Raw genomic sequence first — 72,089 nt, forward strand, 5'->3', positions numbered from 1 at the left:
AGGATAAGTGAAAAGTGCTCAACTTCTTGAAAATAGACTATTTTTTTCTCTGTCAAAGTGATTGGCTCCCATTTAATGCTGTATTCATATGAAATAACACAATTGCGACATCTAGTGGTAACAATTTGATATAGCCTATAGGCCTAGGCCCAGGCCCGGCCCTGGGCATAGGCAGTATAGGCAAATGCTAGGGGCGCATCCATCCGCAGGGGGCGCCGCTAAAAAAAAAAAAAAAAAAAAGGGCTACCAAAACTTTATTTTAATTTTCTTTTACTAATACTGTTAATACTATAATTTCAAAATATGAGTTAAGCTTAAACTATGACAACTACTGAGGATAGACAAACTATAAAAAAAAATTGAAGCGACCCCCCCCCCCCCCCCTCCTCCGATAGACTCTTCCAGATTTCTGGCGATCAGCCAGGTATCTGAACCTTCTTTATATGTCCATGATCACCGGTCGGAACCGGAAGAAAAGAGCGAACACCATGTCAAAAAGAGAAAAGCTCTCTGAAAAGGAAAAGAAGAGGAGGAAAAACGTGACAAAGACAGAGGTAGGCCTACAGTGACGTTAATGTGATGAATGAATAGTGTGCTGCATTGTTTTAGCCGTGTTAACTTGCTAGCTTACTTTTGGAAGATGGGTAACGTTACTCCCAGCTTAAATTCATCAGAGACATTTAGAAAGATTTTTCAGGTAGCCTACATCCCGTCATAACTTGCCAAAGTTTGCACTGCTTGTAATGGTTATTAGAAAGCTATTCCTTTTCCACTATAATTAATGGTTGTCAACCTTGTGTTAGTTTACATCAGTGTTAAAAGTGCACAGTAGGCTATAATAACTGTTAATATTGCATACCTGAGGCAAGTCAAGTTTATTTGTGAGGCACTTTTCAACACAAGGTAAATCAAAGTGCTATACATAAAGCCATGAGATATCATCAGAAGGCTTGATTCTGATTTAATAAAAAGCAGGAGCAAACTTTTCCGTTTGATTGTACCTTACCTATAGCGTTCCATTAGTTACTGCTTCTCTTCACTCTGGTTGGATGCTAAACTGCATTTCATTTTAATGACAAGAGTTTAATCTTATCTCATTTCCATTTTAAAGCTTTTCACCATGTCTTAATATAAATAATGTAACAACATGTATACTTCTCTTTTCTCTTCAGGTTTTCATTTGAAATACTTTGAGCCACCTGTCCTGCAGACATCTTCTCCACCTTAGCACAGCCCAGTGATGCAGCATGAGGAATAAAGGCTTCACCAATAGACCCAAAGGCAAGAGTAGTCAGGCTGTAGCAAGGTGAGGTGAGCTTGTTGAGATATGAAGATGAGGTCTTAAAATCTAAATGTACACAGCTCTCTGTTGGAATCAAGTTAAATAGCAGTACAAACCAGAGGTCTCTGTCATTTAATTTTGTAATATAGCTTTTGTGTGGAATTATATTCAATGCAAAGTTATGAATTATTTAAACTATACTTGTAATAGATTATCATTTTAAATTTTAACGTCTGCATTTTTCTGTGCAAATCGTAATATTGTATTCATTTTTTAATGTTATGTCACTTGTTTTGTAATATGTTTTTTATTTTGTGGGTTATTTTCTATCTAAAATAAAATGAAATGACAAAGCTATCCAGTTCTGTGTGAGTGTATGAACAGTGGTGGACCTGACTGCAATGCAATGGGGGGCGCCAGCTAAAATCTTGCCTAGGGCGCCAAATTGGTCAGGGCCGGCCCTGCCTAGGCCAACAGTAGGCTATATCTTCAAATTGCGATACATTTATTTTTGCGGTGCTTCCCTTTTGGATTAAATCTATTCTTATTTTGATCAAATCTTGTCTTTATATTATCCTTTCCTATTATTGATGGCTGACATTTAATTATTTGAGTTATTTGCAATAGGCCATGTTTTAGCCTACTTTTCACAATTGTTATTGAATATTAGGCTATTTGATGTGGTTATTATACAATCTATGTGTGGTACCCTATAATAATTGCTGTTGTCACACATTATTTGACTGTTTTAGTTATTATCAGTCAACGTGTGATGATTAGCGTCATTGCTTGACACTGGCATGAATGCCTTGGAACAATATACATGATTTATTTGACTAATCAGTTTGTCTTTTAAACTGACACATGTTTCCTAAATGCAGTCGCTCACTTAATTTTAATACGGTGAAAATGCAATATCTTGATCTTAGGGGCTAGAAAAGACTACAACGCAAAGGACTCTGGGAGCCAGAGCATCGTCTTTCGCCGCATTACGTCATCGAAAAGTTACGTCTGTTACGTATCACGTACGTCTCGCCGACTCTCGTTTGGCAGTTGAAATGTCATCTCGGTTAACAACAGAAGTCCGTCGCTCGTTTGTTTTCTGTCCTCACTTGATTAACTGAGCGATTTAACATCAGATTAGTGTAAGTAACTTATTTCAAATATAGCCTCTATAAAACAAAGACAGTGTGTTGCTGGTGACATCTGTACCAGCAGTTTGTTATTTGTTGTTGCAGTAGCGAGCTAGCTACAGCACTCATGCCTTTGTTAAAATGACGCCAACGATGTATGTAAAATTAACGCTTAGGGCGATCAAAAGCGTCTCTGTCTGTTCATAAGCGCTGCTTTTTAGCAGGGACGTGTGAAGTATAGGATACAGTGTTTTGATGGAGCAGCTAACGTTAGCTTTAACTCCATTAGCTGGAAACGTTAAGTTATATTACTATTTGTCTGCCTAATATGAAAGGAATATGCCAAAGTATGAACCTACGAGTTTGCCTGCAAACTGCTTCGAGTTACACATGTGAAGTGTTCAAGAAAAACAGTTAACCTTGCTACATTACTTGCATTTTTGTGGTGATCACCCTGGGGCTGTAAACCCTTATAAGAAATGTCGAGATTTGAACCTAACTTACTTAAGTAATGTAGCCTACTGTAAATGTTATAGGCATGGGTGGAAATCAACACAACATATTTATGTTAAATATGTGTAAACATTGCTGAGTCATTTTCTAATATCAGGTCAAAGGTTAAAAACAGTAAACCTCACTACATTATACGCATGTTTGTGTGATGACAACCCTTGGGCTGTAAACCAAGATTACAAATGTACAGGCTTTTTTATTCAAGTAATGTGCTGTGAATTGTGTTTCCAAGAGTGCAAATCCGGTTACACAATGTTTTTGTAAATAGATGCAGTTGCTGTTATTCCTATCTATTTTGTGCTTACTGGCAAACTCATATCATGATACACCGCTGCACATTTATTTCTGGTGTCGCACTGTCACTTCTCTAACATGTACTGCTGAAAACTAAGACAGCTGTGTTATTACAACAGCAGCCAGCAACTTGTTGACTCAGTCAATTTCTAATATCTGGTCATATATCTAGTCAAAAGGTTACACACTCGGATGGCATCTTAACCTTCGAGTAGACGTGCTTCCTAGAACCAGAGTTGGCTAAAGGGAGTCTTCACTGGCCATGTGGAATTAGCAGTTTTCAGTGTTGATAACGTCACTCAGAATATGTCGAATTTTTAGCACAAGACCCGCCATGCAATGCGATATTTGTCGATAGAACTGTACAGACCTATGTGTGTTATATTCTTTAAAGTTTTAAATACGGAGCTGTTAAGCAACATTTTCTTCCACAAGAACAATGGCAACTATTGTGTCCAATTATTCCACAGTTAAATCCTGTGGTTAGTTTGTGTAAATGAATGTCATAGCAGGGTTTAAATTCACCAGCATACATTGCATAACTGTAACAGCAAGGGTACAGTGCTACTCTGTTTGTTTACCTACAAACATGCTTAACAGAGGCTTTCTGTTCCAGTGAGCCAAAGGGATCAAAGAGGAGACGACTGTAACTTGCAAACATGGGAGCCCTAATATCCAGATGGAAGGTAGGTGGATGAGAGAAAAGGAAGAGTTAAGTCAAAAATACTTAAACTGAAATAGAGGATTTTACATTGGACAATATGAGAGGTACATACGTTATGTATTACGTATCGTACACCAACCAAGTCATCTCTAGTATAACAGCAACATTTGAATGATCACACAGTACCTAGTTCTTAGATTATTGCGTCGCAAAAAACCTTCGAAAAAAGGTGAGGTCAGGTGACATATTTCAATGTTAATTTAACATTATTTAACAAATAATGTATTTTATTTCCAGATAATTGCTAAATGAGCTACAAGGCTAATGTATAGTTCATTTAATCCTTTGTTCTACTTAAGTGATGACAGTATATGAGATAATTTAGTCGTGCTAGACGGCTGCACACTGAACCCTGTGCCCGAGCTAGATGAGCTTAATATGCTATTATTAGACATACTAGAGAAGTCAAGGGGAAAGAGAGGCAGCGGGACAGATTGAGCAATAGAAAGTGCGACACTTAATTATTTTTTGCATTGATTCCTTTTTTTCCTGAAATGATTGGATACAAATAGGTACATAAATGTGGAATGTATTACTCTCCTTTACTTAAATATGTAGATCACAGGTACACACGTGTTTAGAGGAACAGGGATGATTGTTTACTGACACATGAATTAGTTCTGAATCTGTTGGCTGTGAGTGACAGTGAGAAGAAGCCTAGCCGAATGTTGTTGATTTGCTGATCTTTATTCTCAATACAGACAAAGCAGACCACAGTTGATCAGCTGGAGAGCCTTGACAAGGTAATGACTGAATTAGGTATCACATTTTATGAATTCATACAATGCTTATAGCACAGTCAATGAAAGCCATGTCTTTCCTACTAACACAAACACATGCCCAGTTTATATTTGAGCTTTTTTTGTAATGAAGATGAATGAAGAAAAAAGGCGTCATTACTGACACTCAAACTGAAAATGGGGCAGGAATTCCTCTTAGTAATAATAGCTTTCCTCAGAATGAGATTCTTTGCACTGTTGAAATGACCTTTGACCCTTCACATTTCTCTCGTAGGAGATTCAAGAGCTGGAGGAGTTCAGAGCCAAAAACCAACGTCTGCAAAAGGTTTAGTCCACAAAACATCCACAAGATGTGCAGTGATATTCTTGAATTGTATTACCTTTTTCCTAATCAGTGTGCACGTCTGTCTGCAGCTGTGGGTTGGCCGCTTGCTCTTTTACTCCTCAGTCCTTTACCTGATGACGTCTCTGATCGTGTACTGTCTCTACCTCCCTGAACAATGGCTGCAGAGACTAGCCATGACTCTGCCTTTCTTTATATACCCTGTGCTGTGAGTGCTTATGTGTTTTGTTTTGAATGATCCTGATGGACAATACAAATGTGATTTGATTCACCTATGCACAGCGTTTTTTTGTATTTAATAATTTTCTATGAATTCTCCTTTTCCTTCTCATCATCAGGGTGTGGTTCAGCAGGAAGCTGTTGATCTTCCTCTTTTCCAAACGCACTGAGAGAAACAGTAAGTTTTCCTTCCAGGTTAAGCACACACCGTTGGCTTTTGGTTGATTTTAGGACTTAACCAAATGACAATTTGTGCATATTTGCATAATTTTTACAAATTCATGCATGTTGAGTCTTAAACACCAGAATGCAATCACTATGTGATATTAAAAACTGCAGAAATAAAGTCGCAAATATAGCTTGAGAATATTATTATAATACTAACACATTAGTGTAATGATCTACACAACTTTCAAATATATTTGACAAGGGTATTTTGTCGGATGTTAATGTCATTGATTTAAGATAAAATAAACTGACTGCTTCTGTTTTTGATGTTTTTAGATGACAAACTAGAAGATTTAAAGGCTCTCAAAAAAAAGACTGTAAGTGTCCAATTCCTTTAACTTCACATTTCACACTTGATTAAAGATTTAGTGTCATCCTCAACATTAGGTTTTGCTACTTTGACATGCATCATTGTGGCCTTGTTTATCCCCAGTGGTCTTTTGTGTTTTAACAAAGGGACAACAATTCAGTGGCATGTTTGAACAAGAGTTCTCCTGTTTTTTTGTTTCCAGCTGGAGGAAGTGATGGAAACAGAGACGTACAAAAACGCTAAAATCATCCTGGAACGCTTTGATCCTGATGCCAAGAGGAAAGCTGTGAGGGCTATTCTTAAAAAAAAATGTGTCTGTGCGTTTTATTGTATATTTGTTTTGTTGGACTCTCATTGATTGTGTTTACTGTTGTGTCATAGGAGCTGGAGTCGACTCCTGTGCGTCCTCAGATGACCCCCAGGCCAGGACAAGGTACAACACACACCATTACACAACATAAATATAAAACATCTGTTTAGTGGTGTTTGACTGATCCTAGCCTCGGCTGTTTATTAACCCACAGCTTCGGCTGTGTATTAACACCCAATTCTCCATTTGACCTTTTTACTGGAAAAAGTGATTTTGACAGAAAGCTCTCCAGATTTCTGACACCATCGTTAGAGGATGGACTCATCAAATTCCTGGTTCTGCAAAATAATTCATTCTGTGATTCATTCCTTTTCTCTATGTAGAGATTCGACAGAGAGGGATGGCAATGAGACCAATGCCGATGGGCACCCCAGGAATGACTCCTGTAGGAGGACGTCTACCATTGGGACCAGGGGGCACGCCTGTGGGTAAGGGGTTGACACAGATACTTTACATTGAGTATCACAGTTTGTAAGTGCATCAGCTTTCATGCTGGGTCCACACAAAACTATGAGTTGACTATGAGAGCTTCTCACTTGTGTTCTTGCACCAAGAGAATATTACAAGTCAAGTCTTGGTCTCTTTATGCAGATTCTCAGGAGTCCAGGTCGTGGACTAAATCAATCACACTCGGCACACTAAATCAAAGGCAACTGGAATGACCAGGAAGTCCAATAGCCTTTAACTTAGTTTGTTTAGACATCTTTGAGTTTCTTTATCCCATGTCGCTCTCTTTACAGAACGTGTTCCTCTCTCAGCTCCAGGAGGTCCACCAGAACGATCTGCTATGTCTGCCACTGCACTACAAGGGGGCGTATACAGGACGCCCTGCTCACCTATACCAGGTGTAGGTAGGTTGGAAAGCCTTTGAGTGGATCTCGGCATAAATGCTCCTTTGTTTGCATGAAGAAAGGAAACTGTAGCTGCTATAGCTAGTTTCTGCTATTTAAGTTTGAAAGGATTTAAGACCTGTAAAAGTGCCACATGTAAAAGTGCACATTGTATGCTAACAATAGAGAGTACAGAACACGTATGTGAAGTGTGAGATGCAATGTAAAACTCTGGATTTCTATATTTTTTTCTAGATTTAAAGAGAAATGCATATCTCTCTTTCTATTAATTTTCATGTGTGTGGACTGTTTTTGCAGGCATGCACCCACCAGGTCCTCCATTAGCAAGACCCATTCTACCCAAAGACAGGGGGGCCGTGGACCGGGTCATTGAGTATTTAGTAGGAGACGGACCACAGAACAGGTGAGGAGCCCTTCAATAAATACACCCTGTGGAACTGGCTTTTGACTTAATCCAAAAATCACATTGTCATGTAACAGTCGGCTGAGTGGTGTTCAATCATTGTCCGACCGACTGAACTACTGTAGACTTGGGAAGTAAGGGCAGGAGCAGTTAAACCTTGTAGGTGAAGACATGTCAATGTGGCCACCTACTGGCAAAGTAAGTAATAGCTGCAGCAGAAACTGAAAAAGTGGAAAAAAAAGATGCAGTTTTAACACTCGCTTTGTTTGAAACAAGCACATACATGCAAATCCTCTGGTATACAGATAATTGCTGCCAGAAGACGAGGCAGGTTAATGTAAATTAACTTTTACCAAATAAGACAATGTAATTCGTATAACAAAACAGTCTTTCTTCCTCCCTCGGTCTCTCCTTCCTTCCTAGATACGCTCTGGTCTGCCAACAGTGTTTTTCTCATAACGGCATGGCTCTGAAAGAAGAGTTTGAATATTTAGGTAAGAACAGAAGGACCATCTGAATTAAGAACTCCAGTGTATGTTTTTGACTTTATAAACTTATGATAAAACAAATGATTACCTGGTGGAATCCCACTAATTTAACTCTGCCCGTGTATAGACAACATTTTTAAAAATTATTTCCCATGTATTCTTTTTCCTTCTTCCCCCCCAAGCATTCCGTTGTGCATATTGCTACTTCCTGAATCCGGCCAGGAAGACACGCCCCCAGGCTCCCAGGCTTCCAGAGTTTAGCTACGAGAGGAGGCTGCGAGCTGAATCGCGTTCCCCTGGACCGACTCCACGATCTGGGACAGACACAGAGGAGAGCGCACCCCCCTCTGGAGGTACTAGAAATCAGTGTAATGGGTCTGTGTTGAAGTTAAGAGCAGTGCAAGTGTGCTGATTTGGGACCAGTGCTAAAAGTGCGGACAAAGTATCTGTCCTGATTCATACGCACTGGAAGCACAGTCAGACATTGTTTGACTGATTTAAACGTCTTAAATCAGACAAAAAGGGAATCATGTCTGAACCTGAGACAATAAGGGAATTCAGAAAAATTCCGACTTTTGATCAATACACTGAACTGTGTGCACGCTGACACATACATTGTTCTGTGCATTATAGTATTACTCACTCTATGTCTAACTGTTAAATAACCTCGTTAAATGCTTTTTAGTACAGTGCTTCAGTTTAACTTTTTCATTCGTTTGTCTTTGATTCTTCTCACAACTTTAATGACGTTGAGTTTTTGTTAACTTTAGCGAGTAATAAAGCGCCGCCTTCAAGCATCGCCGTCGCCATCTTTGTAACAGGAAGCAACTCAATTATAGTGTAATCATTCTTTATTAGATGCAGACAGCTTTCAAATGTCTTTGCTTGATCTCTTTACACTATTGCAGAGTGGGATAACAGTTTAATAGTGTATGTCTCGGGGTGATCCGGTGGCGTAGTGGATAGAGTGCGTAACATATTAGCTCTGGCCTGGTTGCAGTGGTCGCGGGTTCAAATCCCACCCGTGGACCTTTACTGCATGTCATCCCCTCTCTCTCTCTCTCTGTCTCTCCATTTCGATTCTGTATTATTAAATAAAGCTTGAAAATGCCAAAAAATTAGCTTAAAAAAATAGTGTATGTCTTACCCAAATAGTTATGGATATCAGGCGTAAAGTAAAACAGTGCGACAGAAACGGTGAACACATTGATATGCAGATACAGATTGGTTCAACAAATTGCTCTCGCAAAGTAGCAGACATAAGCTTGTATTTTAGTTTTCTTACTAACCTATATCTATCAAATTCTCCAGAGCAGAGTGACCGTGTTGCGTTCTAGTGACCAGTGGGTTTACCAGTGTGATCTTACCTCTAGCCAAGGCTCCAGCTCCATGGAATTTGGTCCACAGTTTCCAGATCCAGCAGAGTCCAAAGAACCCTCAAAACCAACCTCTGCAGAGTCCAGGTTCCCCCTCCTCTCCCTGCATTGTCTGGGCTGGCTTAATTTGAACTGATTTGTTATATATGATCACCACAGATAGGGTCAATTATTCACTGTCAAATCCATAACCTTGTCGAATGCAAACCAAATCCCATATTGATACCTCTAATCACACTAAATCAACAATGGGTTTTAACTTAATGTCTGGACCAGACTTGGGTTAAATAGTGTTTACAATTGTACACATTTGATTCTATTTAGATAATTCAAATTAGTTTTGAAAATGTTTTTGAAAGAGTTACTCCTTGATTAACAATTTATCTAATATTGATGGAATGGTCCTGATGGATTATTCCTAAACAAATATTTATGAAAACAAAACAACAACACAACACACTTTTTTGACTCAGATCTGGTCTTCACTGAATGTACAAAATAGTTGGCTGAACTTCCTAGATTTGCTCTCCAGTTTACATAGTTAAGTGTGTAAATCGTCTCATAAAGCCTAACCTTTTTCTTGATTTGTGTCACCTTACCCCTACAGTCAAAAATATTTTGTGCATGAAGTGTAATTTTGTGTCTGATCAATTAACCCCAGATTCGGACAGGATGTATTCATTCAGGGAATAAGGGTGATTTAGATATAAAAGCTCTGACTAGTGGTTTCAATCCTGCCCTTAGCACATACACACATAAACCTTATCCTATTTGTAATAAGGGCAACCGGTAGCTCCTCTTTGTATTCATGTTCTTCATCCCATCATTTATGTTCCACCTGTACAGGCATCTTGCACTTCTTGCACATCTTAAGTTTTTCACACATTCAGACCTGCATTTCCAGCTCAGCAGGTGACATGCTTCGTGTGGTTTTCCGACAGAATATTCTTGTCTCTCCTGTAATTGGACAATGTTGTCCGCATTTGGATTGACTTTTATTGCCCATATCCTCATGGAATATTAATCCTGTACGAACGGGGGCTCAAGGAAATAATGGTGCATTTTAGATCATGAATCCCTTTTTGATTTAATGTCCGCAGTGAAACCTACTAAGCATTGCATTAAAAAGCAATGACTATAAAAACATTAACTATATAATGTTCCCTAATATATGTCTGTCTATCTGTAACACCACGGATGATTGATGATCAGCAGCGGGCTTTTTTTGTTTTTGTTGGACGGAGACATTTCACTGGTTTAATGATCCTCTGGAGATTTTAAGGGATGTTATTAAAGCCTCTTCACATGTCTTTGCTTCTCCTATCTCTGTTGTTCAGTCAACTCTCCATTAATTGATGTTAATCCTAACGAAAGGAATGCTTCACATTTTTCATTGATTTACCACTGATTTGATTTCACCCTTCTCTATTCGTGTATATATATATATCACTTCACTCGCACACGTCTAACTTGTCTGTCGTCTCCTCAGATGAGAGAGAGATGGGGGAAGATGAAGGAGCCACTAAAGAAGTAGAGAGTGAGTGCCGGTCGGAGGAGGAGCAGCAGCAGCAGCAGCAGCAGCAGCAGCAGCAGGAGGAAAGAGAAGAAGAAGAAGAAGTGGTAGTGGAAGAATTGGTTCAGGAATCGGAAGAGGTTGAATCAGAGCAGAGTCACAGCACCTCCAATGAGACAGAATCTCAGGCGTCATAGATGCGGAGGAGATTACCAGGGGACTTCTGATCATTCTGTCCAGACAAAAGGTGTTTGGTATCGGCCATGATAGACAGGTGACATACTAGAGCAATATAAGTGGACAAGGATGTTCACAAACAATAGTTTAATGGTATATCTAGTCAATTAATCACACTGGTGTTTTATTTTAGAAGCTTCTGTAAAAAAATAATTCACCATTAGAGGGGAATATGTAGATGATGTGCGTGCTTTAAATGGCATGTACATAAATGTCATCTTTAATATTCATGATTAGTGAAATTGTCAAACTATATTGCCTAAAATGACGCCAACATATCATGGCCTCGACAGATTGATTGGTTGACTCGGAAAGTGGCAGATTAATGATTGTAGTTTTGATTTTGAAGGCTTCTTCATACTGTAGAGTCGTTCCCTGATGATAATGCTTCTTATCTGGAGACCGCCAATTAATTTTTCAGTATTCTATGATTTACACTTTGAGGTTTCTAGGTTGAATTTGAAGTAGTTGGCTCCTGTATGAGTTTTTTTTTTTCTTATGAAAATGTTTTGGCAATGATATATATTTAAGTATAGAACATACATTCTATTTGTTGATTTCTTTGATTTCGAACAAAACTTTCTCTCTAGTAAGGAAACATTCAATCAAACGCAGACAAACCTGTTGTGAATCAGGACATCATTAATTGTGTTTAGAGTATATGCGTACAAGAGTGCCATTGCGTTTCTGGGTACTGTTTTAATCCCCCATACCTAAGCCTACTAAAACAAATTCTTTGATGAATTTGTCATTCTTTCAATGTAACAACTGCTGATGCATGTGCACCTTTTATCCTGCTGAAGTTTTGTATTTTTTTTAATATAATGTTTAAGAGCTTTTCCTTGACACGCAATATCTGTGATTTGAGTGTATTTTGCTCCTTGTTAGCTGAACTCTGATCCGCGAGCAGCACAGGTACTGGACATCTAGGCTAAAACATAGAAATAGACCTTTTTTTTTTCTAAACATGTTTGTTAATGAGAAAGTTAGATTTAGTCTTAACCTTTTTCATGCCAACTTTTTTTTAGCATCAGGTTATCTCCACTAAAGTTAAATGTCCCACTCATTACTGTGTGCAGCACCATTCAGTATAAACCTGAGGATAGCACAAGTGTTGACGAGCAATGCTAACAATTAAGCGTACTCTTAATAAACTAAACCTAAAACCTATTATTTGCCAAATGAACTGTTGTTTTGTCTGTATTTCCCCACTCCATTTGCACTGATTTTCTCTTTGTATTTATTTGCCCATATTGTGTTTGAATTGGCAGTTCAGCTATTGCACTATGGCTTAGATCCTGTAGCCCTCAGGTTGTTGCAGATTAGCATATTTTTAACTATTTTAATTTCTTTGAAGTGTTTCTAAATATGCGCTCTCACAGTAGGTCCTTTGTGCCATCACAATGATTGTGTTGCTACTGTTGCCTTCATTAGTTTACAGTTAAATTTTTCATTTTGTCCTGTTATTTCCTTGCTGCGTTTCCAAAAGCTGTAACGTGTAATCGTGGTACCTGTACCAGTTTACCAACTTGTGACAACACACTTATTTTTAAACCATTTAATCTGCGGATGATGCAATTAAATATTAAATGTATGAAGCTATCATTTTTAATATCTTGTTTTCCCCTCTTATCATTTCTGTTTTTACCAATGCTGGTTGTCATTAAGTGTGCGCATGGCACGCCTAATAAAGGGTTTTCAACAACAAGGAAGTCTGAAACTGTTCTGTCCACGTTCACTTCAGATTGATTTGGTTTCAGCCTAAATAATAATCTCTGCCAGACCACATTCCACTAGGGATATGCGAGTGAATTCTTGAATGTCTCAGTTATTTGCAAACTTGGTATCAGCAAAAGCCACCCATGAGAACCATCCCTTGTATCCTAATCAGTATCAACATTGTTTAACTTAATAGATTGTAACGGAAATCACGACTAGATTAAGGGCCTATCAATGAAAGTCAATGATAACAATGCATTCATGCAAAACTAAAATGATTTTATTATTATTTATACTGCACAACTGCGAAGATAAAAAAAAAACAGTAAATGAAAAATAAAAATTCAACACAGCATGACAGCAGAACTGTATTGTAATATCAAACCAAACTAAATGGAAGGTTTGCAGCTGCAAAATAAATCAAGTTGCCTTTACCTGGAGGCCGTTCACAGAGGCAAAACACTGCAGCTGGGATATATTTCTAATTTAAGTCTTATGGAATTTTTCACATCCATTGCTGTACAATCTTCAACTGCTATTTCACTGTTTGTTTGTTTTTTTTGACTGCAACAACAACAAAAAAAAACACAATTCTTCAGCTTAACTCCTATATACCCTCAACGAGAAAGTCATTATTTGGCCTCATTCGTTACTGGTGGATAATTTCCACGCATTATCTATTATATTTTGAATGAGCGCAAAACAAACTGTACAACAGAGTTCGGACGAATTGACACGCATCAGTGACAAAGCGAACCTTTAAAAAATTCACAATCTCAATCCAAAAGTCAGAAGTTTAGAAGACCAATGAGTTACAGGCAAAACTAAACAATAAAACTTCCAGGTAGGAAAATATCTTGCCTGCAATCAAAGACCATGTCATCAGAAGCAGTCTTATGATCCAGCAGTGAACTTGGATTGAAGTTGGGTTTCTGCTTAGATGGTCACTCTAAACTGAAATCCTCTATCAACCTACAGTAATGGGATGGAGATGGTATTAATTTTCTCTTCACTAAAAATTATTTTAGTAATTATTTTGTAATTATAAAGTACATTTATCTTTTGCTAATGATATACTTGTCACTTTCTGTAAGTGGTTTGGATAGTGGACAATGTTTTTTTTTTTTTTAAAAGATATTTTTTGGGCATTTTTAGACAGAGGTGAAATGGGGCAGAGAGGGGAGTGACATGCAGAGGACGACCGCGGGTGGGAATCAAACCCGGGTCTGCTGCTGGGCCCGGCCCGGGAGGGGGACGCCTTACCAACTGAGCTAAAGGCGCCCCCAGTGGACAATGTTTAATTAAATCCTCTGACCCAAATCCTTAAATCGAGCTGCCAAAAAAGACAAAACTAAACAAATCAATTACTTCTGTTATACATAACAGCAATATAAAACACTCAGCCCACCAATGAGTGAACTGCACCAATAAAACAGTGTAGAAAAAACAAGAAAATAAATTATTTGTGACATGAGTAGCTTCAAGTATGACACATCTAGATCACGAGACCAGATGCCAGGATTTGCCTTTAACTGCAGTCACATCAATATCAGTAAATACACATATATACGCACAAATTTGTAGGTGACACGACAGACAAAGACTGTGTCTGTCTGTGTGTGAGAGACAGAGGTAGGCATGCAAACGCAACCTGAACCCAGTCCATTGATAGAATACTTTTCCTGCTGCATCTACAACATGTGACTTCATGAGTACAGCATGTTGAGTTCGATGAGTCTCCCGGCAAAGACGGCGAGCGTCCCGATGATGCACACGGCCATAAATACACAGAGTAGGATGTGGTCCAGAACCATGGCAACAAACTTCCACTCCTCCGCCGCCTGGAACCAGATGAGATGAGGAAGTGAAAGGTTTCATGTGGTTGGTGTAGAAACAGGTTTCAATTCAGTTTAATCCAAACATTTGAATCGGGGGAAATACACAAATATGCTCACTGTGTGACAAGATCAATTCCACTCATTACATGTAATAGTAGCATATGAAGCTAGAGCCAGCAGTTGACTTCAGGACGTCACTGTGAAATGTAACTAACTTTTAGCTACTGCAGTCATTTGAGTAAAAAATAAATTGGCACATGTAATTCATGATTGTCTATAACTTTTTTTCTGTTGCAGATATAAAATATCCAGATGCAAAAACTGTAAACACTGACTATAGGTAAAAACGTCTCATTCTTTAACTTATTAAACATATTTTTACACTTATTTATGTAGTGTTTTATGTGTAGCGACATTGTCATTTATGATGAATTGTGTTGTACTCTGTGTAATGACAATAAAGACATTGAATTTAATTGAATAAAGATGGCTGAAATCCCAGCTGTTATATTCATTCTATAAACTTGCACACACTTGTATCCGTCATTAACACGGTTGCTGTCTTACATTGTTCGATTCCTCGTCTGATTTCATTGTCTCGGCGATGTACTTCACCCCTTCAATGGCGCTGCGGACATCAGGGTTTTTAGTGATGGGAGACTGGTAGGTTACACTGTTGTGGGTGGGGTTACCTGCAGAGGAGAGAGCAGGGACAGCTTGTAGTGTGGAGAAATATTCTGTACTGTTTGAGGATGCACTGTCTCTAACAATTCTCATTACATTTTCCATTGACAATAACTCTTTCATGTCATGCATAATGTTTCATGCAGGATCTGTCATAATAGCTGTGGACTGACCTGAGATGTCAGAGATGTCCATGTCAGTGGGGAACAAGCTCCTCTGCCGGATCTCCTGACTGGGACGCTTCATTGTTGAGAAGAACATCATGTGGGGAATGGTTTCAATGAACACCTGCATGAAAAATATGGATTCAGGTGTTGATCAAACTGTTAGTAACCTATATGACAAACAGTGGCATTCTTTAAATGATGCCAGGTAGAGATAATAATAACAAAGCATGCACCTTGCGGATCCAGGGGGGCATGGTGTGCGTGCTCGGCGAGCGGTGATGCGTGTTGATGACGATGACAGTGATGATGATGGAGGCGATGACAAACACCATGGTGAAGAGCATGTACTTCCCGATGAGAGGGACGGCGCTGGACGTGGAGGGGATCAGCTCCACAATAACCAGCAGGAAGACAGTCAGAGACAGCAGCACAGAGATGGACAGGGTCATCTTTTCACCTGAACACACAAAAACAGACACTCACCCTGAGTTCCGAATCACATACTCTTTCTTTTTTCTATTCTACATACTACATCTGATCTGACCATAAAAAAGAATCTAGTGAGCATGCAGTAGGCATACAATTGGGACGTACTTTTATTTATTTATTTCATCATAACATTGCGCATTGATCTTGCCTCTTGTTTTTATATCCGTTGCATCTCTGGTTGTTTTCATATGGTGGCTCCGTCAATGTGACGTCACTTCGGTGCGCACTGGATTGTGGGTCAGAATCGGCCAAATAGCATGCTGTTTTGAACACTAAAAATCTCGGCTGGATGTAGGCTAGTAGACATACGGGTATTTTTAAGCATACTAAATCTGAACACAAGATTTGGGACATCCTAAATCTTTTTTCTACCATACTTAATAGCAGAAAGTATGGGTATTTGAACGCAGCCTCAGGTTCCTTTTACAATGCAGGTGCTGGTGCCTGGCTTCAGTTTCTGCCTGTATTGTCTATTATTTCTGCCAATTATTGTACAACACTGAACTGAACTTGAACTATATTGCCAATGCAATCCAATAAATATATTTTAACTATTGCCCAATACTGTTTTTTTCATCTGCTGTTAGCAAGAATTGTGTTTAGATACTCATTTGAACAAGCTCTTGCAGCAGGAACTGGTGGCTAGTTAGGGCTTTATGGACAAAAAGGTATACTAACTTGTCAATACAGTTTGGTTTATCAATATCCAGCAATTTGTGAGTTGAAATCCGAATCCTGTTGCATTTTTAATAGATTTTCCACATATGAAAGTGGCCCAAAAGAGCTATGAAAGAAATATGAGTCACTTTTTCTCATTTTCCACATTCAAAACACATATCTGTTACGTGACACATGTGAGCAAATTAAATGGTTACTTGTACCAACTGGTGAACTTTTTTCTTTTCAAAACCCAGCAGATCTACAGTACATACCAGAGTCAGTAGGCAGATAGAAGACCAGTCCGGTGAGGAAGGAGAACAGCATGCAGGGAATGATGACGTTGACGATGAAGTAGAGAGGCAGGCGCAGCATCAGGAAATGGTAGGTGATGTCCAGGTATGGCGTGTCTGGACAGCAGGTGTAGTAGACCCAGTGTTTCCAGCTTCTGTAGTCCTTTAACACCCATTCACCCGACTCCATGAAGTTACTGAGGTCAGGTCGATCGCTGTCCTAACATACAGAAAAGTTAGATAATAATACACTGCAAAAGCAAAGGGTATTGCAAAGAAAATTTCCTTATTCTGCTTGTTCAACTGTGCTGCATCAATTATGAAATGAGTAATAGGTTAAAGGAGGAGGCAGCAATTCTGGAAAATGCTTGTTGTCAAAATCACTTTTTGTCAAAATCAGTGAATATCTCCAACGATCCACTACCTGTCCGTACTCTATGCACACTGAACAAAAATCCAGTGTCAATACACAGCTTATGCTGTGTAAACTGCACACACAGTACGGACAGTAACATCTCCTGAGGTGACATTCACTGATTTAGACGAAAAGTGATTATGATAACAAGCTTCCTCAACATTGGCTGACTCCACCTTTAATTCTTACTAATCTGTCAGTGTTTAACCCATAGATAGTATATACGGTTTAACCCTAATAATTGACACTCACTGGGTTGATGACGACCAGCAGTCCATCGTATGTCCAGGTTCCCAGTTTCATGCTACAGTTCTGCAGGTCGAATGGGAAATGGAGGACAATGATCTCACAGTAACTCTTAAAGATGGCTGGAGGGTTCCATATTATCATCCCAGTGTGCTCCAACAGGACCTTGGTTTGATGGATGATGGCAAAGTCCCCATCAGCACTGCAGAGAAGGAGGAGGACAGGGAAGGAGAGAGTGTGACAGGAGCATCAAGATGTTTAAAGACAGGTTAAAGACACCGAAGAGATGGAGAATGCGTCTTTACTTGTTGTATAGAACCAGGTCAGGTTTCCATATGTCTGTTGACGGGACCCGGATCTTCCTGATGCCACCGTAGTCATCCGGATTCCAGTGCAGGTTCACATCTAACCATTGCTGCGAGGAAAGTGGGTGAGAATAATGTAGCGATAAGGCAAAGTCTAAGTGTTGTATTTCCATTTATTTAAACCTATTGACAATTCCCATCCACTTCAGAAATTGTGAAAATCCAAATTGGTAGATATTAGGCCTACATGAACAGAAACTCTCTTGACCATTGTTATTGCATTATTCATCAAAAGTGACAGCACAAATGTACATTGATTAGAACACGTTGTAACTTACCTAATTGTGTTAGCTTTACGTCATAATCACTGTTTTATCTATCTATCTATCTATCTATCTATCTATCTATCTATCTATCTATCTATCTATCTATCTATCTATCTATCTATCTATCTATCTATCTATCTATCTATCTATCTATCTATCTATCTATCTATCTATCTATCTAGCTATCTATCTATCTATCTATCCATCATGTAGTAGGCCTAGCTTGTACCAATGTCATTGGGATTTCTGAATTAATGTGCAGCATTTTTTTTTTTCATAAACTCAAGAGTCACGGTTACCTGTCTGACACGGACATTACTGGTCACAATCTGGTTAACTTCATCCTGAGAGAGAGAGAGAGAGAGAGAGAGAGAGAGAGAGAGAGAGAGAGAGAGAGAGAGAGACAGAGAAATGGAAGAAAAAGACAGGAAACAGTTAAAATGTTTTAGAGAGAGATTTCACGAAAAAATATAATTATGATAAAATATTTTCTGTTTTATGAAGGCATACTCTAGGTTTGATTTTGGTTATTGTTAGCAAACGCACACTTAAATATCCCAAAGCAAAAAAACAGAAGTTACACCTGTCCTAGATTTAGGAGAGATTGCGCGTGCGCACGCGCGTGCCAATCCCACCATTAGGCCTTGAGGATTTGAATCAACGCTTGAGCTCACGCCAAAATGACTGCGAATTAAAACGTTTTTCACGAAAGACAACGTTTTAGAGAACGACACTACCTTGCCTTGCCGTCAAAACATGCATGTACCGGCAAAGCTTGAATGTCTAATGTTTGAACGAATGACTGGTTTTGTTAAATAAGCAGCAGTAAAGTTGTGTAAACACTGCTTGTTGTCCTATATTGCCCCCTTGCTGGTAAAGCTGGGTATTGCAAACCGAAGAGAGAAGAGCAGAGGACCATTTTGAGTTTGGAACTAGGACTACTGAGTGTCAACGAGGGACTTGTCAAGACAACTGTCAGCCATGGACCTCTTCTTTGCAGATCGGGGAAGTTAGCTGGAGGAAGGCGCAGAAGGAGAGCTACGAACAGTAAGAGCAACCACTTTTGCATTGGCTGCTTGTGTTTTGTGGCCGCCGTGCCATCACTCTGAGATATGCTCTTTGAAACTCTGGGTCCATATTACAGTATCCTGTGGGTAGAATAAGGCCTACTCCAGAAAGACAAGGCCGCCGAGCCTTGGAATTTGGTGGTTAACATTTTACAGGGTTCCTACAGATCATTTGGGCATTTCAGTTGTGTATTTTAATAAAATAAGTACATAATATATTTTTTTAATTGGTTTTTACTTTTTCACCTGACCAAAGGAAGTCATGTTTTATGCAAAATTGGCCCTAACCCAAAGTAATTGATGTTTTGATGCAAGTAAATCGAACGTGTCTTTAGGAACCCTGTTTTGTGTGACAGGAAGCATATTGTAATTATGCCATTGTCAACTTGCTGAAATGTGGCTTCATTATTAGCCTTCCTGGCTCTGTGTGTACAAACTTGGAAAGAAGTGCTCGATGTGTAACTTGTGGAACATATTGAGTTAGTTCACATCACTTGGACAATGCATACAATTTAAAGAGCAAAAGCTTTTGCCTAGTGCTGCTTGTGTTTTGTGGCCGCCGTGCCATCACTCTGAGCCGATATGCTTTTTGAAACTCTGGGTCCATATTACAGTAGCCTATGGGTGGCAGAGGGCCTACTCCACAAAGACAAGGCCGCCGAGCCTTGCCTTTGGTGTTAAACATTTTATAGGGTTCCTACAGATTCTTGGAATGCATTGAATACACAATACAATTGATGGGTAGGCTATTGAAATGTCATACATTATTCGTTCAAAAGTTCTAAAATTGCTTAAAAAGGCTATTAGGATTGTTATCAACCTTCTTTTTCCTGATAAAAAAAAATGGTGGCATCTACTTTTTAAATGATTTACAAATAGGTTACTTACTTACTTCACATTTATATCATGGAGAGCAGTATATCACGTTGCGACATTAAGTGACAACTATTTTTATTTTGGCTATTTAGTTGTGTATTTTTAATAACCAGACTTTTAATGAAGACATTATAAATATTACAATTTTAAAAATATATTTTAAAAATTGGATTTACTTTTTCACTGGACCAAAGCAAGTCATGTTTTATGCAACATTGGCCCTAACCCAATTAATTGGTGTATTGATGCAAGTAAATCGAACTTGCCTTTAGGAACCCTATTGTCATTATGCCATTGTCACCTTGCTGAATTGTGGCTGCATTATTAGCCTTCCAGGTTCTGTGTGTACAAGCTTGGAAAGAAATGCTCGATGTGTGGTGGAACATGCTCTGTTATTTCACATCACTTGGAAAAGGCATACAATTTCAACCATTTATTTACTGACACAGTTTCCAGATATTTCTTGAATACTAAGGACTGGCATGTGCTTAATAGCTCTATGCTTTTTTCAGATGGTTGCTGTGACATTGCCTGTGATGGATAATGTAATGATTTATAAACTTAACCTGTCAATCCCCTATTTGTTGCATTTGATAGACATACAGTAAATGCAACATGGTTGCATGGTGCGTTCCAACCACTACACCACGAGCCCCCCTGTCAGAAATGTCAATACATCACTGCTTATACAAAAGGGGCTTGGACAGAGCCCAAACAGGTGTGTAAACAACACTTGCTTGCAACACATATGAAATGCGCGCAGTCCACATGTGCGAGAGTGCCTCAGGTGGCGTGTGACTTGCTGCGCACATTTACCTGCCACATGAAGACCTGCCTTCTGCTCGCTCTTACATACGCAGAAGTAGCAAGATGGGGGCCCCGTCGCACTCCCTCAGGTAAGAGGTTCTGCCTATACACTTTGCTGCCAAACATTTTAATTTAAATGATACCTCCTTCAGCCTCGGTCATGTGTAATAGGCTACTCCTGACGTGCCGGTCGTGCGATATGCCGATATATATATTTTTTCTGCTGATGTGCCAGAGGTTTAACAAAGTAACAGTGTTTGCTTCAGCTTGTCGAATACCAAGCTGACACATCTTCCTTACAAACTGGGACTATAAAAAGCCTTACTTCTTTAGTATACAATTCAGAAATTGAGTCACAGTTGGTCTTCACAAGGACACATACATGTTTGGAGAAAGCTTAAATCCCCCCACGTGCCAGTGTTTTGAGCATTATCATGCAACTTTCATTTAGTTTTGCTGATATCAACTCTTTCCCTCTCCTTACCACACTGATGAGCTGTATTAGCTGCAGTCCCACAGTGACCACCACAGCTTCACTGAAGTGGTTAACAGGACGAACCACCTTGTTATAACCGGTAAACAGGTTTTTCACCAGACGACTCTCATCCTCGGAGCAGAATACTGGACCTAGAACAACAAGACCAACACGGAAATTCAGTCAGGCTGTCAGACTTTATTTAATGACACTCTCTTTATTTGGTAATTGTCCTCCTCTGAACATATTGACGGGGAGCTCAGAGAACTCAGTCAGACATACAGCAGACACATCCGTAATAACAACTTGTTCCTCAGGGTTTTCTCAGCATCTGTGTGTCTTCCGTATAGATGTGAGTGACGTCGGGCAATCTGGACGCTGATTGGAGCGGAGCGCAGAGCGTTAGAATGTTGTCAAAAGTCCATAGACTGTAAACAAATATAGACGTAGCCTCGGTGACGTGATATCGCAAGTCCATTTTTTACCTCTACCTGTTTTTTTTTAATATCGCCAGATTTTGTGCCACGATATTTCGTCATACTACTAGTCTACTGTAAACTATTTTGGTCCTCAAGGAGGAATACTAGGAGGTTACAAGGTACATTGAGTTGTTTGGATAACTGATACATTAAAAGCTTGTTTTGTTTTACATTGGGTAGCTAATTGTCATTTAGCAACATTCATCCGATAACTGGGAATAAGCAGGTAATGGTATTCTGATATGATGTGTTTACATGCACTTAAATTATAGTCTACAATAACTGAATACAATTTGTTTCGTTTTTATCAGATGAAGGATATCGGTCTATGCTGTAAATGTGCTCATTGATATAACAACTTGAATTGTTCCCAAGCAAATTGGTGAACATTCAGCGTGACTTTAATGCACTGGGGAATATGAGCAAGAACATCTTCCTCATTTAGAAATTAGATCGCATAGAAATTAATCAAGATCACCATTTATTTTACTATTAATTGTGCAGCCCTTGTTGCCATACCCAGCTGACGCCCAGCTGTGCCCACAGGTATTTTTAATAAGTGAGAAGTGAGGGGGAGCAGATTGCATTGCACTGCTATTCAGACAACAAACATTTGCTGGCTAACAATCAGCAGCATGAAACATTTCAATGTGACTGCGAGAGAGTGAGACATAGGGACAGGAAGTGAGAGAGGAATTATCAGATGAAAGAAAGGCAGGGACAGGCAGACTTGACAGATCAACAGCAACAGCAGCAGCCAAGTGACTGGCATTCCATGTTGGTGTAAAGCCTCCGCACAAAATGTCCCACGAGCTGTCTAACTGTGATCAGGTCGCGTTCTCTGTAAATCCTTGGAGCGAGTCTAATCTTAGTGCTAAGAGGGAGTTGGAAAAGCAGCCCCTGCCAATCCAGTCTGGATCAGTTAGAGTTCACAACAGTTAACACCTCTTCATACAACAGTTTTTTTCAAGCTAACAGACTTATATTTCTAGACCATTGGTTTTGGAGTCCATAAATGATGCTATGCAGCATGAAAGTTTCTAAAACACTACAGACAGATTTTCATTATTTTCTCACCCATATTCAGCCCACAATCTGTTAGGTAACATTGTATTGACAGCTCTATTAAAAAGTGTGTCATTTTTAGTTGTTTGCTAGTTTCTGGCAGTTTCACAACCTTCCTTTTACAGCTGAAGTTGGTATTTAATGCGGCTTGGATGATTGTGACTTAAGCAGTGCATTAACATGGCAGCCGCCTACAGCCACTCAATTGGACTTGTTTCAAGAAACATAAGCCGTGCTGTATCTGGAGAAATCCCAACAGATTATTATGTCTTTGAATACATCGATCGTATGGAAATCAACAGACAGTTGTTGGCAGGAATACAAACTTAAAGCCATTTCTGCAACAATAGAATGATGAGTGAATGAGTATGTTATGCACCCAGTGAAGCTTTATTTGTTTTTAATGTTTTTTTCTGTAGGAATTCAACATGTGTGAAAATATATAAGAATATTTTTAAATTAAAAAAGGCTGCATCCAAAATATGTTCCGCAAAAACGTTGGACACTTATATGTTGTAAAAAGGAAATCAATATGCTAACTTTGGCTTTATCCAACATCTAGATTTTAGTTTTTTAAATACATTTGTGGTTGGTTACATATACTGGTAATTAGTTAGATATGGCCAACGTAATGTAAATAATCAACTGGCAAGGTTCATGATGATAGTTACAATTTGTACCTTATTCACCTTGTCTGGCCTTAATATGACCCAGAACATTAGCATCGTGGGAGCCAGGTTGTGACCTAAGTTACATCTTTTGCATGTTATTTCTGGAATCCGCTGGCAATCCACACTCAAGCTGTTCTGAGCAAGCTAGGATCGTGTTTCATTTAGCCAGCAAGAGCAGAATACGCACACACACACACACACACACATATGCACACACACGCACACACACACACACACACACACACACACACACACACACACACACACACACACACACACACACACACACACACACACACACACACACACACACACACACACACACACACACTGGCAGTGTGTAGGTTTTGGTTCTTTTGGTATCTTTCTCAAAGATGTGGCCTGTCGTGTTGTGCTGTACAGTGCTGGTGTTGATTTCCCCCCTGGTATCAGCCGTTGTCTCGCCTGTTGTCCTGCTAGCATGCTTTGATCTGTCTATGTACTGAAATAGAAGGGAGGCGGGACAGAGCAGCCACTTGGAGCTGTCAATCATTTCCCACTCTCAACTCCAATTTCCGATACAAAGCCTTGCAAAATAAGACCACTATCGCTCTCTGTATTTTTCCGACGCTTTCAAGGTGAAAAGTAGCAAATATGTGGATGTGGAGATTATTTCGAGTTGCAATTGAGTCCATGAAGCAATCCTTTTGACCAAATGTCACTGGCTTGAGTTACATGACAGGCTGGGGAAAATGCTGTGAAGGGAAGTTAATCGGTGTTACTGTTGCAATAAATGCATTAAAGCAGGGCTTTCATAAAAAAAAAAATCGAACTTGGCTCATCTGTCATTTTTCCCCCACACTTTTTGTGGCTGCCAGAGAATGGGCATGAATTGTAGCCTGGAATCTGCCGCTGGTAAATTTAAAATGAGCTCAGCCTGTTGGTCTGGAAACGATCCATTGGAGCTCATTAACTATGTCGGACAATTTGTAGCTTCTAATCAAATCGGTTTATCTGATATAGGCGGGCCAGCGCCCCATGTATGGTGCTCCGGTGGGGTGTAACCGAATGACGACAGTGCTGTGGATGCACTGTAAACAATAAAGATGGCTGCGAATACGTTGTTTGAGTTTGAAACGGCTTTGGTCTCGACACTTAACGATTTGGAAGATGGCACTGAGCAAGAAAGAAGAATTTTCTGTTTTGCCTAAAGACCACGGCGAAAGTTTAATTTAACAGTCAACCCTGCTGTTCACTAAACAAATGGGGCTTAATACGTCACCTTGTTCATTACTCTGATTGCTCTTTGTGGTATCCAATTGCATGCAGTGGTATTTGAATTGCATGGTGGCGCCCCTTGAGTAGGGAAGGTCTTTTGCTTGTGGCCAGACCCTACATCGTTCTAAATGTGGGTCTGGATTTCCAGGCTACATGAATTGATCAGTTCAGTCCAATGTCGCAGGATGGGTCTTGGTGGCTATATGTAGCTCATAGGCTTACTTTCATCGTGGCATTGCGTCTGTGATCATGACACTCACAAAAATTATAATTCTGTCTAAGGGAAAGCTAAGAAATGAATCCCTTTTTGTCTAACACTCAGATCTGATTTGATTTTATATTATAGATGAAACATGATTTCATTATCTGCATTTATTACATTGTTGACCTTTATAACATTATTGGCTGCTACAACAAGCTTTAATTTGTCCCTCTGTGTCCAGATACACATTATTATCTTTTTTAGATACACATTTTTAAACTATAAGGGTAAGCTGACCTGAACACATCAGAAAGACTTGAATGAATAACTTAAAATAATATATCATATAGTATTTTATGGCAGGTATTCTTACAAACATAATGGCATGAAAGGCCACATTGTGATAGAGTTATGTTATTTGAACTGAAGATCTTCATGTATTGAACTTGAGCCAAAACAATTCCTGCTCGGTGGCCGGAATAATCTGTTTGATATACTGACATACAAGTTTCTGCTAGCAAATATTTTTCAAAGTGGATGTTTAGCATCCGGGAATAAAGACCTTCAAATGATTTACTGAGCACCATTTTTATTGCACATCTGCAGTGATGCAGATAATGTCCAACTGGTGGCTTACGGGCTACATCCATTCATCCTGACACATCACCTCTATCTTGCAACGACATCAATTTGTCACCAGTGTGTTTCATAAAATTTGCCACTGCCCAAATCCCTGAATTGGAAAGGATAAATAACGGCAATTTCTGTTGAAATGAATATCCTGGTAATCTCTTGTGGTGCACAAACTTGATAGGCTATAGAAAAGAACTAAACGATACACATTGAATCAAAAATAGCCTAACGTTTTGACTAATGAAATACAAAACACCTATACAACACCTGATCAAAAATCTGTTAACCATTTTAGTAGTTCATTCGATCCATTCCAACTCTGAATTTGGTACATTGGATGAGGACAAGCAGACCAAGCACACAAAACATGAGTTTGTTGTAGAAAATCATTAAAGAGAATACCAAGCATAGAATTAAAAATGGATAACTGGCAGGCAGGGTGGACCTGGTTGTTAAACTGTCAGATACTTAAAAGGTCATACGTGTAATCCCCCCATAAAAAGACAATCTGGACATCAAGAAGTAAATGTCTTGTCCGAGTGTCCTTCAACAAAGACTAAATATAAATCTCTCTAGAAGAGGACAACAGCTACAGTAAATTACTTGTATATCGGTGAGGAATACTAACAATGCTCAACTGCCTTTTTTAAAGTACCTGAAGGACAAATGCTAACACCCTCCCATTTATACAAAGGCTATGCACAGGAAGTGATAGGCAGAAATTCAGAGATTCAGTTTTAAATATGTCTGATGTAACTTCAGGCATGCATTTATTAGTGGTGATGGGTGATATGAAAATATACTGTATACGATTCAGACTAGGATAAGACATGAATTATGAATTGTATGTGTATGTGCCTATGAGCTGCCATAGATATGGAATGTAAACATGCTGAGGTCAAGGTGAATTTAAGTGTGGGACCATTCAAAAATCAAAACTGACAAGTTCATTCTAAGCACTGCAAAGCCGTGTATAAGTACACAAACACGAAAACAGAACAATGTGACTAAACACCTGTAACAAAATACCATCACCAGACCAAACACAGAAACTTGCTAATGGCCCTTTTCCATTACAAGGTACTATACTCTTCTCTACTTTCCATTGTTATCGGGTGCTTTTCCAGAGGCCTCTTTCCCTTTAAAAGATAGTACAATAGGATGGCAGCGCCTCTGTGTTGCTAGTTGGTTAGCGGCTAACGTTAGTGCCTATAGGTTTCTACTCAAGCTTTAGCTTTCAGTGCGATTATTTGCACATTTTGTTTTTCTGGATGAACTAACGTCAGGTCCTATAACACTATGCCGGGTCATACGAGGCTCAACTGTGTAAAAAAGCGTCATAGTGTTCGCTAATTGTTAAGCTCGAAGTCTCGGGCTTATAAGAGTGCTGCATATTTTTCATTTGTTTAAACATTCAAACTTGTATTGCCTTGTCTTATAGGGTAGTTGTTTTTGTATTGTCTTACAAAGGTAATTTTTTATTAATTTATTATTATTTAAAAAAAATATTAAATCGATAATAGATAGTTGATTTTTCCGATGATTCATCAAGTACATTTCTTCAAATGGCTATCCTTTATCACTTATAACTAGTAGTATAAATAGTGTTTTCTGTCAATTAAGTGTTGAACTTATGTTTATTTATTATAGTCATAGAATAGATCATTATTTGAGAAGGGGGAGTGTGTGTGTGTCCTGGATTGGGCGATTGTGAGTTAACTGTGTCCTCATGGATTTTAATATACAGCGGAGGCTGTACGCACACTTAGCAACATCACTGTTTATACAATGGTTCAGCTATGCCTTTAAGATATCTGGTTGTGTAATGCTCGTGTGAGAAACGAGACGTTCTGATTACTGGCAGTACTGGATTTTTTTTTTTTTTTTTTTTGTAATTGAGATGAAGGACTTTGATCAGACTTTGACTTTGTCAGCTATTTAATTCAGCGGATCAGCCAAAAGCAGAGCATATTCATGTTAGCATGAAGATATATTAAAATCAAGAAATAGAATTACATATACATTAATGGAGGATTTTATTGATATTGCCAGTGTGCATTGTAGACTGTTTCTGAGCTTGGCCGCTCGGCACCTAAGCACTCTCTCTGGAGAGATTGATACTGTAACCACAAGGATTAGGAATTCAGGAGTATGGGAAGTGTTTAGTTTAAAAATGTATAACACATACAATCTTCGTTGAATATAAAGTATCACTGACCAGATGAATAATGATTTCAATAAAAAAGACATGTTGAAGGTCGTTTTCATAATAGCGTAGAGCTGCTGACATTTAATTTTGACTTGTGGAAACAACAGTTTTATAGTCTAAAAAGATAATTATTTAGCTACAGTCAATAGTATTGATAAATACACTGTTTTATTTACTTTTTCCAGAAAAATCCCCCAAATATAACCAAGGAGGTTATGTTACCAAAAACTGTACACACACACACACACACACACACACACACACACACACACACACACACACACACACACACACACACACACACACACACACACACACACACACACACACACACACACACACACACACACACACACACACACACACACACACACACACACACACACACACACACACACAGAGGAAGACTTACCGGCAAATGAACTAAGGATCCATGCCAGCAAGATCTGGACCTTACAGAGGTTCATATCTCCTCCACACGTTTATAAAACAGCCCTCAAATCTACAGCATCTGTTTTTAATAATATGTTGTTAACAAGTTAGCAGTTCGCAAGCTAACCTATTAACTGACTACGCAGAAGCAGACATAAGCACTACAGCTGAAGCACTGACTGGAGTTAGAGTGGGAAGGTGGATCGTCCACAAAGTGAACTCCCAGTCTGAGCTCTGGTTTCTCCATTCCACCTCCCCCACCCAGCAACATCCCAACCTCTCAGCACACATCAAGGCACAGGGACAGCTGGGAGAGAGTGTGTGTGTGTGTCTTCTGTGTGTGTGTGTGTGTGTGTGTGTGTGTGTGTGTTTCTTGAATATTCACAAATCAACACTGTCATCATTTCTCATACACGTGGAAGTTTTTCTTGGGATAATGATTCCGGTAACATATCTTATATCAGATAGATAGAGAAGCAAAAGGTGGGTGAGAGACATGTAGACAGACGGCACTGGGGAATGGAGTAAAGACAAACAGATGGATAGTGTTGGGGACAGAGACAGAGACAGGGAGGCAGACAGGAGGACAGCTGAGAGCTGTCACTGGTAGAATGAGAGGCATCTCCACACATGCTGCTTCCCGTAAAACAACCACACACACGCACACGCACACACACACACACACACACACACACACACACACACACACACACACACACACACACACACACACACACACACACACACACACACACACACACACACACACACACACTGTACCCACCACCCTGCCAGTATGCATGCCATGCCATGAAACTCACCACTGTGTGAGTCAGACTGAACAAATGACCACACCTTACCAGGAATATAACGCTTTGATGCTTCACTGTGTCTCCATATCATGTATGAACACAATATGTTATGTCCAAATTGTCTTTGGCCAGAAATCACTGCTCTGGAATACCCAATATAGGTTTTGTTTTAATTAAACAATAACACATGTCAGACATTAAAGCTGTTGGTGTGACTTACAGTTAAAGGAGCTATAGGAAACTTTAATTTTCTGATTTTTTTTCTAGTGGTACCTTTGGACACAAGAGTTTTCATGACCCCAGTGTCAAAGCCTGTGCCAATGGTGCGTGAATTTGTTTTGGAAGCGAGATATTTAAAAAAAATAGATATCTAGTGACTATGTAAGATTTAGAATAATGGTAATATGACAATGGTGAAGCAAAGAAAGGTATGATTGTAATACAGTTCAGGAAAAACAGGATGTTCCCGATAGGGGTGTAACGATACACGTATTTGTACCGTACCGTGACGGTACAGGCACGTATTTGGTGTTACAGAGGTGGACCGCGGTCCGTTCGTGGCGTAGGCCTACATAGCGTTAATATATGGCGAATGTACAGGCTTGTTTTGCGGTGTGGAACTTAAAACTTGTAGTCGGAGTTCCCCCCGGACCATTTAGCCTCCGGCTCGCTCGCACGTGCGCAGTAGCAGCCAGCGATCTGTTATCTCCATGGTGAGCACAGCATGAGGGTGCAGTGTTGCTAACTTAGCGACTTTAGCGACAAATCTAGCTACTTTTTCTGGTGTTATTGGTGACTTTTGGAGACTCTGTCGCTCTTTACTTCTAAACGGGCAGCGGCTGCCTCCGAGGCACCTCCCCCGCATGGACATATAAGCCTCGTTCGACTTGGAGCCGTCTTGCTCAGACCTGCGCAACTATGACGCGTGTCTTGCTGAGCGCACAACACAAATGCATCTCAAACGAGGCCATAAGCTCCCCCGTCCCCGTTCCTTGCGCAGCAGCCCCTCCCAGCTGCGGTCAGAGCAGGAGATACACACCTCTCCGCTCAAGTGTTCCGTTTGCATCCCTACTAGCAGTTGTAGTTGGCTACCCCTCCTTTCTTTTACAGTCTATGAGTAGTGCAAATAAATATTTTATACAGTGCTATCAAACAGAGAGCGAACTGCATGGCGAAAGTCAACAGGAAACCGGAGCTCGCAGGCGCACCCCTGTCATTCAAATCCCGTTTGAGGGATAACTTCGGATTCCAGTAGAATTATGAAAACAGTGATAAACTTGTGGAACAATGTCGGCACAGGTTATTGTTTCACCGCGATCGCCTATGTATGTAGGCTATGGACATATAAAGGGAGCCAACACGTCGAACATGCATACGCATTTGAAAAGGCACCATCCAGGTCACCGTTACTGTGAAGAAAATCGAGCTGTGCAAACCCAGACAGTATTTGCTTTTTTATACTGAAAATACATAAGCTGTCATTTAATTGATGCTGCAGTTGCACTTTTATTTGATAATTGTTATATTTATAAGAGCACTTCAGAGCTTAAGAGAGCTGCAGTAATATATATATATATATATTTAAAGTCAACAATACCCTTAAAGATGACATACCCTTTTTTACATACCAGCTTACAGAGCCTGCTGAGCATTAACACTGGCTTTTTTTTCACTGCAATTTTAGTTTATGCTTCACTAGTATTTAATAAGTATTTTATTTATTGGAGAATTGCAGCTGTATTCTTTTTAGATTTGTTATGCATTTTATGTGTATGTCAGCTAGTTACTGACAGCTAAAGCTGTTCATTCTCCCTTAACTATGAACCGTACCGTACTGTACCGTACCGTGACTTCAAAACCGAGGTACGTACCGAACCGTGACTTTAGTGTACCGTTACACCCCTAGTTCCCGACCACTTGCTGTAAAGCTTTGTGTCTTAGTTGCTGGAAGATCGTACAAGTATAAAGGCATTAATAATAACTGTATAATGAGCGTTGTATATGATCTTCAGATCAAAAACATTTAAAGGTTCCTCATAGGAGGTTTGAGAAATGACATTACTTTTGCCCTAATAGCTTGTTATGCACATTTTACATCGTTATGTAGATGTTTTATCTTGATTAAGTGGTCGGTTGATTGATCTAAAGAGAAGGGTTGTCAATGTCTCGCTCATTGTTTCACTGTGGAGACTTTTGCAGCTCTTACCGCTGCTGTATTATATGACATCTTCTCATGTCTTTAGTTCATTAAGTAAGTCACTTGGTTAAAAGAAGTATTTCAATAGATTTAACAAAAACATTGAATCAACGTCTGTTCCCACTAGATGGCAGTACAAGTCTGTGAAACCACAGCACATTGCACTGGGCATAATGAGACCCAGGGTGTAAATATAATATCTGTTTGCCTATATTTACCCCTTTTTTCCTTTCTCTCTGTCTGTCTCACTGTTCTTATCTGCTTGTTTTCCTTCCTGCCTGTGTCTCTGCTTCTTTTTAGCAGACACAGTGAACTACATTTTTTCCTCTTCGTCACACTTACATGGGGCGAACAATTAAGACAGAAAAATTAATAATCCAGTGTAGCTGTCAATCAAGACCTTGAATTACCAAGCAATTCTTGATTCCGATTCCATTATTTTCCATGTATGTAAAAAATAAAGCTTCCGAATACTGAAATGAGCTACTAATAGTTATTTTACAAACCAATATTCGAATAATTCAGGCCAGCCATCCCTAATATAGTTTAGTATAAGTGAAAATGTACATGATATCATATATGTTGGCATCTAAAGTTACAGAAGGCTCTACTGTGTAGTCCTCTTGACAGTAGAACAAGCCGATTATAAACCAAAATCCACGAGTAATTGATCACTTTATCTGGAAAAATCAAACGCACATCCCTAATCTCAATCAAAAAAATAAATAAATAATACAGCAGTATACTGTTAAACCAGCAAATACAGTGATATAAGTTTTTTGTCATACTGCCCAGTATACAGTCACTGTGATGTAAAGGTCCTACTTTGCTGACAGTTTCCAATTATGCTTTTATATCATCTTGCAATACTCTACCAGGCTGGATTTAAATGGGCTTGACTAACTGTCCCTAGGAGGTGGGTTTTATTTCGGATTTAGGGCAATGGTCATCTCCCTGCAGAGAAAGTCTTAAGTCATTGATATGTCTACAACCTATGATGGTAGTTTTTGTTAACTGCTTCTGATGTATTATGATAGCACACAGAAATATCAAACATGACTTAAATACAGTATGGTTATTCCTATAAATAACAAGATTATGATAAAGCATTTTATCCTAAAAAAACTGGTGGCTCAACAGTGGCAAAGGGGTGCAATCCCTTCAAACTTTGTCACAGCACTGTGACATTCTCGCCCTTCATGGCTAAAGTGAACAGAGTCTCTGCCCTACAGGGTGTCTGTGTAGGAACCAAGGGAAGAGGGGCATACTCTGAACTTGCATCTTACAAACATATATTTGAATTATTAATAAACATTATTTGTTTACCTCAACATAATGTTAGATGCAAACGTGAAAGCAGAACCAAAATTCACGTGTCTTATCGAATCCACGGATCTCAGAAATTAAAAACCGGTCCCAAGCTGGAACTGGTTCTTGATACCCAAGCCCAAGGATGAGGGCTGCTATGACGGTAAAGCCTTGATTAGCTCTAACTAGCTGACATTTATCCTTTTATAAATACAGCTAACTGTCGATGAAAAGGAACAGCCAAAGTAAATTAAGGATTTAATTTGGTCTGCACACAATTCTTGTTTGAATGTGATACACTAGAGTTTAACAGTGATATCGTAATGGAAATGTAATGCAGCTAATCTGTCTATTACTGACTACTTTGCAAAGAATGCAACACTTCCATCAGAACTTGGTTTTTCAGAACAGTTCTAACTTATTATCTTGGCTGTGGTTTCTCTTCGGTTAACCATTCTTAGGTGCTGAATTTATTCTTGAAGCCTTAATTTAGGCCAATTAGGAAATGGAAAGAGACTCAGAAGCATCTTTAAGGTCCTAATTTTAAATCTGTTTCTTGTTTTTTTTTTTTGGGGGGGGGATATCTTCCATAGACATATTTGCTAAATGTATCATATTTCCTAGAGCAGAGGTGTTGATGCTCCCACACTGGTTGAATCGACCCAGACTGGAACAGTGGAGGGGAGGTGGGTGGGTGTTATATTTCACCCTTCCAGGATGCTTGGAGATAAACCCTAATTGCTTTCAGATTAAAAGGAGCAGAATTTGCCAGCTGGCTGAAAGATGTCTGGTAAAGAGCTCACATTCCAGTGGTTGGAGTCTGAAAAAGACCAAACAGAAATATATTTAACATATGTTGAATGAAAAATGTTCACTGTTTAAAGCGCTTGAGGATAATTTAATGTGATTCATGGCCAATATAGATCCATGAGACGGAACTGATCATCACACACATATGGAAAGTTAATAACTCAGACAAAGTAGAGAGAGAAATTAATAAACCTCAACAAGGACAAGCTTTCAAAGCTGGCACAGCCAGGGAACTTCAGATTGAAATCTTTCTCAACAGGTTTTGTAAAAGGCTTTACTTGCGAGACACCATCTGAAGAATTCAAAGTGTCATTACAAGAATAGAAAAACATAGAAATCAATTTCATCCTGTTATGGTATTTGTAGATGCAGCTTTTTGTAACACATTATTTTGTGTAATACTGATGCTGCCCTAGTTGTTTGCGAAGATAGGATAACATGCCTTCATGCATACTGAATGTTACATTAGCAGAAAAGATGGAGGTTATGTAACCTTTTCAACACAGCCCCAAAGATGAAATATGTTATGTCACCTGTTCCAACCCAAGGGTAGCTCAAATTACAGATTTGGCCCAAGAGCATTATCTCTGAAGCCAGGAGAAAATCTACTGCAAATACTGTTTTGCTGAAGGAAGGGACACTTCAGCAGGGTGGACGCATGCTGTTGGAAGAATGTCGTGTTTAGCAGAGAGTGAAATGAGCAGAGAAAAACTATTGATGAATTGGAGAGCATTATAATGGATGGAAGCCAGTATGATGTAGTATCTTTGAAATAAACTTTAAATCTCCATGTGCCCAAAACATGTTTTGTACGGGATTGGACCTCTTATGTCTGCGTAGAAAAGAATATCCCTTTCAGGATCAGTACATGATTACATTCATGACTACAACATCCAGATTGTGCCTAGAAGGGATTAATTCATATCAGATGTGTACCGGGCATGAACAGTATTCCTGTTTAACATTTGCATTTATTATTTGGCATTAATGCTGACAAATGTGTCTAAATTGCATCCTGCTTGTTTTATTTGATAAGGCACATGTACTAAACCACATGTTCCTACGTTTGAATCGCTATACTTGTGTCAAATCAAATCAGTTTTTATTTATATAGCTCAATATCACAAATAGACATTTGTCTCAGTGGGCTTCAGTCCGTAAACAAATGACACCCTCTGCCCTTAGACCCAACAACAAAGATACAACTATCTAAATGATATGTTGGACACTGTTCAATAATAATAATAATAATTAATAATTGATAGGTTTTATATAGCGCTTTGTTGTAGGTCACTCAAAGACGCTTTACATTTCATAGAATATACATAAAAGAAAAGAAAAAGAAAAACACAAAAACAAATTCAAAAATAGAGTCAGGTGTGGTATGGGTGGAGTCAGGGGTCGTATGTTTTCTTGAAGAGGTGAGTTTTGAGTTGGCTTTTGAATGAGTTTATGGAGTCTGAGTTTCGGATGTTTGGGGGGAGGGAGTTCCAGAGGGTTGGGGCAGAAATGGCAAAAGCTCTGTCTCCCAGGGTGCGGTGTTTTGATCTTGTGATGGGGGTCAGAAGGTTGGTGTTAGATGATCTGAGTTGGCGAGTGGGGGAGTGACGTTTGAGGAGGTCGGTGAGGTAAGGGGGGGCAAGGTTATTGAGGACTTTGTAGGTGATGAGCAGGATCTTGAATTGAATTCGTTGCTGTATTGGGAGCCAGTGATGTTGCAGTGATTTTACACTGCATGTACACACAATGGAAGATAGATAAAGTATAATCTGTGGTTTAGTCAGTCCATCCTTGACTTGGTGTCGTTTCACTAATTTATTTTGTTTAGTTTGCCGTATGGAATTTTAATGTGGAAATGACATTCCATATTCATGTACATTGTTTTTGAGAAGAGCAGAATAAAAGATTAAGAGGGCAAGATCATATGGACAGCTTTGGTGTTCAGGATCAAAGGGAACTATTTTCTAGTCTATATTTATCTTTATTTCTATCCATCCAGATGCAACAATTTCAAAGTGTGTGGTTAGATCCATTATGAGCTTGAGAATTGTTTGTTGTTGCAGTGTTTTTGTATACAAGACGAGAAGGGGACAAAATTGACTTTGTTTGACACGTGTTGGAGTAATGACTACAGCAGAGTTTGAAAGTAGAAAGAGACTGAAGGACACACAGGAAGATACATTTAATTTGTTGCTGTTGAGTTCTATGGTGATGATCCTCTCGAGTAGAGAAAAGGCCTGACCTGCTCCCCTGTTTGAAAGGAAGTGTTTGAGGGAAGGTAATTCAAAATGTTCCCTTGAACAGGCCTCAGGGGAAATCCAATTACCAAATGAGAAGTCCTAGTATATTTTAATTAGCTTGGATTCTTGGTTGAGATAGTATATTTACTCACTTGAGGAGTGCACAGATATGTTTTTCACTTTCCCACATTTACTCCAACTTCCGCTCCCTGATGTGCTGAAGATAGTAGATACTGGGTCCTAAGGAGGTAAGCAGGACAAATGAAAACAGAAACTACATCTTACTGACAAATGTTTGGATGGATTTGTTTCTGGCCTCTATACTGCCAGATAAGTGCAGCAGTACCGGATGTTATAATCCTTCTGACTTGTACTAAGTTGAAATGAATTGAAATATTTTCAAAATGAGTTAAGGGACCAACCTCAATCTTGCTGTCCAAAGATAAGTGGGAGGTGTACAGGAGGAGAAGCGATACACACTATAGTCATGCAATAAACTAGTCATTACCATAATATAAAAGGTAACTTGTGGTACAACTCTTACTAGCAGGAATATAAATGTGGTTCATTGCAGATATACTGTGTCTCTATATGAGCAAAAGCTGAACCAAAAATAGTATTAATTACCCTTTGTTCATCTAAGTTACTTACCATCTACATTTCAAATTGAATCAGTTAGATGTAATTTGGTCCAACCTCTTAAGTTTCTCGACAGTATCAAACACTTCAATGTCTCGGAATATATAGAAAAGCAGTTATCCCTGAATAGAGTTGACAGATGTGAAAGGAAAACAAAAGGTGGTAGACAGGGAGTGGCTGCAGAAAGAGTTGCAAAATAATAGAGAGATCGGGGGGAAGGACAGAGAAGACCAAAGAGAGCTGTTGTAGAACTCCTCTTGATGTTTGATATGGATGTGTTGTGATGTTCTACATTGTACAATCTCACCTAGACACAACATCTCTCTGGGGCTTCACATGTTTCTTCTCCTCTGTTGGTCTGTCGGTCTGTTGATCTATTTCTGTTCATCCGCCTGTTGTCTTCTTGTCTGTTTGTCGGTTTCACTCAAAGGTGAGATTAACAAAGTCAGAAATCTCAGGATGTGCTCAAAGTGTAACCTGAATTTTGGGCATTGATCTATCACATTATCAAACCATTGTCATTTTCTGCCAGAAAATCTTAGACTAGTACAGCTGTGTTAGCATGTCATTGATCCAATAGCTCATGCACTTTAGATGAAGATAGTTGACAGATCTCTATTCTATTCTATTCTATTCTATTCTATTCTATTCTATTCTATTCTATTCTATTCTATTCTATTCTATTATAATCTATTCTTGTTTAGACTGTGTCCTTTCTTGGAAAGGGCCTACATGATAAAAGTAAATTGCTAAACTTTGCTTAAATATGTGATATGGAGCGTGGCTTTAGGCTTTACAGAGTAACAGATCCTGTACTCTGTTAGACCTAAAGCACACTTTCAAAGAATACAATAAAGTATATTATTGTACCTTTTAGGAGTACAATATTTAGAGGACACTGCTCGTCACCGGAGCAGTGTCCTCTAAAGCACAGCTATTTTTCCTTGACATTGGAAACTTCTTTGTACCCTCGTCTTTCATATCCACAAGTGTACTTACTCAACTTTTATTTCAAAACTACTCAACCACAGCCTACAAGTTCAGATCTACCTTAAACATAAGGAATCAGTGTACACTTTAAATCGCGGAGTTAAATTGATGATTGACCTTTTACCTTTACATTTTTATATTTGGCCTTAAAGGTTCAGTAAGCGGAATGGTCAGTTTAGCTAACTTCCTGTCAGTGACTGCAGTTAGCAGATATTTTCACCTGCTCTGCCATTGTTGGCGCATACACATTCACCCATCTGTCGCTTTGCACGTGAGACAGGTGCCGGTTTGTAGCGTTCTCTCTTCTGATTGGTTATCAGTAGTGGGATCCCCGAAAAGTTTATTTGCCGATTACATGCAGAGCGGGTGACTGAGAGATCGGCTTTATGAAACGCACACACTACTGTATATTATTGTTCACTGTATGAATAAAGAGCGATTTAACACTTATATTAACATAAATAAATCGATTACTTCACCTTTAAACACATTGGTCGCTTTTCCACTACATGGTACCGACTCACCTCTAATCACTTTTCTTTAGTTTTCCACTATTAGAACATCCCAGGTAAGAACCCAGTACTTAAGCGAGTAGAGTAGAGCCAGTGGGGTCCTCCCAATATTCCCATGGCTCAATGTTCCCAGTTTTATATTGCACCAAATAGGATGTTCCTGAAATTGGCGATTAGGTTCAGGCATCACAGCTGCGTGGTTAGGGCTAGGTTAAGGGGACAGGGAGAGGTAAGGATAGGAGTAAGTGGTTGTACCTTGGAGGACAGACATTAACTAATGTACCCCTATTTCTGAAGGGCAAGGACATAACAATAAAACAATCTCTGGTAGGTTGTATTTGAATGTGGGTCAGATCTGGTCCGTTTAGATGCCTGGGGTTAGTTTGTCAGTGTGGTTTGTTTAGCTGTGTGTCTTCCAACACAGCGTCATGTTGTGTATTTCCTGAGACAACTGGAGGCCAATTTAGGCCACAACTGTAATGTTTTCTCTCAGTCATACTTATGATCAACACAGGCGTCGGACATGCACATGTCAGTTTGGCCAAACACGCTTCATCTTCTGTAAACAGCTGCAAGCTGTAGGGCTAAATACTGTGACCTTGAGGAGTTTGATGCCAGTTTTATGAATGTCTCCCTCCCGCAGTGAGCATAATTTAACTGATCCCCCCCGGAGCAGATAACCAATGCGTGGTGGGTCAGTTTGTTTGACCTAAGCCGTCAGACTACCAGCATGTGGCAAAGAACCAAAGGAAAAACTCTCAGAGCAAAAACAACAAACAATAGACAAGAGTGATCTTTTTATCTTAAGGGAAAGATAAGAGACCGCAAAAAGCTGACTGAAAAGCTCAGAAAGGGAAACGGACGAAGAGAAAGACAATCAAATGATGAACCAGGAAACAGACGACATATTCTTGCATCTCTGTTGAGAAAATGTGAAATAGTGAAAAGAGAGAGAGAGAGAACAAAACGACGAGGAATATATATAAAAAAAAATTATGGGACACAGGCCGAAATCACTTCAATGAAGATGGCAAACAGACCAATTTAATCTGAGCTTCAAAAGCAGAAACAAGTGAGAAGAGAAAATGGACAAAGGAAAAAAAGGAAGAATAGGATTGACAGAAAATCAGAGTATGCACAGAACAAAAACAGTAAAACAACCAACTTGTCTCATCTGTGATTCACTCACAGTATTTTACAATGTAAGCGCAGACAAAGAAGAAATAGAGGAGGAAATAGGAAGATACAGAGAGGTAACATAAATCATTGAGACGATAATTTAGATACGTGTTCCAAATACTTGATAAACTTGATTATTTTCTGTCTTTGTTACAATGGATTTATGAAGGCTGCTACATTGGCAAAACAAATTTGGCTTACACAAAAGTTGACGGTCAGCCTGAGCGCCATCATGTTTATTTCTAAATTCCTGAAAACCAACCTTTTGTACAAGGAGGATTTCATTTGAAAGTGACAATTTTTGGATTCCTTGATGTACAGCTGCTTCAAGCTGCCATTTCCTTTATTGTGGGGGAAGAAAGCAATCAAGCCCCAATCACGGTTACAACAGATTTACCCAAGTCAGCCCTTGTAGTGTGTCAAACCGTAATGCTTGTTCCATCTGTTGCCATTGAATGATGTCCCAGGAGTGATAGTGTTCGCCCTCTGAAGCAATTCCCCATAAAATCCCCATTTTTATCATGGACTGTTTCGAAAATACTTCTCAGTAGGTATGAGGGTAACCCTGCCATATAATGACAAATGGAATCCAAGTCAATCTACTCTAAAGCTAATTGGTATCACTGAAACGTACCCTTATTCATTTTGAGATATTACATCTTTTATGGTGTGTTTATACAACTAGTGCAGTGCCCGTAGGAAGCAGTAGCTTGTGCATGCTTAAATGTAACCCGTCTATCAACGTGGGACACATAAACAGATGTAGCCTACACATAGGCAGTGTCACACAGTCAGTGAAATGGCTGTCACATCACTCGTCAATGTGACTTATGTTCTTTCTTTAATATGTGTTGCGCCATATAATCCTCAATTCTTTATGGGCAAAGCAGGTGAATTTTTTTTTGTTATTGATAATTGCAGCTTGAAGGCAGCAGCATTTACCTTTGAAAACAAAATGAAGGGCATTTTTGCATCTTACATAGTCTTTAGCTCGTTTAGGTGTTAGTTTCTAATGCATTTCAAACATTCTGTGTAAGCGATCATGTTTAAACATTCACAGGTAGCAGAGCTATCCGAGACCGTGCTAGATCAAATTGAATCCATGGTTCAGTTTGATCTGAAAAAATCAGATTTTATACCTTTTAATTTTTTGTGTGGATCAAACAAAAAGGTAGGTGTGAAAGTGCCCAAAGATCCATAGTGAAGTTGCTTCCTGTATTTCTGGACAACATGGTTTATTTATCTGCCACTTGAACTTCTAGCTTCTACTCTTTTCAAGCTTTAAACTGGATTCTGCTATTGCTACTCCAATATATTCAGATCATATATTCTCCCACAAACTAGAAAACAATACCTTTGTTTTGGCTTGGACAAAGCTCTCTAATCTCTAGCCCAACATTTACTTGTTGCTGCTTATGTACATTTTGTTTCCTGGGCATAGTAGGTCCCCAATATAGTATAAACTCTATGCAGACATAGCAACAGTTTGTAAAGGTGTGTCTCCTTGGACAACCTTTTAATGCCAAGAATTAGATGTTGTCAAATGATGTCAGAGCGTTAAAAAGCCTTCACCTTCCAAGGCTGAGTAAAACCTCAGGAATGGCATTTAGCTTCTCAGAGACTAAGAAGAGATGGAGATTAAAGAGGAATAAACATGTTTACTTAAAGCCTCTTATAAAGGTGGAATGACTGTCTTCTAAACCAGTGTCTCATTAGAGTGAAAAGAAAATGAGCTACAGTTAAACTAAAGCTGATTTAAAGTGTTGAGTATTAAGGTTGTGAGGATGGAGGGAATGTTTCTTTGAATAACACTTACAATAATGTGGCAGAGGTGTTTATAAAATGAGTAACAATTATTCCATGGTGGAAGCCTCTCTGCATATATTCTGTTGTTTCAGTGGTGAGTAAACACGTTAAGTGACAGATTATGGACGTTTACTTTAACTTTTTTTTTAAATGTGCGCCATCACTGTAATTTCTGGGCTCCGTCTCTTTCTGTTTGTCATGTTATTTTTCCTTTGCCCATCATTTTCCTTTCATAAAACCTCGTCCGATGTCATCTTCTGTCTTCCTTATTTTGGCTGTTACTCCCTTATCCTTTCCTCTCACATTCTCCGTTTGTATACCTCTCTCTCTCTCTCTCTCCCTCTCTCTCTCCCTCTCTCTCCCCTACCCATCTTCCTTCTGTCTGTGCACTAATGTAGCTGTCAGTCATCTTGTCATTGTGGTTCCAAAGTCTCATTTCCTGGGCAAGAGTACATTAGCAGAGGGCTGCTCTGCTATTACCTGCTGAATTATCAGGCTGTCCCTGACAATTAGTTGGGAGACAGGGCACAGCCATCCTGACAACTTGCACCCAGCCACACACTCACAATAGGCCCACAAATATACAGGGACACACATTATGTGTCCTTTCCCACCCCTCAATACTTATTAGGGAAGTTTGACATCTTGGTAGTGACACGTGCCTTCTGTAAACAGTATGACTACATTAGGGTTGGGTGGCGTTATCCAATTTTTTATAACTATAAACCTTCTCCAAATTACACCCCTGTCCACGGTATTACCGTTGGGTACTTAAACCGACTTCAACTGTAGCCTATTTGGTTTGGTTCCTCACCTTACACATAATGTTAAAAGATGGCATTGAACTAATTAAAATGAAGTTACCTTTGCCAAATACACATTTGGCTTATAGCATCTTCAAGCGCAGTTCAGTTTATTTTTTGTGAGAAGTCATAGACAACCTGTGAAAATTGTCTTCAGCTCTGAACATAGTGATTCCATGACCTTCTCCGCCAGTCTGGGACTGCAGCAAAACTCTCTGACCAGAATGTGCTGCACCTTTATTGTCAGTGAAGGCATGACTGTGCATTATTAACGCATCCACCGGCTGTCACTGTTGGCCCTAGCCCTTCCACCCCTTTCATCTGTTCGTCTTTGTGTGGGGCTGCAGCACCAGCTCCTTCAGGGTGTGTTCCTTCAGTCCAAATAACGGGTAAATGTGGTCTGGATGAAAGTGTATATGTTAATTTAGTTACCTCACCTTATTTCTCACCTTAATAAAGATGTAATGTATGGCAGCCATCCATATGTGGTCGTGATTTCAGATGAATAGACCCATAGTAATGAGTTCTGTAGAGTATTCACAGCTAGGCTGTTTGCATTGACTTATTGGAGAAAACGTGGTTTTTCAGTGTTGTCGTCCTTTAATATCTGATTAACATTCTAACCCAGGCTTGGTCTGTCAACATGTGACTGTTTGAAGCTGGATCATACAAAGAGAGCAGGTTGGACATCAGACCTTTGATCTGAATGTGTGTGTGTGTAAAAAGCGAGAGTGGGTGTGTGTTTTTCACTATTCCACATTAAAGAGACACACTTGAGAGAGAAAAAGGACAGGTAGAAACTGGTCTTTTGATCCTAACCTTGGATGAAGAGAGTGTGTCCGTTCCTGTATATGTGTGTGTGTAGGCTTCTGTTTGAAGAGATCATTGAAACTGGAGGCTTAAGTATTTTCAAGTGGCCAAGTGGAGATGAGGGGCAAAAAACATGTTAGATCATATTTTTAGAATGGAAGATAACACTGTGATAGGATTATTAGAAGGGGAAATTGTGAACCAGGTAGAGGAAGGGTATTCCAAGAAAAAATAAGAAAAATACTGTATTTTAAGACATTTTATGACATCTTCTAACTCTGTGTGTCCGACTCATCAATGTATGACTATACTACAAAATCCAATGCAGTGATAATGAACACACCCCAAAAAACTATTTTTGCGAAAGCACCTATCCAAATCTGACACATTTACACAATGTATCGACAGTGAATCAAGATGAAAAGTTGCACTGGAGACAGATCACTGGTGGAAATTTTAGTGGCTCAATTTACACAGTTTAACGCACTGCCTAAAGGCACTTATAGAATAACCCTCTGTGCCTACATTTTAGATTCCAACAAGCAACCTTGCGTCACAAGATTTCCTGAGTGAGGATTTCAATCCACAGAAGGGAAGGGGGAGTCTAATTTTTTTGTGTTTCCAAGGCACAGAATATAGACAACCAGCAGCCAAAAATATGAGACCGTTCAGAAAAAGCTAGAGCAGAGGTCATTTTCACACAGCCATATCCAATTGGCACTCTCAGTGAGTCGTAATCCATTCCGCTAACATCAGCTTTGAAATGCATCATACTGCAGCGTGTACACACAAACTGACTCCATCTCCCTGGAAACAATGTTGCAGAGTGTGTGTATGTGTGTGAATAAGTGTGTGTGGGGACACCATTTGTACTGCTTTTGTTGTCAGCAAGGGAAATAAGCATTTTCATCATGTCGTTGTCCCATTCGGTTTTAAAATGATATCAGGGCGTCATTAAGAGCCTACCCATTCTATTTGGTTCCATTGCGTTCAATCCCCAGACATCAGTGAGATTGATGGTACAAACATTCCCTCCCGTCTCTCCGGAATCCAAATTACACTTCAGGTAAAGCAAAGGCAATGGGGTCAGCTTGTAATCTGCTAAAGCATAATCACTCTCATGCATAATAGAATGGTCCCGCGGTGTAATAATAACGCAGACACGGAGATAGCTAGTTGCCTGGGCAATCAGTTATTTGCTGCAGACATTTCCATTTGACGTTTCAGGCGTTTAACTGATGCTTTCATTCAGAGCTACTTACAGTTAGGGCATAGGCCAAAAACAAATGGAAAGCATTTTCTCCTCCTAATCTCATCAGTAACTTTCTCATGCTTTTATTTCTTACTTTTGCATTCACTGATGCATCTCCACCCTGTATTTGACTGTTGAATGGCCCACCAGGAGCCTGTTGCGCAGAGTTAAAAAATAAACACGTTACGCTATGTGCTATGGTAAAATAAGCAAAGCTTACAGGTCAGCCTCTCTAATGATATGTGGTAATTCGAAAATCCATATTTGTGGTTAACATGTCATGCACAGCAGCATTTTATACCTAGAGGATATACAAGCAGAGCAACAGCTATAAATGTGAGTCAGCTCATCTCTCAGTAAAGCTACAGACTCTTTTCATCAATAAAGTAAAACAAAATAAACTTTTTTCGTGGTGATGCTTTCTATAGCTTTAACAGATTAAGAATTTCAACCTGTAGGCTGTCCCTTTGTCAGCCCCCAGAATGTACCTTTACAAAGAAAACTTTTTCACAAACGGCTGTCAGACACGTGAAAGATGCCTTATTAGTAGAATATAATTGGCCCATAGAATAGCAGGGCCAGTAATCACAGACAAGAGAGAATAAAGCACTACTGTATGTTTCTGAAAGACTGTGGCGAAAGATCATAAACTGCCATCAACAACAGCTGCGAATTTCAGATTAGCCAAACTTGCGTTGGGGTTCTCTGTTGAATGTTTATCATGTTAAAAGACAGCACACATGTGCTGTTAAAGAGGAGCCTCTGAAGCGGTTTTTCTTTCTTGTTTTTCTTGGCTGTTTCTTTCATTCCGGAGTGAGACGGAAACAAAGCTGAGTGCTCCTCTCCCAACACAGTGTTCAGTGTTTTTTTTTAATGGAGACCCTCTTTGATGCAGTAACGAGCCCAGTGTGCTATGTTGTTATTATTATCCAGCCAGACAGCGAGCGGAGCAAAGAAAGATGGAGCGACAAAGAGGAAGATAGGGGGAGGTGAGAGCATGTCAGTGGGTGGCATGTTTACAACAATATATCTGAACTATGTAGCAGTTGGTTTGACTAATTTAAGCTGATGAGCAAAATGCAATTTTATTGGGTAATCATCGCAAAGAGACTGCATGAAATTATGTTTGAACCACTTTACTGAATGAAAAAAGGATAGGGGAGAGTGGGGTTAAGTGCGACACATTTTACATTTGCTCCCCTCTAAGTGAGCTAAAATTATTTATTAGTCAAATGTACACATTTCCCATTAATTCAGGATGTTTTCTAGCAATGGAAATAATCAGAATTTGTGTCTAAATGTGCATTTTACTTTTATGTCTTGCTTTTCAAAGAACAAGCTATTACAAACCTACAATTTAAAAAATAAATAAATAAATAAACATTTTACATACCAGCAGAAATGACCTACACCAAAAGTGCTCCTTTTGGTATTTTCAGCTGAAAAAGTTTGGTTAACAAACATTTGGTGAAACCCTATTAAAGACTTTAAATCCAAAAAAGGAAATGTCTAAAATCACAATGTCAAAACTAAGTTAACAGCTCAGTCCTCCTTTTGTGTCCATTTTGTTTGGTCCACATCTCCAGATTTGCTCTTTACTGGTTATTATGAACAACATTGTAAACGTTACTATGGTTCACTCAAAGGAAAATGCACAATAGGGGGGAGAATCATCTAGCACCAGTGAAGCGTGATGATTCCAGTCATCATTAAGAAGAGAAATAAAGGACAGAAAAGAGAGAGAAAGAGTTAAAACATGACAAAAGGCTGTCTTCCATATGTAATTGCTGTTATGTTTAAAACTAAAAATATTAAAATTTGTAGATGTTATTAGGGATTAAGAATATAATTTCTGGAGCACAATTATCCCCTTAAATGTAATTTGATAATTATTATGTCAAATAAATGACACTTGTTATCTTCTCACGACGTCCAAAAGAGAAGGTTTGAATCTTTCATATGCAATACAACCTATTAAATATTAATGTACTTTAATGATTTTAAAAAGAGCTTTTTTCATCAAAAGCAACACTAAATAATCCCTCATATCAATACAAACTGTTTTTCTTCAACACATTCATGTTTTATATGGTTTCAAATAGGGGTGTAACGGTACATGTATTTGTACCGTACCGTGACGGTACAGGCACATATTTGGTGTTACAGAGGTGGACCGCGGTCCGTTCGTGGCGTACATAGCGTTATATGGTGAATGTACAGGCTTGTTTTGCTGTGTGGAACTTAAAACTTGTCGTCGGAGTTCCCCCCGGACCATTTAGCCTCCGGCTCGGCTCGCACGTGCGCAGTAGCAGCCAGGATTGAGAGTCTCTTATGTCCATGGTGAGCATGAGGGTCAGGCAGTGTTGCTAACTTAGCAACTTTGTCACTATATTTAGCGACTTTTCAGACCCCTCTGGCGACTCTTTTTTCAAAATAAGCGACCAATCTAGCCGCTTCTTCTGGTGTTATTGGCGACTTTTGGAGACCCTGGCTGTCGCTAAAGCATGTATCGCTCTTAACTTCTAAACGAGCAGCGGGTGACTCCGCGGCCACTCCCCCCGTCCCAGAGCACTGACAGGCGGCCGAGTTCTCACGCAGCAGTCAGAGCAAGAGATAAACAGCTCTCCACTCTAGTGTTCCGTTTGCATCACTATTAGCAGTTATAGTAACCCTCGTTTACAGTCTATCAGTAGTGCAAATAAAGATGTTATACAGTGCTATCGAACAGAGAGCGAACTGCATGACGAAAGTCAACAGGAAACCGGAGCTTGCAGGCGCCCCCCTGTTATTCAAATCCCGTTTGAGAGATAATTTAAGATTCCAGGGGAATTATGAAAACAGTGATAGACGTTTGGAACAATGTCGGTTGTTTCACTGCGATCGCCTATGCGGCAACACGTCGAACATGCATTTTAGAAGGCACCAAAATAAATAAATAATAATAAAAAAAAAATACGGGGCGATAGTGTATTACAGAACAGTTAGTGGCGTTCGGAGCGCAGAATCTAGGTCTACTATAGGCTACTGACGAAAATCACACAACACATTGCATCTATTTATTAACAATATTTATGAATTTAGGCTATATTTTGCTGCTCCAACTCAAATTCAGCCCAGCCAGGCGATAGTTAAGTTTCAGTTTCGTTTTCATCTCCGTGGTATACAGCCGTTTGGACCAGCTGATCGGCTCCCGACAGCAGGAGTCAGTCTGCCTTCCAGTTGTAATGGGAAGTCGGATCTATGGTGCCAGTGATAACTGAACTAAATGATAAAATAAAGTGATCTTCTCCTTCCTATATCTGTCTATCTTTATCCCTCCACTGCACACTCAGTCACTACTATCCCTGCTAAAAGGAAGCAGGATTATAACCTCATTTAGCACATTATTTTTAAATATTTTATATTATTTATTTATTTATTTTCTCCCCCATCTAATTTTGACGATTTTTAGAAAAATGTGTTGGTCTGTAAGCGCTAAGGGAGCATGTTTAAATAAAACCTGTGAACCTTAACTTTTAAATGTATTTTATTTCATGTTTCTATGTGCTACGCAGGCTTAGATATTAAGGTTTTGGTAGACTTGACAATTCATACTATTTTTTCAGAAAACCCTCAGGCATTAAGGACATGCATCCTAGATTGCCATAGTCATCAATGGGTTAAGAGAGCTGCATCAATATTTTCTTTTTTTAAAGTTAAAAAGACCCATTAATAGCCTACTGTATATTTTTTCATTGCAATTTTAGTTTATACTGAACCTACACTAGTATTTAATAAGTATTTTATTTATTGGAGAATTGCAGCAGTACTTTTATATTTGTTATGCATTTTATTTGTATGTTACATACTGTCAGCTAGTTACTGACAGCTAAAGCTGTTCATTCTCCCTTAACTATGAACCGTACCGTACTGTACCGTACCGTGACTTCAAAACCGAGGTACGTACCGAACCGTGACTTTAGTGTACCGTTACACCCCTAGTTTCAAAGTGGCGGGACACTTTTTGTCACCACCGTCAGACATTTCATTAAAATGTAATAAAATCAGGCGAAATAAGGGGCAGCTGTCACTTTGAAGGACCTCTTGTCAAATTCTACCTCTGCAGAGTACATTAGTCAGACAGGCTCTGATAAGTGTTGTAGTGTTGGAATATTTTACATTCCGAATCTTGAAAGTCCTGTGTCACAACCATGATATGTCAACACCGACTTACAATTTCTGAAGAAGTTATTTGAAATGTTTTGATCATTTTATTTTCCTGAAGTAGTTCATACTAGCACCTAACATCAACAGAAAAACCAAATGGCTACTAGATAAATTCCATTTGTTATGTTTAAGAAATGTTAAATATGTCAACACCGTCAGACAGGAAATCTGACGGAGTTGACATATGACGATGGTGATAGGCCAATGATGGTAAAAAAAACAAAAGCTGGGAGGTTGTGTCAAAGCGTAGCTCAGTAGCTTAGTATGTGTTGGATACATACATGTAATTTAATTTGTCGAAACATAGGGTTTGTATTTTTTCAACATTGCACCCTGTTTTGTCCCACTTCTCAATAATCACTGATATAACAGATTACAATGCAGGAAATTAATTAGTGTAACCTTCTTTTTATGGATTGACAAATCTAAAATTATAGACAAATAAGGATGCAGCTTGATTGATTGATTGATTGATTGATTTATATTTATTTCGTCCATGGATGTCTTCCAACAAAACTCATTTCAACATTCTCACATGTACAATCCATAAAACCATGACGAAAAGGAGGCAGGGTGAAGAATATCTTATATTTACTGCCCCCTCAAAACAAAACAAACAAAAAAAAACAACACATACATGTCAACTCATGTCAGTGCATGATGATAATAAATGAAACAAAATAGAAACCAAAACATCAATCTGAAACTGATTCCAAAACAAAGCAAACCATGATCACAACCACCAATATAGAAATCATTAATTTCTATAAGTGCTCATACAAATTCATTGTTTTTCTCTTTAAATCGTTTTTTAAACTGAAATATATTTGTACATTGCTGTAGTTCACGTTACAGAGAATTCCATACTTTCACTCCTACCACTGACAGTGTTTCCCCCAGGAAATGTCTTAGTCAAGGTGGTCACTGTCTAGCCGTACAGGAGGCGCGGCGCTATGCGCCCCGGCGAAAATTTTGGGGGTATTTTGCTCAAAGATGCCAATGCGCCCTAAAGAAATAGTTCTGTTTATTTGAATGACACTGACCTTACAGTTGTGCAATTTTGTTTGCTATGTGCACATTTTGTGCAAACATGCAGACGGTACAAAATACAATTAAAGAAAAGTTCTACTGTTTTGGTGCAATACCATGCAGACACACTAAATAAAAATAATGGACCATACACTTAACATGTGTATCAAAGTGCTTTTTAAAGTTCCTTTTTGGATGGGGGGCTGTTGTGAGATTATTGTGGACAATAGGCATACTGTGATGCGATTAATTCATATATGGTTATTATTAGCCTACTTGCTTGATTTCTTTTTAAATACAGAGGTTATTGGTTGTTTTGGAACATGTATTTCCAAATTTAAAACATAAAAATAAAGCAGCATTTAAAATTCAGAAAAATAAATCTTGTATGGCTACACTAGCATGCTGTTTTAAAAATAATTCAATAATTGAAATAATACAATGTGTTTTCCCCTTAAAATTACTAAAGGCATTTCAAAGACAGTTACAGTGTGCACTTCTGTAAACTTACTGAAAGGTGCCTGGGCCATCACTCTCATGCATGTATCAGACTTTTCTCTGCGCTGTATGAGCCGATAAGTTGTGTTGCCACGGTGATGTGGAGTCTTAAACTAGTCTAGCTTTGCAGAGCACTTCTTTCTGTTCAGCTAAATATCCCCATAGAACCGCACTGCGTTTATTATCGCCACAGGTTAAATGTCGGTTTGCTGCTGCTCGTTTCCCGCGTACATGCCGTAGTCGCGCGCAGCGCGGGACGGTCGCGCGCGCAGAGCCCCCGACACAGAGCAGCTGATAGTCTGAGCAGAGAGAAACGCTTGGAGACATATGTGCACATTTATTTACCGCAAATCACGGCCTTTCGCGCATTTCTGACCATGAAAAATCACACATCGCGCTTGCTAGTACATTAATTGTGCAGCACTAAAAATAAAAAAAATAAAGATTTAATTTTTTTTTTTTTTTGGTCGGTCAGTAGTCAAGGCGGGGGGCTGGTTTTGCTAAGGCGGCCGCCTTAACTATAAAGCGCTGGGGGAAACACTGACTGAAATACACATTTGTTTTGCTGTTGTCCTTGCAACTTGATGCTTAAAGTGTCCTTTTCTTCTTCCTTCATTTTCTATAAGGATAAACAGATTTTGAAGATTTACTGGCAGTACTTTATTTTTTGCTTTAAACATAACAATAAGTGTCTGTAATTCGACCAATTCTTTAAATTTCAAAGGTTTAGAGTGAAAAAATAAGATATTTGTGTGCTCTCTATAACCAGTTTTAAATATAATTCTTATTATTCTCTTTTGTAGCAGATAGAGTGACTTTGTGTTGCTTTGGTATGTGTTTCCCCACACCTCCACACAGTAGCTGATGTAGGGCAACACTAGCGCACAATACAGGGTTCTCAATGCCTTACAAAGCTTCATATACATGAACGTCAAGAATTACGCATTGTGAAAGTAGTCAAATTAAGTATGTTGCCCTTTTCTCTTTAGCTGAAAGGTAATTGGCGGTGTTTTTTCACCAAAAAGCAGGCAGTGTTATTGTTCCAATTGAAGTGCTGAAAAATCACCCCATAGCACATGGAGCATTATGCAGAGTAGGAAAAGGACAGGGTGCAAGAGAGAGGCTAATTTGAATTAAAAGCTCTTATTATGTTGTTTCCGCGTCTCATCGGAGTATCCCTAAGGTCAATGGCTACATAAATGTCTTCATGGCGGTTGTTTGATGGTCTTATGTAGAATTTAGTCCAATTATGCTCTTTTCAACTTTGTAAAGTGAAATGTCACCCTTATCCCAACCTACTACTACTACCACACACACACACACTCACACTCACTCACTCACTCACTCCAACAACTGACAACATATTTCTCATCAAACTGTGCCTCTCCCCTCTATAATGCTGCAGATGTCTTGACAAAACAATAGTATACACACACACATGGGCCAAGAAAAACTCACACAAATGCAAACCCATCAACTTGCACACTAAGAAAAGGCACATAACCGTTCAAGGTTTGCTGAATTGTGCCTCCATTCCCTCAAAACACACACACACACACACACACACACACACACACACACACACACACACACACACACACACACACACACACACACACACACACACACACACACACACACACACACACAATGTGAACAACCTCTATTCATCCTCATTCTCCTCCCGGTAATCTCTCCTTTTAGCTACCCTTCTGTCCTATTATGTGGGGATTTTTCCTTGTGATGGGAATGCCAGCAGCAGCCACACTGAGAGGCCATCTAATTAGCCATAGATGGATGACTTCCAATACAAGTAAATGAGCAAAGATCTGCGGGTGGACAAATCATTTTAACCCTGACAAGAAAGGGGACATCTAGTCGCACCAATCATAATCACAGGCAAATGTTCCCCAAGAGAGAAAACACACATCTGCTTTGACGGCTCAGTATCTTACCTCCGGCTGATGAACACCAGGAGAGAGGTGAGCATTGCTTTTGTCATGGGAAAGGCTAGAGTAGCGCCACTTAAGCAAACAACCATACCCAGGCTGGAACTTGGAGCTGCAGTCTTAGCTGTACGCATCAACAAGATGCTAAAAACAGAGCTAGAAATCAACATGGAAGAGCCTGTTTTCTGGTCCGACAGCATGACAGTTCTCCAGTACATTGCCAGTAACACCAAAAGATTCAAAACGTATGTAGCAAATCGTGTTTCAATCATTCGAGAGCTGTCAAAAGTGACACAATGGCGGCACATAAGTTCCAAGCTAAACCCAGCAGATGCGGCATCACGTGGCTTGAAGGCTGATGTATTCCTCCAGTCTAAGTTGTGGATCAATGGCCCATGCTTCCTCCCCAAACCTCAATCACAATGGCCAGGAACCATGCAAATGGACAAATTACTTGACGACGACCCTGAGGTCAAAGGTGAGATTTCTGCCTGTGCCGTAGTGCTGAAAGACAGTGAATGTCCCACAAGTAAGCTGCTAAGCTACTTTTCCAAGTGGACAGACCTAATGAGAGCCGTAGCATGGATCCTGAAGATAAAAGAGCTACTTCTTCAGCTGCGAGGACAAAGAAGGAATTCAACCCAAGGTCAAGCTAAACAGGAACAAGTAGCACAGAAAATGTTGTAGACGTACTGAAAAGGCAAAATTACATAACTGAAATATTAATACAACAGCAGAAAGCCTCCCTCCTGCCTGTTAGAGAAATTCCCAGCTTTGATGGTGACCCACTGCAATTCCATTCCTTCATTAGAGCCTTTGAGCAAGGCATAGAAAATAAAACAGACAATATGCAAGATAGACTCTATTACCTTGAGCAGTACACCGTGGGGCAGCCAAGACAAATTGTACGCAGCTGTCAGCATATGGATGTGGAAAGTGGATATAAGGAAGCAAGGAAGCAGCTTGAGTGTCACTTTGGAAATAAGATGAAGATCACAATGGCATTCATGAGCAAAGCTTTAAACTGGACAGCTATAAAAGCTGAAGATGGCCCTGCATTAAGAGCATATTCAATATTTCTCCGAAGCTGCTACAACACCTTGTCAGGAATTGACTATGTGGAGGAACTGGAAAATGCAGCAAATTTGAGGATAGTTGTGTCAAAGTTACCCTTTAAGCTGCGTGACAGCTGGAGAACAGTTGTTTGTGATGTTCAGGAAAGGCAATGCAGACGTCCAAAGTTTAAAGATCTCCTCCAATTCATTGAGAAGAAAACTCGTGCTCTACTGGATCCTATGTTTGGTGAGATAAATATGCCATTGGAAAATAGAGCCAAACTCAAGTTACCACAAAAGTCCAGCAGGGGGAGCAGTTTCGCCACCACTGTAACCCCTGTCTTAGAAAATGCAAAAAGCAAGATGGAAGTGGAGCATAAACAAATATCAAGAAGTGCCATTAAAAGACCCTGCTTGTTCTGTAACAAAGACCACTCAATGGAAGCATGTATGTTGTTTAAAGGCAAACCCAACAAAGAAAAAGTGGAAATCATGAGGGCCATTGGATTGTGCTTTGGATGCTTGGAAAAAGGACACATGAGCAAGTATTGTAAACATCGTATGACATGTAAAACCTGCCACAAGACCCATCCAACCATTTTGCACATAGACAGTCAAAGAGAGCAACCAGCTAATATGCAATTCACAGAAGCATCCATGTCCAGTGCCTTGGTTTCTATGAACGCCGGTAGCCATACTGGGGCCGGCATAAAAGTAAGTGCACTCTCAATAGTCCCAGTTAAAGTGAAATTGGAAAAGGGAACAAAAACTGTGCAAACATATGCCTTTTTGGATGGAGGAAGCACAGCAACATTCTGCACAGAGGAGTTGATGCAACAGCTAAATGCTAATGGAAGGAAGCAGGACATATTGCTCAGGACAATGGGACAAGAGAAGCCAGTGTCTAGCTACAAAATTTCTGGATTGGAAGTTGCTGCTTTGCATGGAAATGGATACCTTAAACTGCCTGATGTCTACACACACACATCCATCCCAGTCACCCAAGAAAATATCCCCACAAATGAGGATATTAGAAAATGGCCTTACCTGGATGAAGTTGACTTGACACCCATTGATGCCAGCATTGGGCTGCTTATAGGTGTCAATGCCCCAAAGGCCATGGAGCCATGGAGAGTGATTAATAGTGAGGGTATTGGGCCCTACGCTGTGAAGACTCGACTTGGGTGGGTTGTCAATGGCCCACTCAACAGGACTGGTGATGGAAATGCAGGTGCAGGTACAGTACAGGTTAATCGCATATCTGTTGAAGAGCTGTTGGTCCAGCAATATAATCAAGACTTTGTTGAGCAGCACTATGAGGGCAAAAAAGTGATGTCTATGGAAGACCAACAGTTTATGGACAAAGTGTCAAGCTCAGCTGTGTTGGAAAATGGCCACTACTGCTTAAAGCTCCCCTTTCGTAAGGATAATGTGAATCTTCCAAACAACAAAGCTGTAGCCCAGCAAAGAGCACAGCACCTGTTAAAGAAGTTCAAAAAAGATCTGAAGTTCTTTAATGAATACAAAGAGTTCATGAAGGATGTTATAGCAAAGGGATTTGCAGAAGTCATACCAAAAGACCAATTGGAACATAAAAGTGGAAAAGCTTGGTTTATTCCACATCACGGAGTCTACCACCCACGCAAAAAGACTTTGCGTGTGGTGTTCGATTGTGCATCAGTGTACGGTGGAACGTCTCTAAACAAAGAGCTGCTGCAAGGCCCCGACTTAACAAATTCACTTGTAGGTGTATTGCTTCGTTTCCGCCAGGGCCCCATAGCTATTATGACTGACATTGAGGGAATGTTCCACCAGGTGAGAGTGGCAAAAGAAGACACAAACTATTTGCGCTTTCTCTGGTGGCCTGATGGGGATGTCACACAAGAGCTGGTGGAGCACAGGATGACAGTGCACATATTTGGAGCTGTCTCTTCCCCAAGCTGTGCTACATTTGCCCTGTTGAAAACAGCTGACGACAACCAGAATGATTATGCAGCTGAGATTGTAAACACCATCCGGCAGAACTTTTATGTTGATGACTGCTTAAAAGCTGTAAATACTGTGGAGCAAGCGATATATCTCTATGAGAACCTCACACACCTGTGCGCCAAAGGGGGATTCCGGCTCAATAAATGGGTGAGCAACCATCGCTCCGTCCTGGCAGCCATCCCTGAAGATCAGAGAGCTAAAGGAGTTAAAACACTGGACCTGGACAAAGACCAGCTTCCTATGGAAAGGGCGCTTGGTGCTCAATGGAATGTGGAACAGGACACCTTTACGTTCAGTATAGAGGTAAAACCCCACTCAGTGACCAGGCGAGGTATCCTGTCCATAGTAAGCTCAATATATGACCCCCTTGGCTTCCTCGCTCCAGTTATTCTCCCAGCAAGACAAATCTTGCAGGGGTTGTGCAAAACAAAGCTGGGTTGGGATGACCAAATTCCCCAAGAAATGGCTCAAGTGTGGCAAAAGTGGCTCAGTAGCCTAACTTTACTGGATGCATTCAAGATCACCAGAAGCTTTGCACCCAACGACTTTGGAGAGATAACAACAGCACAGTTGCATCATTTCTGTGATGCCAGTGAAATGGGGTACGGCTCAGTATCTTACCTCCGGCTGATGAACACCAGGAGAGAGGTGAGCATTGCTTTTGTCATGGGAAAGGCTAGAGTAGCGCCACTTAAGCAAACAACCATACCCAGGCTGGAACTTGGAGCTGCAGTCTTAGCTGTACGCATCAACAAGATGCTAAAAACAGAGCTAGAAATCAACATGGAAGAGCCTGTTTTCTGGTCCGACAGCATGACAGTTCTCCAGTACATTGCCAGTAACACCAAAAGATTCAAAACGTATGTAGCAAATCGTGTTTCAATCATTCGAGAGCTGTCAAAAGTGACACAATGGCGGCACATAAGTTCCAAGCTAAACCCAGCAGATGCGGCATCACGTGGCTTGAAGGCTGATGTATTCCTCCAGTCTAAGTTGTGGATCAATGGCCCATGCTTCCTCCCCAAACCTCAATCACAATGGCCAGGAACCATGCAAATGGACAAATTACTTGACGACGACCCTGAGGTCAAAGGTGAGATTTCTGCCTGTGCCGTAGTGCTGAAAGACAGTGAATGTCCCACAAGTAAGCTGCTAAGCTACTTTTCCAAGTGGACAGACCTAATGAGAGCCGTAGCATGGATCCTGAAGATAAAAGAGCTACTTCTTCAGCTGCGAGGACAAAGAAGGAATTCAACCCAAGGTCAAGCTAAACAGGAACGCAAACTGAAGCAGCAAGCAAAAGCAAACATGCCCAGACTGTCAGTGAGTGATTTGGAGAAAGCGGAAAAAGCCATTGTCTGTTTCGTACAGAGGCAGTCTTATCCAGACGAAATTGAAGCCTTAGCTAAAGGCACTTTGAAGAAAGCTAGCCATCTGTACAAACTGGACCCTGTGCTGGTGGATGGAATCCTGAGAGTTGGTGGTAGGTTAAGCAGGTCTGCTCTCCCCGAAGAAGCAAAACATCCAATGATTCTTCCCAAAAGCAGCCAAATCGCCACACTAATTCTGCGTCACATCCATCACAAAGTTGGTCATGGGGGCAGAAATCACATGCTGTCAACTCTCCGGCGCCGCTTCTGGATACCACATGCCAACTCTGCCGCCAGAACAGTCATTGGAGAATGTATGACCTGCAAAAGACAACGACAGCAACCTGGTGAGCAAAAAATGTCAGACCTTCCTGCGGACAGAATAATTGCGGATCTGCCTCCATTCACAGACGTTGGGATAGATTACTTCGGCCCAATGGAGGTGAAAAGAGGAAGAAGCACTGTGAAGAGGTATGGCGTCATATTCACCTGCTTAACTTCACGTGCAGTCCATCTAGAAGTGGCCCATACACTGGACACAGATTCGTGCATAAACGCCATCAGGAGATTTGTCTGCCGCAGAGGTCAAGTAAGAGAAATAAGGTCGGATAACGGAACCAACTTTGTCAGTTCTAACCGGGAGTTGAAGAGTGCTGTCAGAGACTTAAACCAAAACAAGATGCACCATTCTCTCTCACAGGATGGAATAAAGTGGATCTTTAACCCGCCGTATGGAGCTCATCATGGAGGAGTCTGGGAGCGGCTGATACAGCAGGTTAAAAGGGTGCTATGCACAGTGATGAGGCAGCAAGTGCTGGACGACGAGGCCCTACATACTGCATTGTGTGAAGTGGAGGCTGTCTTAAATGACCGTCCAATCACCCCATCTAGTGGTGACCTAAATGACCTGGAGGCCCTTACCCCAAACCACCTCTTGCAGCTCAAAGCAAAGCCACTTTTACCACCTGGCTTGTTTAGCAAAAATGATCAGTACACTCGCAGGCGTTGGAGGCAGGTCCAGTACATTGCTGACCTGTTCTGGAAGAGGTGGGTGAAAGAATACCTCCCACTAATGCAAGCACGTCAAAAATGGAACAGAGCAAAAAAAAGCTTTGCAGTTGGAGATCTTGTGCTTGTCATGGACGAATCAGCACCCAGAAATTCGTGGCCATTGGGGCGAATCATAGAAACCATGACCGACTCCAAGGGATTCGTTCGTCGTGTCCGGCTGAAGACTCAAACCACGGAGCTGGAACGACCCATCACCAAGCTGTGCCTTCTTTTGGAGGGGGCTGCAGCTTAAATATCGACACTTACACTGACGGATACACCCAAAGGTTCTTGCAGACACTACATTTTTCATAATGCACATATTCCTTTGCATTACACCTTATCCCCTTTTTGAATTTTGACCCTTGCATCCGAACTTTTCCCATTTTTTGACCTTTTGACACCCTTGCATACACCACCTTCCCTTTTTTGCCTTTTGAAGAAAGAAGACCCTATTTTTGCCTTTTTTAATGGCTTATGAACTGATAAAGAGACACTTTAAAAAGACAAAGTTTAAAAAAAAAAAGGAAAGAAAAAATGCATGATGTAACTGATGTCAGTAGATTTTGTTATGGCTGTATATTTTTCCCTTTTTGAATTTGTAATTAGTTGCTTGGCAATAATTAGGGGCCGGAATGTTACAGCCATTCCTTAAGTTAAATCAGCGTATTAATTGTTGACTGTTTATTTGGGGTAATTGAATTATTAGATGGCAGGGGGCGTGGTTTGGCCCACCTGTTAATTGCATGGTAGAATGGCAGCCGGTGAGTCCAGCCAAGTCACAACCTGGAGTAGAAGCTGTGGTTACACATAATTTTGACCACTCTGATTTCAATGTTTGTTTACCAGCAATTTAAGCTTTTCGTTTAGTCTAGCATTTATTTGTTATTTTGAAACCCTTTTTTGCAAATTTTTGGAAACCTTTTTGTTCGTAAATAAATACTTTTTGGATGGAAGAAATCAAAGTTTCTGAGTGCGTATATCAAACCACCACAGTTAATGCCCCGGAGGCATCATCGACTAGGATGCCGTGACAGCCGCATTTGAGAGAGTTTTTTTATTGATTTTTATTTATTTATTATTTTTTACATTTTCCACCACAATTGATCAGGACCTATTTAAGAATTAACAAATCTTAACAGATGAAGTTTGGGGTAATGTATGACAGCCTTTCATGGCCATACTGGAGGCCCTCTTTGTTGGTAAATCATGGATGAGGAAGGCTGAAAGTGATTGTGAGCTGAACACAGTGCTTTCTTTATAGTCACCAGCAGGGCCCCACATGTGCTGAACCAAGACATAGTTTTGGTTTGAGGAGAGAAGACCATGCAGGCATATCCATTTTGCATCAATGATTCTGCTATTGAATGCTTGTTTATTCACATTTCTAACATTTTTAGAATGCACTTAATGTAAAATTAAATGTAAACACTGCTCATTTCGTGTAAAATTCCAATTTGGCGTATCAGGCATCACCCCTAATAGTTAGTTATTTTGGTAAAGTTTTTTTTTGCTTTTGGATAAACTTAGATACTGGTTTCTGTCTGGAAATTGCATAGTATGATCACATATGATTCCTCAGGTGTTAATCCTGCTAGGAAAGTTGAATTAAAGCAGAATTAGCTGACTGTGAGCCGTCGGAGTGATCCTCTAAGAGAACCAAAAGCTGTTAGTGGTCCTTTGGCCCCTATCCACCTCTCCAAAGCACTGTTTAACACCCCCTCTCTATACCTCTATCCATCCATCTTTCCCTTTATTCCCCTTTCTCACTGCCTGCCTTTACGGCCCTATCTAGCTTTACGACTCCCTCTTTCCCTATACTCATCCATTGCTTGATCCTCAATTCATCCGTCCTCTAACCTCTGTCCATACTCCCGTCCATGCATCCATGATGGAGTGTACAAAGCCTTGAATCTAAGGGATTACCCCTTGACAGATTTCCTCTCCCCGTCCTCACCCTCACTTTCCTCCCCTTCATGCCTCCTTTACTTTCTATAGCTCTTTTTAAAAGTTTTCTCTCATTTTCAAACATCTCATTTTGTCTCTCTCCATCTCTCCGCTGTCTATCCATCACTCCATAATCCTTCGGTCTTAGGTAGGTTTGCGGGGCTGATAGAGAACGGCAGAGTGTTTTGTTTACTTTTTGTGAGGTAATCTATTCTGTGATGTGTAGGGTGTGTATGTGCGCTTAAGTGATTGAACAGGAGGCTTACATAGGGAGAAAGTCTCCAATGGCATAGGAGAGGAAAGGAAGATGGCAAGGAGACAAGAAGTTGAAAATAGGATGGAGAAATCATAGTTAATGTACAAATGTGTAATATGTACTATGGCCATTCATGGTTGTATTGAGGCGTGTGTAAGTGAAGAAAACTGTGCTAAAACTAAAAAATATATTTCAATACAAAACAAAATATGAGTTGACATGCAGACAAGAGTCTCAATTCAAACAACATGATCAAAATAGTTCTAACAATCTACAACTCAAATTGAGATCTCGTTAAAAAAATTGGGACTGTCATTATATTTCCATGTGTTCTTTTATACAGTGAAGAGAATCAAATACTAACTAGATGTTTGTTCATCTAACCCACAAGCCAAAGCAGACTCATACTCATGATGCAGGTCTTTCTCGCTCCAGACCTGGTATCAAATAAGTCTATTCAATTGTAAAGTGATTTAAAAATACCCAGGGAAATAAAGGGACCATTACTTTGACATATGTACCAAAGATTACTTATGAAATTGTAAATGATTTGTAAATGTATATATTCTTCATATACTATATATATATATGAAATGTATATATGAAATATATACAGGTCCTTCTCATATAATTAGCATATTGTGATAATGTACTGATAAACATTAGACTTTCATATATTTTAGATTCATTGCACACAACTGAAGTAGTTCAAGCCTTTTATTGTTTTAATATTGATGATTTTGGCAAAAAAGTAAAGAAAAACCAAAAATCTCAAAAAATTAGCATATTTCATCCGACCAATAAAAGAAAAGTGTTTTCAATACAAAAAAGTCAACCTTCAAATAATTATGTTCAGTTATGCACTCAATACTTGGTCGGGAATCCTTTCGCAGAAATTACTGCTTCAATGCAGCGTGGCATGGAGGCAATCAGCCTGTGGCACTGCTGAGGTGTTATGGAGGCCCAGGATGCTTCGGTAGCGGCCTTAAGCTCATCCACAGTGTTGGGTCTGGTGTCTCTCAACTTCCTCTTCACAATATCCCACTGATTCTCTATGGGGTTCAGGTCAGGAGAGTTGGCAGGCCAATTGAGCACAGTAATACCATGGTCAGTAAACCATTTACCAGTGGTTTTGGCACTGTGAGCAGGTGCCAGGTCTTGTTGAAAAATTAAATCTTCATCTCCATAAAGCTTTTCAGCAGATGGAAGCATGAAGTGCTCCAAAATCTCCCGATAGCTAGCTGCATTGACCCTGCCTTTGATAAAACACAGTGGACCAACACCAGCAGCTGACATGGCACCCCAGACCATCACTGACTGTGGGTACTTGACACTGGACTTCAGGCATTTTGGCATTTCCTTCTCCCCTGTCTTCCTCCAGACTCTGGCACCTTGATTTCCGAATGACATGCAAAATTTGCTTTCATCCGAAAAAAGTACTTTGGACCACTGAGCAACAGTCCAGTGCTGCTTCTCTGTAGCCCAGGTCAGGCGCTTCTGCCGCTGTTTCTGGTTCAAAAGTGGCTTGACCTGGGGAATGCGGCACCTGTAGCCCATTTCCTGCACACGCCTGTGCACGGTGGCTCTGGATGTTTCTACTCCAGACTCAGTCCACTGCTTCCGCAGGTCCCCCAAGGTCTGGAATCGGCCCTTCTCCACAATCCTCCTCAGGGTCCGGTCACCTCTTCTGGTTGTGCAGCGTTTTCTGCCACACTTTTTCCTTCCCACAGACTTCCCACTGAGGTGCCTTGATACAGCACTCTGGGAACAGCCTATTAGCTCAGAAATTTCTTTCTGTGTCTTACCCTCTTGCTTGAGGGTGTCAATGATGGCCTTCTGGACAGCAGTCAGGTCGGCAGTCTTACCCATGATTGCGGTTTTGAGTAATGAACCAGGCTGGGAGTTTTTAAAAGCCTCAGGAATCTTTTGCAGGTGTTTAGAGTTAATTAGTTGATTCAGATGATTAGGTTAAGAGCTCGTTTAAAGTACCTTTTCATGATATGCAAATTTTTTGAGATAGGAATTTGGGGTTTTCATGAGCTGTATGCCAAAATCATCAGTATTAAAACAACAAAAGACCTGAAATATTTCAGTTGGTGTGCAATGAATCTAAAATATATGAAAGTTCAATTATTATCATTACATTATGGAAAATAATCAACTTTATCACAATATGCTAATTATATGAGAAGGACCTGTATATATACAGTCCCCTCCAATAGTATCGGAACAGTGAGGCCAATTCCTTTATTTTTGCTGTAGACTGGAAACATTTGGGTTTGACACCAAAAGATGAATATGAGACAATAGCTCAACATTTCAGCTTTCATTTCCAGGTATTCACATCTGGATCCGATACACAACTGAGAAGATATCATTATTTGTAAAGGAACACCACATTTTTAGGCGAGCAGAAGTATTGGAACAGATAGACTTTAAATTAATTAACCTCTTTAAGCTCTAGCCTATTTTTTAGGTTTCTGCTCGAAAATGACATACCCAAAATTAATAGAGTATATCTCTGCATCTACAAGGTCTATTTGAATAATTGTGGTGTCATCATGAAGGGAACACTTGTGAAATGTGTTCAGATGTGTAAGTATCAGTATTTATGTCACTGGCTCAGAGTCAATTAAGTTTGCACACAAGCATAAATGACTGATTTCATTTCCGCCTAAAAAAATCACACTTTTTCAATGAATATCTCTTTGAAATGATGCTGATGGGGCTAAAACTCTACATCTAAGCATAGCACACGGTGTTACCATTATCCCTGCAAAGTTTGATCCTCATAAAGTGAAGCAGAGCAGAATTACAGAGGTTTTAGTACAGACTAGTCAGGCGGACTCTCCAAAATGGTCATTTGGCACATTTTGGCACACTTTGGCACTAGTGTGCCATTTGAAGTTTTTGATGTACTGAACTATATTTTTCAGTTTTATGTCATTATCTGTGATCATCACATACATTTTCAAGAGTTTTTGACTTTTTTTAAAATTTTAAATTTTTTTTTCTCATAACCAACCTAAACTATATACAATTTTCAAAGAACCATAAAAAGCAACTGAAGTTTGCATCAAAATGAAACATATTTATTTATCAACAATAATAAACAAACTGTAAAAAAATAAATCACACAAAACTATTTACACTGACTATGAAGTCCAAATAAAAACAATATATCAACAATAAGTCCAAACTAAAAACAGAGTCTCCTTTTCCTCTCTACTTGTTGTCGTGCCAGAGCTGGAAACAGTTCTTTTTTGCAGTGAGACAGTGGTACCTGACATTTCCTGCAATACATGGATGTCTTCCCCCTCGGGATCCCAGTATTGAGGCACCACTTGCAAATTTGCGAGTTATAGTAGATGGGCATGCGTGGGGGTAAGGCAAGCGGTGGAGTAGCTGCTGAGCCTTCAGCAAACACCAACTTCCTAGCTGCATCTGAGAAGGCAATGGCTCTGTCTGGGAAGATGAAGCTGCTCATCATCACTGCAACACCAATTGTGGAAGGAAACAAATATTATTTAGTGGCCTTATTTTGAAAGTGTAATACATTCACAATATATTCACAAAAGCTATCACAATAGATGTGTGATAATAACAATCTTGGAAGTAAAACACACACACAATACATGCATTCACAAAAGCAATAGACGTGATAATAATAATCTTGGAAGTAAACATAACATAAAAAACACACTCCCTCCCTCCCTGCCTCTCTCTCTCTCTCACACACACACACACACACACACACACACACACACACACACACACACACACACACACACACACACACACACACACACACACACACACACACACACACACACACACACACACACACACACACACCTTTCTACCTTTTTGTGCCGAGGTCTCTGTCGTCTGAGCTGGAGTCCCGTGCAGAAAGTTCGTCCAGCTTCAGCATTGTCAGCAGTTATCATTTCGATCAACTTATCCATACTGCACTTGGTTCGGCGATGTTCTGCCATTTTTGATAATAAATGACCAAAAAACAACGACAAACTATCTCAAAACTCCTCAAAACTCCTCAGTAACCGTCTCACACCGTGCGCTCTGCGCACTCTGCGTAAACATGGCTCCTGCTGCATGTAGCCTAAGATGGATACGCAGACGAATAACTCAGCCAGTGATTGGTCGTTTTGGATGATTGACACCTTGTTTTAACCGTAAGAGCCAATAGATTTTAGGGGAGGTATCGAAATGTGTGCCAGACACATGATCGGCTAGCAGTAAGAAAGCAAAATGGTACCCCCGGGAAACGTTCTGTGATGCATGCTGAGCCAACGAGACTCATTGAAAGTAAAAAAAAAGTCAGATTCACTTGGAAATGGTTGGAAACGAAAGGGGACATGTTGGATTAACTATAACAGGAGTTTTTTGCTCTAAAGTACAACTTTTCATCAAAATATCTCAAAAGTAAGAGTGAATTTATGTTGGTCGCTGTAAGTAAGTGATTGTTTACCTTTGTATTCTTTGGCCGCTAATTCACTGTGTTTTTATCGTAGGGACATGACAGTGGTACTGTTGAACTCGTCATGGTCTTAGCTTTCATTAGAGATGATATTCGTGTGTATACAATGAAGTATCGGAGCGGTAGCAATGGAAATGTGGAGAGAGGGTTGACTTTCTGACGCTATTCGGATTTTGATATTTGATCATTAATATGCTTGGTGTTTGAGTTGTGTTTGGTGTGTGTGAAAATGACTTATATGTGCTTGTAGCTGAGTTTCTCATGTTTAATTTGATGTGCAGTATGACTATTTCTACATTGTTATGGAAGTGTTGTATGCCTTTTGCTGCGAGAGTGATCACTAAGTCCCCCAATTGGGGGACGCTAGAGTTTAAGAGGTTAAAGTGAATAAAACGTAATATTTTGTCGCAAATCATTTGCTTGCAATAACCGCATCAAGCCTGTGACACATTGACATCACCAAACTTTTGCATTCTTCTTTTGTGATGCTTTTCCAGGCTTTCACCGCAGCCTCATTCTGTTGATGTTTGTGTTAGGGGGTTACTCTCTTCACTCTCCTCTTTAGCAGGTAAAATGCATGCTCTAAAGGGTTTAAGTGATCTCAAACTGCTACTCTAACCCTGCACTATTTTGGAAAGCTATGAACTATAATAAAAACAATTCTAGCACAATTCCCACTCAGATCAAATTAAATGGTCACACTCTCAATGATCAAAAAGAGATTGGCTTAGCTTTTAATAAACATTTTGTAGCTGCTGGTCAACTCTTTCAGAATGGAGGATATACGCCTTCTACCACCAGTAGTAACGTACCGCCTGTCTCTCAAACTCCTATTTTCAGCCTTGATCTTCTTCCCACAAGTGTTGTTGTAGATGCGCTCCTCGCCATCAACCCCAAGAGGTACATGGGAGAGGACAATTTGGATCCGTTTTCAATCAAGCTTTCGACACATATAATATCAAAACAAATTACCCATATTTTTAATCTTTCCATCTCCTCTGGAATAGTTCCTAAAATTTGGAAAATAGCTCATGTAATTCCTTTACATAAAGGTGGTGACAAAAATAATCTTAATAACTACAGGCCAATTTCCAAACTCCCATGCCTGGCAAAAATTCTAGAATCACTTATTAATAATCAGTTAAAAACATTTCTAACTAGTGCTTCCATTTTGAGCCCATTCCAATCTGGTTTTAGGGCAGGCCATAGTACTGTCTCTGCTGTGACTTTGGTTGTAGACAACATTGTTGCAGCATTAGACAAGAAAAAGCACTGTGCAGCACTTTTTATTGATCTTTCAAAGGCCTTTGATACTGTTGACCACCATTTGCTTTTACAGAGGCTTTATGACATTGGCTTTGATCAGTCTGCATGTAGCTGGTTTAGGGATTATCTCTCTGATAGACAGCAGTCAGTTAAACTGGGAAGATACCAATCTGAATTCTTAACTTTTACAAATGGTGTCCCACAGGGCTCAATTTTAGGTCCAGTTCTTTTCACAATTTATATAAATAACATTGTTTCATCGCTAAAAAACTGTCACGCCCATCTATACGCTGACGACACAGTACTGTATTGCATTTCTGATTCGGTGCACCAATCTATTGAGAACCTACAAAGCTCTTTTAATACTCTGCAGGACTGTCTAGTAGACCTCAGGCTTGTTCTTAATACAGACACAACCAAATATATGTGTTTCTCCAGAGCAAGAACTACAAATTTGAATGATTTTAATGTTTTTACAAAGAATGGATTTTTAATTGAAAGAGTCACAGAGTACAAATATCATCTGGTTAGATGATAAACTCACTTTTAATTTCCATATAAAAAATGTTGTTTGTCGACTACGACAAAAAATGTCTATTTTTATAGGAACAAAACCACCTTCCCTTTATTTAGTAGGAAAAGGATTATTGAGGCTGTTTTCATGTCTGTCCTTGATTACGGTGATGTGGTTTACCGGCATGCATCTCATTCATGTCTTAAACTCCTGGACTCTGTTTTTCACTCTGCTTTAAGGTTCATCACAGGAGATGCTTATGACACACACCATTGTCTTTTATATGAAAAGGTTGGGTGGTACTCCCTTAAAGAGAGACGTGATGTACATTGGCATATTTTTATTTACAAAGCCTTGAGCGGGAAGCTTCCTCGTTATTTAACAGAAATGTTGCAAATTTCAGATGGGCTTTATCAGACCCGCTCCACTGACATGCTCATGCTTTATGTCCCACAAGCCCGGTCTGAGCTGGGAAAGACAGCTTTTAGCTTCAGTGCCCCCAACTCCTGGAACAACTTACAGCAACAAATTAAACTAAATACCTTCATATCCTTTAATCAATTCAAACAAACTATCTTAAATCTGCCAAACTCTACCTGTAACGGTTTTAATTAGGCTATATTGTACTTTCACCCATTTAATTTCATTTTAATTGCTGCCACTCTTCACCACTATGTAAATGTTTCAATTCATTTTATTTTTTTTCTTCTCTTCACCTGTTGTTGTGTATTTGATGTATTTGCATTGAATATTGTGTATGCATTGTTGTTTTTCCTTGGACTTTGTTTGAACTCGACGTCATTGAAAATGAGGGTCACCCCTCAATTGGTCTCTCGAGGATAAATAAAAGTTAAATGAAAAAAAAATGAAATTAAAAAGTCTGGAGATTGACTTGGCCAGTCTATAACCTTCCACTTCTTGCCCCTGATTAACTCCTTTGTTGTGTTTTGGGTCATTATCTTGCTGCATGATGGAGGATCTTCCAATCAGTTTGGTTGCATCTTTCCTTAAATTGTCAGACAAAATGTTTGTGTAAACTTCTGAGTTCATTTTGCTGTTGCCATCATGTGTTACATCTAGGGCTGTCAAATTAACGCGTTCATTTCGATTAATTAATCACAGAAAAATTAAGGCGATTAAAAAAATTAACGCAGATTAATCGCACTTCTATAATGCCTTTTGACCCGGTGCAAAAGTGGTGCGGAGCTGCACCTGTAGCTCGCCGGGCCGGGCGCGTGGGTTAAAGGGAGAAAGGTAAAGAGAGAAGCAAGGGAAAGGGGCCGACTCGAGGGCTCTATGAACGGTTTATGGGATGCATGAAGGTAGGAAGACATCTTACTTAATTCTCCGCAGTGTCCGTGCATTATTTATTTAGTGGGTGCAACAATGTAGGCTAGGTTCAAAACAGTGAGTAGGCCATATCTCTCAATCTTCCTCCAATTTTGTTTGCTAGCTGTCTAGCACCCGCCGTGTGTGTGTGTGTGTGTGTGTGTGTGTGTGTGTGTGTGTGTGTGTGTGTGTGTGTGTGTGTGTGTGTGTGTGTGTGTGTGTGTGTGTGTGTGTGTGTGTGTGTGTGTGTGTGTGTGTGTGTGTGTGTGTGTGTGTGTGTGTGTGTGTGTGTGTGTGTGTGTGTGTGTGTGTGTGTGTGTGTGTGTGTGTGTGTGTGTGTGTGTGTGTGTGTGTGTCAATATTTTTGCCTATGAGTAGGCTACGAAATGGTGGCAGTGCAGCGCTGTCTGTTGTGGGAGATGGAAAGTCGTAATTTTGTCTGCTTGTTTTTTTGAGAAAATTCGGCGCTAGTTCATGTATAAAGCTGGCTGAGGGGAGGAGACAGAAGTTACGAGAGACGGAGAGCGAGCGCGCGCGCGCGAGAGAGAGAGAGAGACAGAGAAACAAACTGTAGTAGGCTATACAGCTGTTTACAAACAGGTATAAAAGTGTCATATAAGTATGCGATTAATTTAGATTAATTAATCACAGAGCCTGTAATTAATTAGATTAATTTTTTTAATCGCTTGACAGCCCTAGTTACATCATCAATGAAGAATAATGAGCCCGTCCCAGAAGAAGCCATGCAAGCCCAAGCCATGACATTGCCTTCACCGTGTTTCACAGATGAGCCTGTATGTTTGGGATCATGAGTAGATCCTTTCTTTCTTCAAACTTTAGCCTTTCCATCACTTTGGTAAAGGTTCATCTTGACAACAACACAGTAACACATGATGGCAACAGCAAAATGAACTTAGAAGTCTACAGAAACATTCGGTCTGCCAATTTAAAGAAAGATGCAACCAAACTGATTGGAAGATGCTCCATCATGCAGCAAGATAATGATCCAAAAAAACTGTAACAACAACAAAGGAGTTCATCAGGGGCAATAAATGGAAGGTTTTAGACTGGCGAAGTCAATCTCCAGACTTAAACGCTATAGAGCATGCATTTTACCTGCTAAAGAGGAGACCAAAGGGAGTAACCCCCCAAAACAAACAGCAACTGAATGAGGCTGCGGTGAAAGCCTGGAAAAGCATCACAAAAGAAGAATGCAAACATTTTGTGATGTCAATGGGTCACAGGCTTGATGCAGTTATTGCAAGCAAAGTATTTGCGACAAAATATTAAGTTTTATTCACTTTAATTTATTTAAAGTCTATCTGTTCCAATACTTTTTCTTGCCTAAAAATGTGGGGTTCCTTTTATAATGATATCTTCTCAGTTGTGTATCGGATCCAGATGTGAATACCTGGAAATGAAAGCTGAAATGTTGAGCTATTGTCTCAAATTCATCTTTTGGTGTCAAACCCAAATGTTTCCAGTCTACAGCATGAAATATATATATATGAAATATGTCCAAATCAGATTCCTATTTATCTTTACCAGTTCACACTGAATGCAACCAATACATCCAACAAACCGACTGGGTGCTGGCCCATGGAAAACATTATTCTCAACAAGCAGTACAACTAATGGGCCAACAGGCTGATTGATTAGAAAATGGAGGTAGGAGCTGTTAATTAAACTATTCTTTCTCTCTCACTTTGGCCTCGTTTCCACCGAGTAGAGCGGTTCGGTCCGGTTATTTTGGCTTTCCATTTGCCAAAAGTTGGGTAGGGTACGGATATAAGCACGTAACCGCTGTAAGCCGCTCCAATTTTCGGTACTCCTCCGTTGGGGTACCAGCCGCCTGAAAGGGTGCCGAAAAGGTGGAGCTACACACTGCCGTCCGTTGATTGGTCGAAACAATCATTTCCGCTGTGTGTAGTCACCTCGGCAAGAGTCAAGAAAGTCTTGTGTTTTGGCGAAACATGTGAGCGCGGCATTGTTTATTGTGTGTTGTTTTTCTTCGTCATTAAATTAATCAGTGGGCCACACTGTGTCCCACTGCTAAGATGTCACGTAGCTGCCGCAGCCAGCGCTGTTCGCTCACTGTCTCTGTCGGCTTGCACCGAGCCGTCTCTGTGCATTTACCGGCGTAATACGCTTACAACACGGGAGGGAATAAATGAAGAAGCGGCTGGTTTGACCAAGCAAAAACTATGCCGCTGGCTTGACCAAGGTGTTCCACAGCCCGATAGTTTGACCCATATTCTGGCGGCAGCTATCGCAGTCCAGCCTAAACCCCGTCTTACCAGTAAGGGTAGGGTCGGCGGTGAAAACACCAACGAGATTCTTAAAAGCGAGCTGTCCCGCTCTGAGCTGCTCCGACCCGACTCGCTGTACTCGGTGGAAATGAGGCATTAGACTCTTAGCACAATCATTTAAGACAACAACATACACACACTTACACATTCAGACACTGGAATGGGCAAAGACCCACAATATCTAAAAGCAACCCATCTATACACTTTGGTGTTCGGTACTCTCTCACACACACACACACACACACGCGCGCGCGCACACACACACACACACACACACACACACACACACACACACAAGGATTTCTGTTGTTAATTTAGCATATGTTGGCTGTGATCGATGAAAGTTTCGGTCCAATGGTTATAAATGCATTAACACCAAGACCGATCAGCCAGTGACATGCGCACATGCACAGTTAAGCAACATATACACACACACACACACCTACACACACCTACACACACACACACCTACACACACACACACACACACACACACACACACACACACACACACACACACACACACACACACACACACACACACACACACACACACACACACACACACACACACACACACACACACACACTAATTGTAATTTAGTTCAGAGTGGGCTGAACTCTGCGTTCTCCCGATTCAATTTCCTGTTGAATTTCATTTCATTACTTAGTCATGAAGCGCCATGTTGTTTACAGACCCACTTGCCAGTATTCCATCACATGAAAAATAAGAGTGGAATAATTTGTCAAAGAAAAGAAAAGCAGATTATATAATCATTACATTTTGGTTTAAGTTGTAATTCATTAACACAAATGGGATTCCAGATAAAAAACAATGACGATGCTCATGTGTAATTAATGTCTTTTCTCTGCTTATTATAGAGTTTACAAGATAACATAATGATGCAGACCTTGTCATTATATTGAAATTAGAGAAACTCATGATTACTTGATGAAAGTTGTAATGGACTGATGTTATTGCATTCTTACTGCAGCAACCACGGTTGATTTTTTGTCTAAAGTTAAGAGCTGTGCTGACTTTGAAAGGTCTACCTCTTCTCTTGGAAAGAGGAAGGTGGAGTAGCGTGAGGTCTATAATATCCACCAGCTCCTTGATGTCGTCATGAATGAGTGGAAGAGGATTCCAGCGTAAACCTGTGAAGCTCTGGTGAACTCCATGCCCAAGAGGGTTAAGGCAGTGCTGGAAAATAATGGTGGCCACACAACATATTGACACTTTGGGCCCAATTTGGACATTTTCACTTAGGGGTATACTCACTTTTGTTGCCAGCACTTTGGACATTAATGGCTGTGTGTTGAGTTTTTTTTTAAAGGGACAGTCCATTTACACTGTTATATTAGCTGTACACTGACTACTTTACATTGTATCAACGTGTAATTTCTTCAGTGTTGTCCCATGAAAAGATATAATTAAATATTTGAAGAAATGTGAGGGGTGTACTCACTTTTGTGAGATACTGTAGCACGGTATTGAGAAAAAACAAATACAATGTTTTCCTCCCCCGGGCCTTCCATTGGCAAAGCTTGCTTTTCAATATCAGACTTTTGTATATGCATATGTAATGCCATCTAAGCTCATTGTTGAACGTTCAGATGAATCTCTGAGGCTAACATGAGGCTTGAATTATAATGGAGAGCAGGGATGAGATAGAGACTGGGAGGAACAAAGCAGCCAATAAACAAGAGAGACAGGCCACAGCACAGAGACGAGCATCATCAGGGTATAACTGTAACTCACCAGAAACAAAGCTCTGCCAGCTCTTGTTATTAATACAACAAACCCATCTTCATTTACTATACAGTACAACGTATGGCTTGTCATTTCCAAAAACACATTGAAAATGTTTAGATATAATTCCCACTTAATAGTTAGAGAACAGCATTTTTTTTTTTACAAAGCTGCTGAACCCAAAGCAGTTTAGACTCTTTTAGGAGGGCTGTCCTGAATAACATTTGAAGTAAATAAAAGTGCATTTGTGTGTTTGTGCAAAAGATGCATATGGTGTATCTATTAAGATTGAATGTGTATGTTTAAGATTGAATCCTGTGGCCAAGGCATTGATTGTTTGCTACACCGCATTACACATGGATCTTGTTTAGACTAATTTTCTCAGAATGCTGTTTAGGAACGTTAATTACAACTCAACTCAACTTACTCAACTCAAATATACAGTATATATACACACGACTTGTTAACTAACATGTTTGGTCTAACAAATAAAGGGCTTACTTCAGATAAACCTGTACTTCTACATGCACAAGAATACAAATAGGGAGGAAGGAAGATAGATTGTCCACTCAAAATGTAAACAAATGACTTTGTCACCAAATGTTATATCAACTAAATACAATGTCTTTGACTTTATTTAAATAGAGTCATTTGAGAAACTCCAATCTGGCTTTGGAGTCTGTATGCTACTGAGACAGCTCTTCTTTAAGTGATGAATGACTCTGTTTTTGCTGTAGATCTTAATACAGCTGTTGACAATGTTGATCATACCCTGCTGCTCATTTCGAGCAGCCTTAACTTTAAGACTGTTTGCAAAACTTTCATACATTAGTTTGTCCACCCACTGTAATGGAATGATCAGACAGCCATACAGTTAAAGGACACCATTCTGTAGCAATCATTGCCCATATTCCGTCATTCAAGCTTCTACGCTTATAATACTACTTTTTAGTTAAACTGTTGGCACTACTGTATTGCTGCAGCCTAATCAAAAGCTTTTTAAATCGCTGTTTGCAGACCCACCGCTGTGTGTAAACACCCCAGTTTTTTTAAGCGTGCACACACAATGGACAGGTGGTGGATGGTGAGTAGATATTAGGTGATTTTGACAACAAGTGTTCTGGATTCCAATCGCTTAGCCTTCAATTATCCAAAAGGTAAATAAAAAAATCAAGTAAATAAAGTTTTCGTCATTATTATTAACACGGTTTGTGTTTTTCTTTTAAATGCTTTCCTTTGGCCTATACTAATTTATATTATATATACCAGTTGATACTTCCTAATCTGATTCTGTTTACCTTCCTTATGTGACCTATACAGATCTATTTTTAATATTTTTTTCAAGATTAGGTTCCTTTTCAGGGTCACATTGTACAAAGC

At 39.8% G+C, this 72,089-nt stretch overlaps 2 protein-coding genes across 4 annotated transcripts; one reads left to right on the forward strand and one right to left on the reverse strand.

Annotated features, from left to right (window-relative positions):
* Nucleotides 1-2,315: 2,315 nt before the first annotated feature.
* Nucleotides 2,316-12,713, forward strand: lnpk (lunapark, ER junction formation factor). 3 transcript variants are annotated; one of them, XM_080036225.1, is made up of 16 exons: nucleotides 2,316-2,427; nucleotides 3,839-3,908; nucleotides 4,648-4,689; nucleotides 4,961-5,011; nucleotides 5,101-5,237; nucleotides 5,368-5,426; nucleotides 5,753-5,793; nucleotides 5,989-6,072; nucleotides 6,168-6,219; nucleotides 6,480-6,584; nucleotides 6,897-7,007; nucleotides 7,305-7,410; nucleotides 7,834-7,904; nucleotides 8,081-8,251; nucleotides 9,272-9,361; nucleotides 10,764-12,713. In XM_080036225.1, the coding sequence occupies exons 2-16, from the start codon at nucleotides 3,882-3,884 to the stop codon at nucleotides 10,982-10,984; spliced, it is 1,368 nt and encodes a 455-aa protein (XP_079892351.1). In that variant the 5' UTR covers nucleotides 2,316-2,427; nucleotides 3,839-3,881; the 3' UTR covers nucleotides 10,985-12,713. The 3 variants fall into 3 exon arrangements, with proteins under 3 accessions (XP_079892351.1, XP_079892352.1, XP_079892353.1); XM_080036226.1 differs by having other exon boundaries at nucleotides 6,915-7,007; XM_080036227.1 differs by lacking the exon at nucleotides 9,272-9,361.
* Nucleotides 12,714-14,449: 1,736 nt separating this feature from the next.
* On the reverse strand, nucleotides 14,450-28,371 carry chrna1 (cholinergic receptor, nicotinic, alpha 1 (muscle); the record flags this gene model as incomplete). The annotated part of the gene is made up of 10 exons (XM_080036877.1): nucleotides 14,450-14,584; nucleotides 15,149-15,273; nucleotides 15,439-15,553; nucleotides 15,666-15,889; nucleotides 16,854-17,091; nucleotides 17,539-17,734; nucleotides 17,838-17,947; nucleotides 18,463-18,507; nucleotides 21,398-21,540; nucleotides 28,317-28,371. 10 exons carry the CDS (start codon nucleotides 28,369-28,371, stop codon nucleotides 14,450-14,452), a joined length of 1,386 nt encoding a protein of 461 aa, XP_079893003.1.
* Between the last annotated feature and the right edge of the window lie 43,718 nt (nucleotides 28,372-72,089).

This window comes from Ammodytes marinus (genome assembly GCF_949987685.1).
Source record: "Ammodytes marinus genome assembly, chromosome: 11".
NCBI lineage: Eukaryota > Metazoa > Chordata > Actinopteri > Uranoscopiformes > Ammodytidae > Ammodytes > Ammodytes marinus.

Bases quoted from the DNA above. Each gene is read 5' to 3' on its own strand.
- lnpk (XM_080036225.1), top strand. From the start codon at position 3,882: ATGGGAGCCCTAATATCCAGATGGAAG. The intron at 5,012-5,100 runs GTTTAGTCCACA...GTCTGTCTGCAG, and splicing joins AAAACCAACGTCTGCAAAAG to CTGTGGGTTGGCCGCTTGCT. The intron at 7,905-8,080 runs GTAAGAACAGAA...TTCCCCCCCAAG, and splicing joins AGAAGAGTTTGAATATTTAG to CATTCCGTTGTGCATATTGC.